The 67,395-nt window shown below is 48.3% G+C and overlaps 1 protein-coding gene across 2 annotated transcripts; it reads left to right on the top strand.

Annotated features, from left to right (window-relative positions):
• Positions 1-13,734: 13,734 nt before the first annotated feature.
• Positions 13,735-66,765, top strand: Lrp4 (LDL receptor related protein 4). Of its 2 annotated transcripts, XM_021640805.2 has the most exons (38): positions 13,735-13,989; positions 26,631-26,777; positions 28,809-28,925; positions 29,195-29,308; positions 29,544-29,660; positions 30,187-30,315; positions 30,524-30,643; positions 30,967-31,092; positions 32,035-32,160; positions 32,353-32,487; positions 32,881-33,006; positions 33,303-33,533; positions 34,414-34,570; positions 35,998-36,215; positions 36,375-36,551; positions 36,895-37,017; positions 40,455-40,663; positions 40,792-40,873; positions 41,914-42,019; positions 43,097-43,298; positions 45,035-45,224; positions 45,312-45,443; positions 46,301-46,441; positions 46,698-46,784; positions 46,889-47,060; positions 47,807-47,969; positions 48,075-48,300; positions 48,642-48,945; positions 50,208-50,426; positions 50,593-50,727; positions 51,418-51,526; positions 54,779-54,923; positions 55,193-55,306; positions 55,710-55,845; positions 58,052-58,119; positions 59,495-59,582; positions 61,772-61,913; positions 64,352-66,765. In XM_021640805.2, exons 1-38 carry the CDS (start codon positions 13,938-13,940, stop codon positions 64,682-64,684), a joined length of 5,718 nt encoding a protein of 1,905 aa, XP_021496480.1. In that variant the 5' UTR covers positions 13,735-13,937; the 3' UTR covers positions 64,685-66,765. The 2 variants fall into 2 exon arrangements, 1 of the variants encoding a protein (XP_021496480.1); XR_009587426.1 differs by lacking the exons at positions 45,035-45,224; positions 45,312-45,443; positions 46,301-46,441; ... (13 more) ...; positions 61,772-61,913; positions 64,352-66,765 and having other exon boundaries at positions 13,803-13,989; positions 40,486-40,663; positions 43,097-43,236.
• Positions 66,766-67,395: the final 630 nt, after the last annotated feature.

Below are 67,395 nucleotides of genomic sequence, written 5' to 3'. Positions count from 1 at the left end.
CTACACCCAGTAAAATGTAATTTTAAAAACTACTCACTAAGTCCTTGGTAAGTTAAATGGCATTTCCTCTCAAATTCCTTTGAATCATTAGAACCTGCTTTTACCCCTATCCCTTATTATTTGATACCTTGTCCAAGTGGCTTTTCCTTTTCCTACAAAGACACTTCACTTCTCAAAAGAAATGGATCAGAAACGATAAGATTTATTAGCTATCCCCCTTGCCCTATTATACCCTTTTTGAAGAAGAAAGACTATTCATTGGTCTTCAAATAACCAGATATTTCTTTTTGCTCCTCTGTCTGCACAAGAGAAGGAAAGAGATCTGTAGCGGCTGTCACAGTCCAAACCCAGCAGGAAATGCCACTTGGGCCTCACCTTCTTTTTTTTTTTTTTTTTTTTTTTTTAGTTAGTGCCCTCCCCCTTCAAAAAGGGAGGTTTTTTGCAAGAGGAAAGGTTCTGTGACAAAGAAAGAAAACAACATTTATGCCATCAAAGGAATGCCTGGGAATCCCGCAGACCACCTACACTGGGAGAAGGAAAGAGAAGGAGCTTCTCTTATGTTCTAAGTGGCCTATTCTTAGCCTCCCCCAACAAGGAGCCACTCAGACCTTGTAATTCTCCCTTTCCCTTAAATTTGTATATATGTCTCAATTCTAGGTTCCTGTGAGTCACTCTGAATTTGGATGTGGTAAGGAGAAAGGGACAGAACCAAACTAAGAGCAGTGTTTACTGTTCTGAGGTAGTGAATTTTCTAGGCTGGTATTTGATATGAAGTCCTGCAAATTTGGTTAAAAATAATTGCCTTCTCCTTCCTTCACCACTCCTCCATGAAGCTTGATGTTACAAAAATTTAATGATTTTCATATTTGGGCATATTACTGTGCTGTAGATAAAGTAACATTTTTTTTTTAATTGAGATAGGGTCTTACATAGCTTAGGCTGTCCTATCACTAGCCAAAGACGACCCGGAACTTCTGACCCTCACTGCCTCCATCTCTGGATTGCTACGATTACAGGCATGTACCACCAAGACTGTTTTATTTGGAGCTGGTATGAAATGCAGGGTCTCTCTTCATCCATAGGAGACAAGCACTCTACCACCTGAGCTATAACGCCATCTCTAGGATGGTGATTACTAAGGATGATCATTTTAGCTTGCTCCCAAACAATCTGAAGTTATGTGCAGATAAGTTCGTATGTTCTCATGAAAACTAAGGCAATTCCTCTGTTTCTAAACTGAGGCATGGGGTCATAGAATGACTTCTCTAATGTCATCCATCTAGTCAGTGGATCTCAACATATCAACATTCAGGCTAGTGGTCTGACCACCAAACCACACAATCTTTTTTAGGAATTGTTGGGTTAGTGTTTATTTATTTACTTTTCTTTTTGTTCTGCCTTGCTAGCAACTGGGAGCTCCTGGATAAAAGCAGAGTTTTGAGTCCAGGCTACACCCTTGACATCCTCTTATTAGTGGAACATTATCCTGGAACTTGGAGGGTGCTGCTATTGGGGTCTGTGTGGTGAAGCTGGGAACCAGCCCTAAGACTATAGCTTTGTTTGGGCATTAACCCATTTGAGGTTATAATAATGATAAGTTTAAGCACCAGTGGCGCCTGACTGTTAATGACTCAAAGAAAGCTAAATAAGAACAAGATGTCATCTCTGGAGCAATTTGTAGGGTTTTTCCTACAGTTCCATTCCTTCTATTAAAGTCCCAAGGATCCTTATGCTTAAGCTAGTCTTCCACTCTGAGTGTTCTGAACAGTGCATTGGTGGGAAGCCTAGAAAGGGCAGAAGGTTACTAATATAGAACTTCAAATATTGGGGGTTTTTATAGAACTATTGGCTGTTCCTGGTGGTAGAATTGCTGACTATATCTTCTTTATATTTTTTCCATATCCTTCAAGTTATCCATCTATTATGAACTGAAAACAAACAATGGTAAGTGTGATGGCCTTCTAGATGGCGTTTGTTTTTCCAAAGCCATTGCTTTTTTATTTTCTGTTTGGTCACAGATTACATAATAGATTTTGATAACACATACATGCCTTTAATCCTAGCACTTGGGAGGCAGAGGCACGAAGATCTTTGTGAGAAAGAAAGAAAGAGAGAGAGAGAGAGGGAGGAAGGAAGGAAGGAAGGAAGGAAGGAAGGAAGGAAGGAAGGAAAAAAGAAAGAAAAAGAGAGAAAGAAAGAAGAAAGGAAGGAGAGAAAGTTCCACAGTTAAGAGTATTTACTGCTCTTTCAGAGGACCTGAGTTCAGTTCCCAGCACTCACATTGGGTGACTCACAACCTCATATAACTCCAGCTCCAGGTGATCTAGCACCCTCTTCTAGACTCTTCAGGCATCTGTGCTTATGTACACACACATGCACACACAGACGCATGCACGCACGCATGCACACATACACACACTTATAAATATATTTAAATTTTTTTAAAGAATAAATGTATAAAAGAGTTCTAGAAGTATTTATTTCTTGTGATCTAGCTGAGTGTTAGTGAAAAAAAATTATCAGCTCTCAACTTAAGTGGATTTTCAGGTCCCCATATTATCATACCATATTTCTAAAAATTTACCAAAACAAATAAACAAATAATCACTTAGACAAGCCAATCAACTGAAACAAAACTCCACACTCCTGAAAGAAAAAAAAAAAAAATGACAGGGCCGGGGTGAAAAGGGCTCAGTAAGAACTCTTGCTGTAAAATCAAAAGGACCTAAGTTCAGATCTGTAGCGCCCATGTTAAAAAAAAAAAAAAAAAGAGGACATGGCTACACATGCTTATAATCCCAGAACTGGGTAGGTAAAAGTGGCGATAATAGGATCACTGGGGCTTGCTGACCACCAGCACAGATGAAAACCAGGCAAACTCCAGGTTCAGTCTGTGTCGAGGGATCAAAGCGAAGAGCAATAGGAGGGTACTTCGTGGCCTCCTCGGGCCTCCATAAACAGTGGCAAACACAATTCCAACCTACCAGGCAAGATGTGTCCACGGCTGCAAAAGTAGCATGAGGAGACAATCAAGCACTCACTGATCGGGTTTGGGACCTGCTGCCTGGGAGGGCATTCATGCCGTGCACTATGGCCCGGGAGGTCACAGGCCCTAGGGGCTAACCCTGCTGCTGTTGCTCTGATAAAGGCACACATTGCCAAACTACCTTCTGAAGAGGGCGCAGAAGAAATGCAGGCAGAGGATCGAGAAGAATGCAGTGAAATAAGGCCTTCTGGAATCGGCTCGGCTGCTGCACTCACGAACTCACGGCAGCTATGTGTGGTTCCTTCCTCAAGGCCTGTCAGTCAGCCTTCCAGCGAGCAACACTAACAAGACTCCGTGGGTTACAAAAATAAATGACAGAAGAAGCTGTGAACAGAGGAAGAGGACATACTGGAAGTCTGCTGGAGAATTGGGGGTGGACTGTATATGTGTATTAAAAAATAAAAAGAGGAAAACAATAAAACAAGTCCTTCCTATAGGGTAGAATGAAGACACCAAGCCCAAAACAAAGACAAGCACCCATGTTGAGACACGCTGATTTGACAACTTATTGCACTATAATTTTTGATTGCATAAAGAGAAAATTAATAGATATATTTGGTTCTGTAAATGATCCAGTAAGGGACAAACAAAGAAGAAAAGTGAAGACTACTGAAAACTAAACACATGCTTTTTAACCTCAGGGAAACAGCAAGGAAAGAAGAAACGCAAGCTGGATTATTGTGCTACAGAACAGGTTCAAGAAACTGGGATGCGCTCTTCATGAGCTCATCAGGCAGAAAGATGCTGAAGGCAAACTAGCGACTAAGAAATTCAGGTCATGAAACGCTCCGTGCCACTGGGCTCTTCTTAAAAGACTTAGCTTGCACAAAGCAAATCGGAGGCTAAAGGTAACACCACCACCCGACATGAACATGTTTACATTTAAAATGCCATCTAATCATTTTGAATTGCCACACAAATCAACCGATCAGAGTTCTGGGGAATTTTCAAATAAAAAGACATGCCGGGAGTAGTGTCACACGCCTTTAATCCAGCACTCAGAAGGCAGAGGCAGGCGGATCTCTGTGAGTTTGAAGCCAGCTGGAGATACATAGTGAGGCTCCGTCTCAAAACAAACAAGAAGAAGGAGAAGGAGGAGCAGGAGGAGGAGGGGGAAAGAAAGACCTGTCTTAAATTCTTTGGTATTTAAGAATCACTAATGCTTTATAAAGAAGTAGTTAAAAGGACATTGCTCAAATTAAACCGGAACTCAAAGGCAATCAGAGACAGTTACCTTCTTATTTTGTATTTTAAACAGCTGTGCAAATTTGATAACTATATTATCAAACCCCTTGTAAGGGGAAGGAATTTCTGATTTCCTGCCTTCTAGACAGGGCTTAGGTGTGTAGCCCAGGCTAGCTTTGAACTCAGTTTGTCCTAGCCTCACTTCAGAACTGGAATTACAGATGCACACCATCTCACCATTTAAAGTTATGATTGTTGTCGTTATTCTTAAAGTCCCCTGCTAGAACGGACGTTCCTTAAAGGCTGAGGCTGTCATCATTCATCTCTTAATGTCCAGGGCTGTGCACACGGTGTCTGCCGGGAGGCACATGCTCAGTAGATGCCTGTGAAATGCACCAGCTTCCTAATAGATTATAAGCCCGAAAAACAGAAGTCATTCAGGCCACTGGATGCATGCTTGCCGCAAAGCAAGCAGTTCGGAAAACAATTGAATTTACTAGAAATAGCCCAAACAAATGGAAGATACTAACCGATTGTGGTGACACCTGCCTGTAGTCACAGCTACTTGGAAGCCCAAGGCCAGAGTAATCCCTGAGATTAAGATTTCAAAACCAGGGCTGGAGAGATGGCTCAGAGGTTAAGAGCACTGGCTGTTCTACCACAGGTCCTGAGTTCAATTCCCAGCACCCACATGGTGGCTCACAGCCATCTATGATGAGATCCTGTGCCCTCTTCTGGCATGTACATGCAGCAGAATAATGTATAAATAATAAATAAATCTTTAAAAAAAAAGATTTCAAAACCAGCCCAGGGGATAGAGTGAAACTCCATCCCTAGATAAATAAGGAAAATAAAGATGGAATGGGCTGGGGGTGTAGCAAATCAGTAAAGTACTTTGCCCAGTGTGTGGGAAGCCCTGAGGTCAAACTATTTTTCTTTCTTGCTTGCTTTCTTGCTTTCTTCTTCTCCTTCCTTCCTTCCTTCCTTCCTTCCTTTCCAATGCTGAGACTCAACCTAAGGCCATGACAGTTAGGAGGAAGCACCGTATCACTGTGCTGCACCTCCACCTCTCCTCCATGTTTTCTGCCTGTTGGCCACACATCCTATTAGATTACCCTTGCCAGGTCCCCCAGAGGTCAGTCACCACTTCTACCTGTATTCCAGTGCTTACTGTATTTCCTGTTTGTCTGTACCTCTCCTTGTAAGACTGAATTAAGACCGGAAAATGTGTTATTGTTTTTTCCAAGACAGAGTTTCTCTGTGTAGACTTGGCTGTCCTGGACTGGCTTTGTAGACCAGGCTGGATGGAGATCTGCCTGCCTCTGCTTCCCTGAGTGCTGGGATTACAGTCATGTGCCACCATGCCCAGCTGAGCAAACATGTTTTACTTACTATTAAAACTGTTCCCCGCCCAGAAAGACAAGTCAGATATTCAGGATGAAAATTAATGATTTAAACTTGAAATTTATAAATATAAGACAAATTTTTGAAGATTTATTTATTTATTATGTAAACAATGCCTGCACCCCAGAAAAGGGCATCAGATCTCGTTATAGATGTTTGGGAGCCGCCATGTGGTTGCTGGGAATTGAACTCAGGACCTCAGGAAGAGCAGACAGTGCTCCTAACCTCTGAGCCATCTCTCCAGCCCTCTAAGACAAATTTTTAAATTTGGTTAAAAAAATTGTTAGCTTGGTAAATCACTGGTCAGTATGTTCAAGACCCTAGATCCTACCCCCAGCACCCACTTCCCAAATACATACACACATATGGAGGAAGAGACAGAGAAACACATAGAGACTGCCCAAGAGACACGAAGAGAGCTAGCCAGGCACAGTGGATATTCAAGCATTCCCAACACTCCTGAGGTGAAATCAGGACGATCAGTTGTGTGTGTGTGTGTGTGTGTGTGCATGTATAACACACTTAGTAAGTTTAAGAAATTTGTCAAAAAGGGTGAATAGCCAGACAGCTTCAAAACTAGTTATCTATGAACAATAGACTAGTAATCTATGAACAATAGACCATGTAACCTTTAAGGGAATTAGCATGCTGTGTCACAGTCCCATAGTTTGGAAGGCAACTCTGCGTTCTGTGATACACGTTATTAGAGCATAAACCTACACTGAATAGATCTAGGCTCTTCCCTGATCCTAGCCTTAAATCATCTCTCTTTCTGTCTCTCTGTCTCTCTCTCTCACCACAGGGTCTGACCATGTAACTCTGGCTGGTTTGGAACTCACTATGTAGACCACTTGGCCTTGAACTCACAGAGATTTGCCTGCCACAGCCCCCACAGCCCCCATCCTCCTACTCATGCTGGAATTAAAAGTGCCACCATATCTGGCCAGGAATACTTTCTTAAAATTATTTGGGTTAGCCTATTAAGATTTTCATAGAGAAGAAAAACTTTAGATGTCAGTTTAAAAAAAAAAAAAAAAGGCTGTTTTGAGTATCAGTCTTAGAAAAGACCCCTGTGCCCAGATATTTTGGTTCTGTTGCTCTCCTTGTGGAGCTCCTACCAGTCCATAGAGGAAGACAAAGAAGCCAGTCCTGATGAGACCTGATAGACTAGGGTCAGATGGAAGGGGAGGAGGACCTACCTTATCATTGGACTTGGAGAGAGGCATAGGAGAAGAAGAGGGAGGGAGGGTAGGATTGGGAGGAGATGGGGAAGGAGACTACTGCTGAGATACAAAGTGAATAAACTGTAATTAATAAAAACTAAAATAAAATTTAAAAAAGAAAGGCTGTTTTTAACCCACTTATCTAGTTCTTCTCTTTCCCTGAGAAAGAGTCCTGACTGAATAGTCAGGGTATTAAACAGACAAACAACAACAACAAAACAGGATAGCTGAGCATGACGGTACACACATATAATCCCAGCAGTTGGGAGTCTCAAGCAGGTGACCACAAGTTCTGGGCTACATAGCAGGACTCTATTTCAATGTCCCATCTGTCTCTCTGTCTCTCTGTCTCTCTGTCTCTCTGTCTCTCTGTCTCTCTGTCTCTCTGTCTCTCTCTCTCTCTCTCTCTCTCTCTCACACACACACACACACACACACACACAAATAAAATTCAAAAATAAACTTTGGTGCCCGTCATGATGGTACACACCTTTAATCCCAGCACTGTGGAAGTAGAGGCAAAAGGATCTCTGTGAGTTCAAGGCCAGCCTGGTCAAAGACAGCCAAGGCTACACAGAGAAACCCTGTCTTGAAAGACAAACACACAAACAAAGAAAAACGTTGGTCCTGGAGAGATTGGCTAGGATGCTTTTTCAGAGGGCCGGAGTTTGGTTCCAGGTGCCTGTGTGCCCATATTGCTGCTCACAACCATCTGTAACTCCAGTTCCAGGGGAACCTGACGCCCTCTTCTGGCCTCCAGCATTGTATGCAGGGGTCACACAGGTATTCTTGCCGGCAAAACACCAAAATTTTAAAACTAAAAACAAAACAAAACCTCTCACTTTATACTTTGAAAGAACTTAGTAAATGTTCATTAAACAAAACTGTAAAAATATATATGGGATATTTAATTCAGAAACAAATTTTAGCAACAGTGGATTAAGAGCTTGGCTTTGGTTTTTCCCTAATCACAAAGGAGTAAGGATCATTCTTCAAACATGGCAGACACTTTGGATTCATCGATTACGGCTTTGCTTATCACATCTCTCCCATTTGGATTACATTTCTTTCGCCATTGTCTCCTTTCTTTACCCAGGGGAAACATCCCCCATATTCAATGTTGATTGACCTCACACTCACGGACCACCTCCTTTCTGTTTTTACCTCCTGTGTACATACATCCACCCCAAGAGCATGGATTTGCAAGTCTTCCTCTCCAGCAGGTTCTGAGCATCTTTAAAGTTAGGAATCCTAACTTACTCATCTCTACCTTTTCCCATACTTGGCAGACCATCTGGTTTTCAGTCACTTAAGCAAAAAGAAGTGTTGAGCCGTATGTGGCAGTCACAATTGTAAGGTAATAGAGAGTAAAATAAATAAGGCCCCCCGCACTGTTGGAGCTTATTATTCAGTGGCTTGGAAAGCGACCATGAACACGAAATAACGAGCAAGACTTATTTCAAAGAAGTAAGTGCCGCAGAGGAAATAATGCAAGAAAGGGAGGCTAGTGGGTCTGAGGCAACTGAGGCGACACAAGGCAGCTCTGAGTTCCTGATGACCAGCCAGAGGATGTGTGTACGGTAGCAGCAGAAGACACGGCACATGCGAGTTGTTTTTTTTTGTTTTGTTTGTTTTTTATTTGTTTGTTTGTTTGTTTTGTTTTTTTTTTATGACAGCAATGGCGGCCTGCTTCAGAGCTGAAAGAACGGCACTGTGGCCAGGCCAGAACGAGTGAAGGGAAAAACAGGAAGGGGCGGGTGAAGAACCTTGAAGGGCATGTGAAAAGTGAGGAGTTTAGGAGAGGGCATGATTAGGGTTATCTTTTCAAAGAAATCACTATGGTCGCTTCAAATCTAAAGGGCCACACGTGGAGGCAGAGACCATTTATGTGGATGTTTGATCTGTATTTGCTACTGAACAAGCGCTTGCTTATCGGTCTAGCTCTCCACTGCTTTAAATTTATCTGTTGCTACAGTAAGCAAGCTCTTTTCTGCAAAGGCTCTATTTATCTGTGTCAGGTGTGTGAATATCAAGCTTGCAGGAGATAAAAATGTTCTGCAAAGCCCCACCTTTCAGGGTGTGCCCCAAGTTAGGCCAGGGCATAAAATCAGCCATATGCCCCAGGTCCTGGCTCAAGTTTCACTGCTGAGCTAGGGGGAAAAAAATGCGGGCCCTGGAAATGGTGCCAGAAAGCACAGAAGCTGAAATTGGACATGGTGGCACATGCCTGTAATCCCAGCACTCTTGGGAGGTGGAGGCAGGAGGATTAGGAGTTCAAAGTCATCTTTGGTTCCATGATGAATTCAACTAGCAGGGACTACCTGAAACTCCTGTCTTTCTTCCCCATCCCCACCCCCACCGGCCAAAAAAAAAAAAAAATTCCAACTAACTAGCAGGCAGGTGAGGGATTGCAGAAATACTGTCCTCTGATAAGTCCACTGTGCCCAGTCTCTAGTAAATGTCTCTGTCTAGTTTACTTTCTGTTGCTGAAATAAAACTTCTGACCAAAACCTATTTGGGGAAGAAAGGTTTTCTTTGGCTTACAGATTACAATCAATCATTGAAGGAAGCCAAAGCAGGAACTCAAGACAGAAGCTAAAGCAGAGACCACAGAAGAACAGAACGAACGCTGCTAACTGGCTAGCTCAGTTTGCTTTCTCATATAACTTGGGACCACCTGCCCAGGGTGGCATTGCCTATAGAGGCTGGGCCCACCTCATCAATCATTAACGTAAAAAAAGAAAAGAGGGTCCTTCTCACCAAGTGACTCTAGTTTGGGTGAAACTGGTTAAACAAAAACCAAACAAACAGGACTAACCAACACCTCCCCAAACAGAGCTAAAAGCCATTTTATGTTTCTGATACCTTTTCAATCTTTTTCTAAAATTATTTTTATTTTATGTGTATGAGTGTTTTGCCTGCTTGGATGCCCATGTACCAAGTGCATGCCCAGTGCACGTGGAAGACAGAAGAGGGCATTGGACCCCTGAGGGCTGAGAGTTATAGATGGGTATGAACTGTCCTGTAGATGCTAGGAATTAAACCTAGATCCTTTAGAAGAGCAGCCAGGGCCCTTAACCACTGGGACATTTCGGAAGCCTGGGATACTTTCCCATAAGGTCTACGGATTCTTCCCTGGCTCTGGGCTTTGCACATGTCATTCCCTCTGCCCCAGAAGACTAAGCCCAACTACTCTCAACCTGATAACTCTTTTTATTTTTCCATTTTCCCTTTGTTGTGATCTAACCCCGTACATCACGCATGCTCAGCAAGTGCTCTACCACTGAGCTACATACTCAGCCTGTCTGTGATGCTGTAGGTGTCAGTACCTCTACCAGGCTTTCCTTAAGCCCCCAAATCTAAACCAGGCCTCTGGTGGCATAGAAGCCCGTGCTTTCCTTTGATCCCTCTATCACTTAAATTCATTTATGGGGTCATTCTTTTATTGCAAACTCACAGCCCCTTGGGACCACTAGGTTATAAATTCCAGAGACCTCAGTATATCTACTCACCACTGTGTCCACAGTACCTGACATAAAACACTCTTCATGGATAGTTTGCTGTGTGAATGAATACCAGAAACAGGACTGTGGTAGACAGTTACAGGACCAGTCTCTTGGTGCTTTTAATTGTGTCTTTCTTGTTTTCTCTTACAATTATTTTCTTTCTTTTATTTTTCTGGTTTGGTTTGTTTTCTTTTTTCAAGACAGGGTTTCTCTATGTAGCCTTGGCTGTCTTGGACTTGCTTTGTAGACCAGCTGGCCTCAAACTCACAGAGATCCACCTGCCTCTGCCTCCCTGAGTGCTGGGATTACAGCCGTGCATCACCTCTTCCGGCTCTTTCTGGCTTTTTTTGAGACAGGATTTTACATTACAGTCCAGGCTGGCCTAGGAGCTTCCTATATAACACAGATCAGCCATAAATTTGCTGCAGTCATCTTGCATCAGTTTCCCAAGTGCTAAGATGACACGCATAAACCATCACACCCAGAGCCCGAGGAAAAAAAACTTAAAAGCTTTCCCTGTCCATTTGCATTGCTTTCAACAAGATAGTGAGTTCATAGAAATGATGAGGCTCATTTGCACACTCGTGTCCTCAATTTTTAAAAGCAGTTTCTCAAGCTCAGTACCACTTACTAGTTAGGCTGGTAATTTGTTCCTGTTCATTATAGGATGTTCACCAGCAAACTTGGCTTCACTTAACCCCCTAGATGCCAAAGGCACCCACTTTCAAATATGCCTACAGACACTACCCCATGCCTGCAAAGTCTCTCCTGGTTGAATGTCTTAAAATGTGAAGCGTCAAGCTTTTAACACGTTTAGAAGAATTGTACTAAGAAATTAAATTGTTGCATGATGCCTGGGTTACAGGAATTCTACCCACCAGTCGGATCAAAACCATGCCCATTTCTAGCTTGTTTCTGTAGCACACTCCCACCCCACCCCCTTGTTCCTTTTGAAAGGGTCGTTAGTGATGGTGTGATGCAAGGCGATAGTGTGATCTTGGAAATTCGGCTCCCTGGATTGTCCTAGAAGGATGAAGGAGAGGGGGTGGTGTTTCTGAGGAAACCAGCGCCTCTGAGACCCCACGGGAATTGGCAGTTCCCTACAAATTTTCTAGGGGCATGTCCCAAAGGACAATAAAAGGGAGACAAACAGCCCATTCTGGCATGGTTTTCAGGATCTCTCACTCCAAACAAGAAAGTCTGAGAGGCCTGGTAAAAATAAATATGGCTTACTCCTGCTGGCATAAGAACAGTTTCTGACAGCCAAGACTTAACTCACCCTAGGGGGTGACCCAGGCAGGGAGGATACATGAAGTTAGTTGCTACCCATTGATACTCCCAGTGACTCACAGAGGCCAAGGGCTGCTCTGAGCACCAGTGCAGGGCTTAAGCATGGCGAAGGGCTTGGGATGCACACTGAAAATGCAGTCTCTCTCTCGATGAGTCAGAACAGGGACCACCAGTCCCCTGCTTCCTTTCCAATCCCAGAAAAACAACACAAATCTTTTTTTTTTTTTTTTTTTTTTTTTTTTTCTGGAAAGGAACCTGTCCTTTGCATAGAGAGTGGAAACTGTTTATAAGTTCTTAATTCTCTGACATTGAAATTATGGGGAACGTCTGTCCTGGATTTTTTGGGATGAATGTATTCATTATACTCCATGTCCCTTGTTGTCATTTGGAACAAAATTAGGTCTCCGGGATCACAAGATCTCTCTCAAGAGAGATCTCTCTCAATGTTTACTAAGGGAGTCTTCCTAAGCAGCGTAGTATTAAAATCCCGAGACCAAGAGAGAAGGGAATCAGAATGGCAGAGGCAGCTGGGGAATTCGGCCTTCCCTTTTCTCTCCTTCCACATCAGGCTGAAGTGACTGCCAGAAAGATCCACTGTCTTTCCCAAGCCCTAAAACCATGTAAACCTCATCCGATTCTACTGCCGCCTTCAGGCTCCAGGAAGAATTACACAGCCAGAAAATATCTAGGCATTAGTTACCATGGTAATGCTAAGTTCAAGCAAGTTGCATCTAGGCAAAATTTCCGGGGGAACCGTGGAGGGGGGCGGAGACGACAGTGTAAGGCACAGACTAAGAAAGAGTTAATATCGCATTTTTCTGTTATTGTAGCTTTCACAAAGTACGCTTAATGTTAGCTTTGGTCAAAGATGGCAATTTAAAGCGAAAATCTTGAAAAATGGAAAACACGCAAAGATGAAATGTCAACCTACTCATTTGGAGAAATTGCCTAATATCTGCTTTGCACTATACCAAATTACTCCCCTCTCAGCTAAGTCCAGGCTAAGATGCTTGGAAGCCAAACAACGTTGGCAGATCAGCTGGGAGGGGAAAGTGATACCTCAGGCCCTAAAAAAGTTGGGGATGTAGGCAAAAGCAACAAAATAACGTGGGAACAGGAGGCAGCAAAATTAACGAATACCTACGGGATACATACGAGAGAGGGACAGACCACAGAGATAACATGAAGAACAGATTAGAAATTTATGTAGTAATCATATTGCTGGAAGGCCCTACAAACGGAAGCCAAAGGAAGGCTGAGGTCTTGGGGGAGTGCAACTCCAAGTATGGATTTATTTCACTACCTCCCACCCCTTCCTTGCCAGGAGCAGAAAGTCAGCGACGGTGAAGAGGCTAACAACTGATTTACAGACAGTGAGGAGGAACTGAGTCTGTCTGGGCCAAATCTGGATGTTTGAACTAAGGCGACGGGACCCAGACAACCTTACCTCAGGAAACGAGTAAATGAAAAGGGAGCTCGCCGAATTATTTAGCCCTAGAACAACACTGCCTAGGCCGGGGGAGGGGCCGGAGAGCAGGAAGAAGAACTTCAGAATATAAAGTTTGACAGCGAGAACACTAGTTAAGACACACAGCCCTGTAGGCCCCCTGACGTCCCTTGTTTGATGTCAATAAAGGCCGAGAGAATTATGCACCAGCAAGCCTTGCATATTTTTGAGACATTACAATGAAGTCTGGAACTGGGGCTGGTGGGGGGGCCGGGGTCACGCCCAGGCGACTTTGGTCGGCCCGGGGTGCTACTCCCTGGCGTGGAACTAGAATGAACCCAGGCTGAGAGTTGCCACTAGGAGAATTTTCTTTTCAAGCTGGGGGCATCTGAGCAGCAGTCATGGGGACAGATAAGGGGCTCTCTCCGGAAGGCTGGGAATGTTGGAGCGGCCCGAGGAGGAGTTCGGGCGAGTGCGGGAGGCGCTGGCGGGTGGGGTCCTGGGCCTGGGGGGCGAGGGCAGAGGGCGGGAAGGGGCAGGGCCAGAGCTGGGGGCGGGACCAGGCGCGGTGGCGGCGGCGGGGGCCGAGGCGCGGGAGGCGGGGCGGCCGGGCTCGGGACACCCCCTCCCGGTCCCCTGGCGGGGCGGCTTCGGCTCGGGCTGCACTGGAGGCGGCGGCGGCCCGGAGGGCGACTCGCGGGGCGCGCCGGCCGGGCTGGACTCCGGACGCTCTCCGCCCCGGGGGAACCCTCCGCCGATCCCCTCGGCCCCGGCGTCCCGGGGGAGCCCGCGGGACCCCCGGGCCGGCAGGGAGCGCCGCCGGCGGCCGCGGCACCATGAGGCGGCGGTGGGGCGCGCTGCTGCTCGGCGCCCTGCTCTGCGCACACGGTAAGCGGCGTCGCGGCGCCCGCGCCGACCGGGCCACCGGGGAAAGTTCGTCCCCGGGTCTGCCCGCTTGCAGGACCCGCCTCCCGGGAGCGGCACGGGGGAGGCTGGGGCCTGCGGTCCCGCCCTCGAGCTCCCTTGGAGCGGTTACCCCGGCAGAGCGCGCGGAGGAAAGCCGCAGGAGCTCCCGCAGCTCCTCCAGCCCCGGAGGGCACCGCGGTGGAGGGGCTCGTCCCCGCTGTGGTCTGGGCGGGGTGGGACACGAGCCGAGGCGCTCGCTCGGCTTCCGTCGCTGCTCTTTAAAGAGCCAGGACCGGTTCCCCTCAGGTTAAGGCAGGGTTTCTGTGCTCCCGGTGCGTGCGAGCGAACGTGTGCAAAGAAAGGGAAGGCGGGGAGGATGGTCGCTAACCCACACGCTGTATAGTCCTCTCCCCAGGCTCTGGCGGATCTTGGGTGGATGGCAGAGAGGGGCCCAGCAGAACCTGAGTTACTTGAGTATCGGGATTCATTGACTTGGGGAGCAGTTCCTCGAACTTCAAACCCGGTTCTCCCCGAGGGTTTTTTTGGGTTTTTTGTTTTTTTTTTTTTTGGTTTTTTTTTTAGTTTGCTTGCAAGCATCTCCCCTCAGTGGAGTTTTGGGTTCCCTCTCCTGGCTGCGGCCAATCAGCTTCCTGCCCCGGATCCTCCCCAAGGGAGGGGTGGAGAACGGCGATGGAAAAGAGGCTGGGGAGGAACTTGGGGAAGAAACTGCTGGAAGGCTCGGGCAGATCCGTCCTGGCCCGGGCGGAGGGCAGGGGGGCGCGCTCTTAGCGAACTTGCAAAGGCGGCCTCCCGGCCCGTGCGGTACGGCCTCGGCCTCGGGGGAGCTGGGCGGATGGCAGCGGCGTGGCTGCTTCATCTGCTCCTCATTAATAACGTGTTCGGTGCCCGGACGCCACTGTTGTGTCTACGTAGGACCCCGGCGGAGCCCGCCTCTCTGCAGCCGCTTGGGAACCTGGGTCGCACCCTGTGATTTAGCAGCTGCCTCTTGAGTTCGTGCCCAAAGATCAAAGATCGATCTTGGAACTCCAACTGCATTCAGCCGCCGGCCCTTCCACGTGGGGGAGACGCGGTTCCTCCGATCCTCGGGGCTGCGGGACGAGGGGGTGGGCTTCAGAGAGAGCGGTCTGCGGACCCTGGCGGCGCTCCGGCTCTTTCTTTCACGTGGAGAAGCTCGTGTGGAAGAGTGCAGATTTCGGAACTTGCCTGGCAGGGTGGTGGAGCTGTCTGGGGCACTCGTTTTAGAGATTGGTTTAGCTCCGGGATCCAAAACTGAGCCCTGGTGTCTGTTATTCAAACTACGCGTGGGTTTGGAGCGGCTTTCTCCGTGTGGCATCCAGCGCCGACGGAGTCCTTTCTCCGAGGAGGGGTAGCCCGGCCGACCCACGTTCCTCTTCGCGCCTCGCTCTCCCCCTCCCGGGCTCTCTCCTCGAAGGTTATTTGTAGCCTCTTCGGCGTGTTGGGACAGCAGCCCTACTGGGGTAGGAATGTAACTGTTCTTCCCACCACATGGGCCCCTTAAAGGGACAGCTATGCTTTTGGGGGGTTTTCCCCCTTCGGGTTGCAAGGGAAGGGGATGGAACTTTCCTCTCGGCCCCCTGGAGGAAGTTTTGAAAAAGATCAAGGGAAATAGCTAAGGCACTAGGAAAAAGGGGGTGGGGTGGGGGCTAAAACGGATACCAACAAAGCCAAAGAGGAGATTGTCGCCTTCTGCCCCAGGGAAGGGGGAGCTGGAAGGTTCCGGACTGAGACTGGCCAAGAGGAATTCACTGCTCCAGAGCTGCTGTCAAAACTGCATACATTACATCTGCGTGGAGAGCGGGGTTGAGAACAGGGGCAGAGAATCGTGGATTCTTAATTTTTTTTTTTTTCAAAAAAGGTATTAGAGAGTTCTTGGTAGCTTGTTTAGGTTCGTTTTTAAAGGAAAAGGTTTAATAGAAATTTGTAAGTTGGGAGACTTCCTATGCACAGAGTAGGCAGAGGTAGGAAAATTTGCACTTTGCAGGGCCTAATAATGAGCCATTCCTGGAGACCTGGGGAAGACAGATAAACAGTGAGCTAGAGCGCTTCTGGAGTCGGCAACCGCCGCCACCCCCAAATCCCACTAGGATCCCTAGTACTAGTCCAGGTCCGAAGGAGCTGCCTCTGCAAGCTTTGCTGTGCCTTACCTTCGCTGTGCGTTACCTTCCAACTTCAGCTAGGAGTAAATTCAAATCCAGACCGAGACGTTTATTTAGATTCTGTTAGTTCTCACGGCGACATTACCCTTGTTATCTTGGACTCATGCAAGATGCTTGGCTCCTCACTGATTCTGGATTTCCTCTTCTGTCCCCTGTTGGATATCAGATGACATCTTTGGGACTGGCACCTAGTATTAAGAATAACAGGTGCAATAGAGCCTCTCCCTTTGGTATTAGCCCAGAGCATAATCCACTCTTCAAAATGTAGAAGGGCATGGAGGCGTGGCTCCGTGGCTAAGAGCGAGGGATGCTCTTCCAGAGGACCTGGGTTTCAGTCCCAGCACCTACGCAGCAGCTCACTACTGTCTGTAACTTCAGTTCCAGGGGATTTGACACCCTCTTCTGGCCTCTTTGAGAACTCCACACATGTGACGCACAGCCATACACGCAAGGCAAAACCCTACCCATACCCATTAAATAAATTAAAAAGTGAAGGAAAAACTCGGCATGTGGCTTATGTCTGTCATGGTAGCACTTGGGGGACTGAAGCACAAGGAGTTAAGCAAGGGTGAGGCCAGTCTGGGCTACATAATTTGAGGTCACCCCAGGGGGAAAAAGCCTATCTCACTGCCCAGCACTTGGTAGGTGAAAGCAAGAGAATTAGGGGTTCAAGGTCATCAGCTACCTTGTGAGTTCAAGGCTGGCTTGGGCTACTCTGAGACAATTTTGAGATACTTTCTCACAAACTAATGCTAACAACAGCAAATGCTCTTGTTTTTAAATTTTAAGGTTTTGGAAGGAAACTTACTGGCCGGTGATCACCATGGGTATTTCCGTCCTGTGAGTTACGACTGGGGTGTGTGTAAAGCACTTGGAAGTCCTTTCTAGGGAAGTAAACACTGACAGTTATGCCCAGGTGCGCTTGCTTGGGTTGATGAAAAGTTTCCGAAGGGGCTGGAGAGGTGGCTCAATAGTTAAGAGCACTGGCTGTTCTTTTAAGTGGACCTGAGTTCAATTCCCGGCACCCACATGGCAGCTCACAACTGTCTGTAATTACAGCCACTGGAGATCTGACACCCTCACGCAGCAGACACACATGAAGGCAGAACACCAATTAATACGTTTTTTTTTTAATTTTAAAAAAAAGTTTCTGAAGATGAGTTCAGCATAATTTATCTTGAGACCGACCGTACTTTCATGTGCTTGTTGTGATCATGGTTGTCATGGTGCTTCAGCGACATTACCCTTGTTATCTTGGACTCATGCAAGATGCTTGGCTCCTCACTGATTCTGGATTTCCTCTTCTGTCCCCTGTTGGATATCAGATGACATCTTTGGGACTGGCACCTAGTATTAAGAATAACAGGTGCAAGAGAACTAAGTCAGGCCGTGCCTGGCACAGAACACCATGGGCATGCTCATCTTCTGTGCCAGCGAAGGACACCGGAGGTCACAGAGGACACTGTTCTTTGTAGCTCTTTGCATATGCCATTTACAGACTAACTGCCGGTCTTGGTCCCTAAGATGAACAGTAATGGCACGTTGCTGCTTCTTAGAGAGATAACCAACACAAGGAGATTCTTGAATGAGAACAAAATAATTTCGGAGACTAAAAAGGTATCTTGTCTTATGACACGGCCATATCTGAAATTATAGTCAAGTTCCATGTCTTTGGCCAGCTGCTAGCCACTACATTCTTTCGTATAGTGTAACCACCTTTTGTCACAGATGCCTAGACATGGGGCATGTGAGTCCCAGGCTGTGTCCTGGTGGCCATCTTCCCTCCAACAGTGAATGTCATTCTCTCATTAGCCTAGTGGGTGTCCCAAGAAACACTAGGTGCTGAGGTTTAGTTGAGTTGGGCCCTAAAAATAGTGCTGATGGTTACCCGTGCTTGCTGCTGTCCCTTAGAGCTGGTGTGGCCAGGCTCTCTCTCCCCAGGACACTCAGAAGCACTGCCCAAGCTGAGCGGTACACACAGGCATTCGTTCATCCATTCAGCAAACATCCCCGTCAGGCTCTAATCTAATCACATGGCATACCTAGCTTGGTATTTGAGAAAGCACAGGCAGACTTGGCTTTGACACCTGGCTTTTGATGGTTGGTGGGTCCGTGCAAAAACACTGCTCTTCCTGAACCTCAGGGCTTGTCTGAAAATGAGAATAGAGTTGGGGAGGGGCATAGTGATACATTTTCACCTGCATCTATATTTTTTTCATCCCGTCTCTATCTTTCATGCTGGGGAAGTTAAGAGTAGAGGATAGAATGTTAAAATTATCCAGCCCCCGAGCCTGACAACTGCTGTATAGGCCGGGATAAAATGTCAGCTGTTTGTTAGTAAGATTGCCGAAATGCCTCAGAGATGGCTCCAGGATTTGGACTATGGGAGCTAGATAAGTTATACTGCAGTGTCTCCTGTGATAAAGGAAGCTTGGTCTTTTGTTCATTTTGACTGGTTTCTTTTTCTCTGCAAAACAACTTGTCCTTTTTTCTTCCTTCTTGAAAGTCTAGTGAAACTGAAGCATAGGTCCTTCCTGTCCACACTTCAAGAAAACAGGTTTATTACGCTGTGAAAGCAGGCCATGGGAGCCAGCTCCCGAGAGAGACAAACTCCCTTGGGAACAGCCCCTGTTGTTGAGGGGTCAGCAGTGAGTCCTACGGCTTCTCACCCTAAGATTGCTGTGACCCGGGGTGAGAGGGGTTGCCGAGGTCTTGTAGTTGGAACAGTTTAGAATTCCAACCTGTCCCACCCACTGGCCCGAGGGAGGAGTCAGGCCCCAGAGCTCTCGAGGTAGTAATTGCCCCAATTTGGGGGCTGGGCTTTGGGAGCCTGCTTCCTTCGCGGTCACAGTCTTCAATCAGGAGTCCTGTCAGTATGCGCGATAATTGATGTAGGTCTCCAGCCCCAGACTCGTCCCCAACCCCCAGCTTCTCCACCCCAAAGTTTGACCCCTGTTGTCTCTTTGTTTCTTCCTTTTAAATCGGTGCCAGTGTTGTGATGTTTCTGGGAACGGCAGAAAGTTGACTGTAGCCCAGAGCCGCCGTAAGAAGAGCTGCTTCTTTTAGCTTCCTGGCGGTCTATTTTTCTGTTGTCTTTGATTTAGCAAGAAGCAGACATCCCAGGTGCCCCTAGGCACCTCTTCCGCCCATCGGAGCAGACTTCATTCTTTCAGTGCACGTAGGCATTCCCATCTGTGTTTCCCAGATGAGTGGATGGGGTGTCGGCTATTTCTGACGCCAGCTTCCTCACCATTCAGGTGAGAGTGAAGAGGGAGGGGCGCTGCTTGCTCCCCAGCTGGAGAAAGCCTGGCTGGGATTTGCAGCAAGCCCTGACTTGGCCTTTGGGAGCTCCCCCTCACCTCTGTGCAGAGCTAAAGATCAGAGCTTCAAGCCAAGCCGGAAACAAAAGACTGGGGGCAAACCTCCCGTCTGGCTGAGAAGCAGCCGCACAAAGGTGCTGCTGCATAATTTATCACCAGAGATTTTTCTGCAGCCAAGGAGCTCCAGGCTGTGTCTTTTGGGGCACTGGAAGGGATCCTCTCCTCATGTCTGAGTGTAAGGCCAGGCAGGTATGGAATAGGGTATTAGGGGAGACACATGATTAGCACGTGAAGAAAAACAAAACAAAACAAAACAAAAAACCCAAAAAAACTTGCTTCTGAGGTTGTCAGTGTCTCCTGGGATCTTAGCCCAGCAGCTCAACTTCCTTTCAGGCCTGCAGGGAGACAGGGAGGTGTGTTCCCTTCCTGCCGCCCCAGCCTTCGGAGTAGCACTGCTACCATCTTGTGGGCATGGGTGAAGACAAGAGAAATCTTCTGCTGGCTTGACTGCAGCATTTTAGAAACGCATGGAGATGCCAGGCTTAGGAACTGAGAGAGGGAAGAGGCCCTCTTCCTTTCATTTCCCCACTGCAGGTAGTTTAAGCAAGAAGTGTCTACTAGAGAGACACAGAGACAGTAAATGTCAAAGGTTCTCAACCTTTAATACAGTTTCTCATGTTGCAGTGACCCCCAACCATAAAATTATTCCACTGCTACAAAAATGTATTTTCCAATGGTCTTAGGAGACCCCCAAAAGGGTCATGACCCATGGGTTCAAAACCACTACTTTAAAAACCACTCTCTCAAAAGAGAGGTTCCACTTTTCTCTCCTAACCATTTTTTTACTCCAAACTGGGGCATGTGGTCTAAGAAATACAAATGTACTCTAGGCAGTTCTCTTCCGAGAGCTTTGCTTTGTTGCTGGTGTGGTGATAAGCAAGTAAGAGTTAGGCCCTGTTGCCAATCCTGTTTTACAGATGGGAAACTGAGGCTTAGAGCAGTTTGCTGTCACATAGCCACTGAGAAACCACATCAGGATTTGAACCTAGAGCCTAAGGTGGGAAGCCTGTCCCCCAACACATATGGTCTCTCAGAATAGAATTTGATTTTTTTGTAAAAATTATTTTTATGGGTATGGGTCTGTGGACCACATGAGTGCAGCTGTCTGAGGAGGCCAGAAGACCTCAGATCCCTGCGACTGGAGTTCCAGGACCTTGTTAACCTCCAGGCAGATGCTGAGAATACACGGGTCATCTGGAAGAGCAGCCATTGCTCCTAACGACTGAACCTTCTCTCCAGTCCCCAGAACAGAATATTTTAAATCTCAGTTGTCCCAGAAGATCTAGGTGGAAAAAAATTTACACTTGGGTTGACCTCTTTGGGTTTTAGTTACTTTTTTTTTTAAGTGCGTGTGTGGGGTGGGAGCAGGGCGTGAGAGGGGGTTAGAGGACAATTTGAGGAAGTTGGTTCATTCCTTCCACCATATGTGTCCTAGGGCTCAAACTCACTCTGCCCTCTTAGCACTCACAAATGTACTGTACACTGGCTTTTCCTGTGTGTGCATGGATTCTAGCTCATATTTGGGTAGCAAGTGCTTAACTGGCTGAGACATCTTCCCACGCCCCTAATTTTTGACTTTAAGAGTCAGGATCTTATCCAGCCTGGCCCCAGAATCCTGGACTCAAGGGATCTTGCTGTTTCCTGAGTAGCTGTGGTTGCAAATGCATGGCACTGCACCTGCCTTGTCCTCCTTATTTATTTGTGTGGGGACTAGGGATCACACCCAGGGCCGTGAGTGTGCTAAGCATTCGCTCCACCACTGACCTCTATACATCAGCCTTAGAGCTAACATTAATTGACATTTGGCATATACCACAGTCAAGTGTGGTGGTGTCACCTCTAATCCTAGAATTTGGGAAGCTGAGGCAGGGGGATAACGAGTTCAAGACCCTGTCTTAAAGACAAAACTAAAAAGATGCATAGTATGTAGAGGGCATTATGCCAAGTACCTCTCAAAAATTACATATTTCTTAAAACACCCGTATGTGGGGTGAGTTTTGTTCTGTTTTTCCTGATGAAAACCTAAAATGTTAATAGCTGAACTGCTCGGGAACCAGAAGGAACAGGGTTTGTTCTCTTGGAGTATTGTTCCCATGGTCTTTGCATTATATATTTCTGCCTCATAACTTTGGATACTGAATATTAAAAGTTTATTTTACTATTGGAGCTGGAGATATGGCTCGGAGATTAAGAGCATTTACTGTTCTTGCAAAAGACCCACATCCAATTCTCAGCTCTAGTTCAGAAGAACCAATGCCCTCCTCTGGCCTCCTCAGTGCCCATGGGTGAACACACTCACATACACACACTCACATACATACACACTCACACACATTCAATAAATACATTTATTTCACAATAACTTATTTTCTATTTTTTTTTTCTTATTTTCTATTTTTAAGAGTGGAAAAAAATATGCCTGAACTTTTTGGGCCTATAATCGTGTATCAAGTGTGTCCCTTTTGAGAGGAATCAGACAAATAAGGGTGGCCGTTGGACGGAAATAAGTCTAATCATGACAAGTCAATTCCACAGCCAGAGACAGAGTGAGGAAAAGAGCCCTGGAAGGGTCAGCCTTCACCTGAATAGAACCAGGAAACTCCTGGGGAAGGAGAGGAATAAAGTTCTCTTGAGCACTGCTTAGATAGAGAATTGCTACTTTTATGACTACCATTCTGGGCCTCTCTCCTGCTCTGACTCCAGCTCTCACAAGACTCAAGCACATATTGCTCACTCACTTAACAAACTCGTGCTGTGCATGCATGCATCCAGCTCTGAGCACACGCGGTGAATATGAACATGAGAACTGTCCGGCACACGATCTCAACATCCAAGAAGCTGAGGTCTAGTAAGTGAGCAATACAAAGGGACAAAGGGTGTGGACTCCAAGCTCAGCCTGGGCCAAATATGACCAGGTAGGGCAGTGACCAGGTAGGGCAGTGTGAGGAAAAGCTTCCCCTCCTGACCTCCTGCTGCTGCCAACTGCCTACTGCTTAGCTCTGTGATGACGATGATGAAGATGATGATTACTGCTGCTACGATTAACGTTTACTAGGCAGGCTGTACCCTCTTGAACACTGGATTTACAGAGGTCTCTCCAGACTCTGGGCAGATGGGGCTTATTGGGAAAAGAAGGCATTAACGAGTTACAGAGTGAACAGGTGTAATGGGTGTGACTCAGCGGTAGAGTGATTATTTAGCACGTTGGAAGAATTGGGTTCATCCCGTCACTCCAAGAACAGAAAAGAAGAGAAGGGGAGGAGGTGTTCGGGATGCAGTCCAGCAGGCAAGCTGCTGGCTAGCATGCACGAAGCCCTGGGTTTGGTCCCAGCACTTCATGCTCCGTGTGTGGTGGTTCGCACCTGTAACCCCAGCCCTTGAGAGGCAGAGGCGGGAGGACCATTTCTGAACTTTTTGATACAGAATTGCTTTCATCCCCATTTTGTGGATGCGCAAACAGAGACTTTTGATTAGCTGACCTCTCAAAAGTGTGGAATCTGTTGTCTGCGACGTTAGAGGGCACCCCAGGAGTGCCTGCTTTTTCCACTTCTGAAGAAAGTGCGGGGAGACTGCTGAGGCAGCTGGGTTAAGGGAGCTGAGAGGTAAACGGTGAGATTTTGGTTCGCCCCTTAGAAAGTTTCTCTGAAGGCAGACGTGGAGGCACACACCTTTAATAAAATGCCAGCACTTGTGAGGGCAGAGGCAGAGCTTTGTGAGTCTGAGGCCAGCCTGGTCTACAGCAAGTTCCAAGCCCTGTCTCAAAAAAAAAAAAAAAAAAAAAGTTCTTACATGGATCCCATCTTGACACAGATCCTAAGAATAATGGCCTTATGAGAGATCAAGAACACCTGGGGTAGAGAGAGATGGTCCTTGTTGAAGTGTATAAGATGGGAGGGCTATTGCCAAGGCCCTGGCTTTCAGGAGAGCAGCCGTGCTGCTGGCCATCAGCCTTCAAGGAGCATAGCCGGCTATTCTGATCAAGGCGTAGATGGAAGGCCGCCTCTCCATCGGCAGCCATTTGTTTCCTCTTTTTGCTCTCCATTCTCTTATGCAAAAAGGGTTAAAAGCTGCCCTTTACCATCACAGCCAGGGCTTGAGTGAAAAGACAGCATTCCATCTCTGGGGATTCTGAAGGGGAAGCGGTTGTCCAGAAGTCTGCCTTTTGAAGTATAATGTGTCTGCTTCCTGTATGAATGCCCAAGTCAAGAGGTTGTCCAACTGGTGGCTGCCTGAACTTCACCACAGCTCTGATTTCAGCCATTTCTCTGACATGCAGGAAGTTGTGTGTCTTTAGCCACCTGCAACTTGATGGCCAACTGATCCAATGCTTTGTCCCTGCAGTCAGCACCAGGAAGTCAGGACTTGGGCTGCACTCAGCCAAACACAAGGGTTGATGGTTTCTTTGTTGTCTGTACTCTTTTTTTTTTTAATATTTATTTTTATTCTATGTGCATGAATGTTTTTCCTGCAGGCGTGTACACCCTGTGTGAAGTGCCCAAGAAGGTCAGAAGGGGGTGTCGGATTCCCAAGGAACTGGAGCTGTGTGGGGGCCAGGAATTGAACCCAGGACCTTTAGAAGAGCAGCCAGTGCTCTTAAATTCTAAGTTATCTCATCAACCCCCTGTCCTGGTTTCCCTGGCATGGCTGCCAGGATACTTCTCATCTTGCTTTCCCATTTCTGCCATTCAACAAGTCCCATATGAAGGCCTATATTGGGAAAATGTGGTCCCTACTCCCACATCTCCAATATCCCCATACCTATTTAATGGTAATTTTCAGTGTGCCACGGCATAAAATTTGTTTATTCCAACTTTATTTTCTTGTCTAATTGTGGCTTTTAGTTATTCATTCTTTTTTTTTTGTAACATGTTAAGAAACTCAGCTAAGCCTGGCCATGCAGCCTGTCCGATCCCAGCTGCCTGGGATGCCAAAGCAGAAGGCTTTCAAGTTTAAGGCCTGCCCAGGTGATAGAGTGAGTTCCGGGCCAGCAACTTAATGAAACCCTGGACCTTGTATCAAAATAAAAAAGTAAAACCAGGTCTGTGATGTGGCATAGTTAGTGGGTTTGATCCCAGCCCTGCTTAAGGAACAACAACAAAAAAAGGCAAATATCATGAGGTCATGCCCCCGATTGGTAGAACGTCTTCTTTTCTGCTCGAGATCTAGCATTTTTTTCCCTTTGTGCCCCTCTGTTTTGTCCCTTCTTCCTGTCTGTCCTTATTTCTGGCTCTCCCTCCAGGTCTATGTCTGTTGCTTGCTGTATGGTGCTATCAGGGTTTCTCCGCTGCTGTTGACTTGTGGGCCAGTTAAAGCGATAGGAGCATCCTGTGCACTGCTGAAATGCTTAGCTGTGTTCCTTGGCTTCTCACCAGCAGCCTGGAGCACCACTGGTCCCTAAAGGGCAAATCTATTCCTCGGCTCCTGCTGAGACTTGCTAATTAAGCCTCACTGCAGCTTTTTCACAAAGGGGTGTCCGTGCGTGCGTGGGATCTCCCGTCTGCTGAATGGGACTCAGGGTTCCCCAAACGCATGCTTGCACTGTACTGAGCCGGTATTCCTTCGGCTCTGCTGCCCTTACCCCTCAGTTCTCTAGGAAGGAGCAGGCAACTGGGCAGTTGCCCTGGGCAACCGGATCTTCTGAGTTTCTCTGGGGAAGAACCCTCTGGTCTGTACTTATAGGAAGACATGTTGGGATGTCTTATAGAAAGGATGTTGGGCTTGTGATGAGGCCTTCCTATGAGGTATGCAAAGCTGTTTTCCCTCCTGAAAGGACTCTACTTGGCTTCTGCAGGAAATTCTGCATGTTTCTTGGGGTAGCTAGATCCCTTACAGTCAAGGGAAGGCCAGGCCTTAGCTGAGAACCTGGTGAGGATCTGTGGTCCCTCATTTCCAGAAATATACATTTTGCCTATGGATTGAGAGGCTCACAGATGCCAAAGGCTGATTAGCCATCATCTGTTCATCCATCCACCGCACGTTAGGAAGCTCTGCCTTGAGGTTTGGGAAAGAAGTAGGAAGACGGGGGAGAGGTAAAGGTGAATAGGAAAGGAACAGCAGCGACAGTGTAAAGCAGACTTTTTTTCTGTTCCAGCCCAGCCTGAAGGCAGGACCAGCTAATGGGAGGAAGAGAGGAAAGCTAAAGAGATGAGCCACAAGGCAGGCCCCCTCCTTCCACAGCTGCAGCAGCTCAGCGGGCTAGATGAATAATCTGAGGCGGGAGAGTGACCCTGGAAGAACCCTTTGTTCCAGCTGAGGCTGGAGCAGGGGCACCGAGCCATTCACACGCCATCACAGGGCATCCTGCTGGGTACTCTGGGGAGGGGGCACAGCAGCCAGTCATGGGACTTGGCCAGGCAGATAGCTTGATGCTCAATAGGGAAGCCCAGCTGCATGCTGCTGAGGTTGGGGGAGGGGCTGTGTCTGCCAGCCTTCCTCCAGGCATTGGTCTGTCGCACAGACAGGAAGGCACTGACGGGAGCTCTGACTGGACCCAGTTACTCTGTCCTGAGGTGGCTTGATCTTGTCACCCTCCTCAACAGTAAACTCTGACGAGAGGGCTCACAAACTCTCTCGTGCCTCCCCATGTGGATTCCTGGACATCCAGAGGCCCCATGTCCTGTTTTCACTGTGATCGCTTGCCCTCAGTGTTTGGGGGTTCAAGATGGAGCCAGTTGTATCCATTTCTCAAGTTAGTTTTGGAAGGAAGCATGCAGAGGAGTCTTAGAAGCACGTGTCTGCCCCCCACTCCCCCTCTGAGCCCAGCGCCCGCTAGTGGCTTTGTGTGGCTCCTGGCCTTTACAGATGTTGTCTTGGACGGGGCAACTGGGCAGCCTGTGAACCCAAAGTCTGAAGATGCCTTTGGAACCACATCTGCCCTGGCAGAGGAAGCAAAGCACGATCACGTTACCCTCACATCCCTCTTGCCTTGTCACTGTGGCTCTCTGAGGGACAATGGCCCCTGGACTAGGCGTCTCTCCTCCTCACCCCGATAGGCTTTGGGGTGGACAGGGGTTGAGGCCCTCTCCTTCCTCCTCTCTCCTCCCAGGCCTAGCCAGCAACCTGGAATGCGCCTGTGGCCGGAGCCACTTCACATGCGCGGCGAGTGCCCTGGGAGAGTGTACCTGCATCCCCGCCCAGTGGCAGTGCGATGGAGATAATGACTGCGGGGACCACAGCGATGAGGATGGGTGTAGTAAGTTACGCACCAGGGATGGTGGGAGGTGGGAGGATGGCTGGCTGGCAGATGAGTTTCGCGGTGTCCCGTGCCCCCCTCCTGCCCCTTAGAGCTGGGCGCTTGCAGGGGTGACAGATGTGAGGAGATACGGATTCTTCACCCTTAACCACCTGTATTTCTGTCAGGTGGTTCATGCCTTTAAGTCCGATAAGGCACACTTTGAGAAGTCGGAAAAGGGCTAGGAATGGCGGCTCACACCATTCATCCTCGCACTTGGGAGGGCGAGGCAGGCAGGTCTGTTGAGTTCAAGGCCAGACTGGTCTATAAAGTGGGTTCCAGGACAGCTGGGGCTGTACCAAGAAACCCTGTCTCAAAAAAAATTAAATGAAAATGAAAAAGAAAGAAAAAGCTGGAAAAGGCAGAGAAGAAAATACTCTTAAAGCCATAGTCTTTAAACAGCTCTTGTATTGATGAATTCGATATGTATGATGCATGCTTACATCTAAATTTTTGGTATGCTATGCATAGATGCAGATTATTTTTGTGTTTCTTATTTTAATATTCTGTATAATCGCAAATATTAAATAAGATAAGCTTTGTGAGAAATTTTATATTTGGGTGGCTGGTGAGATTGCTTAGCAGGTAAAGGTGTTTGCCACAAAGCCTGGTGACTATTTGGGCACCACGACCCACATGGTGGATGGAACCAACTCTAGAAACTTATTATCTGATCTCTCCATGAACACCGTGGCCCTCCTGCCCTCTCCTCCACAATAATACTAAACTCTCAAACTGCAGTAGAAAGCTATTGAAGAAGTCACCTGACTGAGGCTAAGGCTCAGTACTGGGGCTACTTGCATTGCACGAGTGAGGTTCTAGGTTCAACCCCCTCCCTACACTGAAGAAAAAAAAATCTTGTATTCTATTTAAATTTGCCTTTTCTCCCACATAGTCACAGACAGACAATGGGCCAGGATGTCCTGTCTTGGATATATATAAATCTCACTGTTAAGCCAGTTGTCTGGATTTAGGGGTACATGTCTGGCCCGCAGCATCTGTGATGGTGACTAATTAGTCTAATGGGAATGAAGCTACAACCTAGACCTCATTAACCCTAACCAGCTCAGCTAATTATGATAATAATAAAGGTTTCCCTTTCATGCAGCACTTTCTATGCATTATCTCAAAAGCCCTCTGTGAGTTGAGTGTAATTATCCTCTTGTGTAGCCAAAGGAGCTACTGCTTAGAGAGGGCAGGTGACTCATTGTGGTAAGCAAGGATTTATGGATGGGTCAATGATCATCCTTTAACAAGGAAGGGAAACATGTCCTCCTCCTTCTTCTTCTCCTTCTTCTTCTTCTCCTTCTTCTTCTTCTTCTTCTTCTTCTTCTTCTTCTTCTTCTTCTTCTTCTTCTTCTTCTTCTTCTTCTTTTTTGGTCTTTGTTGTTTTTTTGTTTGTTTGTTTGATTGGTTGGGTTTTTTGTTTTGTTGTTGTTTTTTGAGACAGGGTTTATCTGTGTAGCTCGGGCTGCCCTGCACTTGCTTTGTAGACCAGGCTGACCTTGAACTCACAGAGATCCACTTGCCTTTGCCCCCCTGAGTGCTGGGATTACAGGTGTGTGCCACCGAGCCCGGCTCCTCCTGGTATCTTTTGGGGAAGGGTCTCATTATACTTCAGGCAGCCCTCAGACTTGATATGTAGCTTTCACTCTTCCTGCCTCTACCTCCCAAGTGCTGAAATTACGTATGTTCGCCTCCACACCTAGCTTTATGAGGTGCTGGTGAGCAAATGCAGGGTCTCATTCTACCGACTGAGTTACAGCCATGATCCTGCTTTCTCTCTTGCTCAAGTTTTTCTCACCTCTTCCTCCAGTGTCTTAGTTGGAGTTCGGGTTTTTCCGCTCTTCCCAGATGCAGTTTTTTAGGGCCTCTATCTGCTGGGGGCAGGGACAGGGGTAAGGACAGTGGGATCCAGAGCCAGGCTGCTGGGAAAGGATTTCTGACACAGTGTAGCCTGCCTGCTTCACTTCTCCCTTTTCCTGGGCGCAGTGCTGCCGACCTGCTCCCCTCTGGACTTCCACTGTGACAATGGCAAGTGCATCCGCCGCTCCTGGGTGTGTGACGGGGACAATGACTGTGAGGACGACTCTGACGAGCAGGACTGCCGTGAGTGTTGGAAGGGGCCAGGCAAATTCCATGGGCAATCTGTTGGGTAAGAATTTTCTGTCAGAAAATGGTGCCCCTGGCCCGTTTGAGCCCTCTGGTCTTCAGCTTTTACCCTGTCCTTTTCCCTCCTCTCTTGGTCAGAGGTGGTCACCTCCTCAGGAGTCTTAGGGGCAGCACCGGGACTGTTGACCACCCCCGAAGGCTTTACTGAGGGGCTTGCAGGCATTGTGCTCCCTGTCCACAGCAGCCTGACTCATCTGTGCCCACAGCCCCCCGGGAGTGTGAGGAGGACGAGTTCCCCTGCCAGAACGGCTACTGCATTCGGAGCCTGTGGCACTGTGACGGTGACAATGACTGTGGTGACAACAGTGACGAGCAATGTGGTGAGTGGTGCCCTGGAAGCAGGAAGGGATCCACAGTAGGCATGCCCATGGGAGGAGACAGCTGCCAAGGTCTATGCTACCTGACCTGAAAATGCCCCAGGGCTCTGGTGCAGCTGAGAGACAGCAGGCGGGCAGAGCAGTCCGTACTGTCAGGAATATGGACTTGCCCCTGCCCTGGAACCAAAGGAGGATGGTGAGAAGATTCTATGGGACACCTGTCTCATTGCATCCCCAGACATGCGTAAGTGCTCAGACAAGGAATTCCGCTGCAGTGATGGGAGCTGCATTGCTGAGCATTGGTACTGCGATGGTGACACGGACTGCAAAGATGGCTCTGATGAGGAGAGCTGCCGTGAGTGGTGCTACTCCTGAGGTTTCTGGGCTGGGACGGTGACTAAAGGCTCCATCTCCTGGATACGGGTTGGATGAGAGGGTTGTGTGCGGGCAAGGGAGTATGTGTTCTGAAGGAGTGATGTTGGGGTTGGGGGTGTAACTATAGACATGTCTGATTAGCGTGCCGGAAGCCCTGATTTCTGTGCTCAGCACTGCACAAACCAGGAGGGCGCAGTGGTACACACCCAAATGTAATCCTAGCGCAAAGGAGGTAGAAGCAGAAGGGTCAAGATTTCAAGGTTCTCCCTGGCTATGAACCGAGTTTGAGGCCGGACAGGTCCATGATCCCTGAGCTGAGGTAGTGGCAGTTATAGAGGGCTGACTCCTTCAGGTCCATCAGCATGGAGAAGCCTGTAGGACCGTCACAAATGAAGCCCAGCTGCAGCGTTGTTTGAGGAAGACGCCCTGCCTGTGCTGCTTGCCCCTGTGCGGGGTCAGACCCCTGTCCCTGGTCGCCTGGGTCTGAGGGCTGCTCTCCCTTGCAGCCTCAGCGGTCCCCTCTCCTCCTTGCAATCTGGAGGAGTTCCAGTGCGCCTATGGCCGCTGCATCCCTGACATCTACCACTGTGACGGAGACGATGACTGTGGAGACTGGTCGGACGAGTCCGACTGCTGTGAGTGCTCTGGCTGGATGGGGGGGAGGGGCGGGTGCAGGTGCCAGCTGGGGCGGGCACATAGGGAGCAGTGTCCATGTTCCCTGCTCACTCTTGGGGAGGAGCTGGAGGGTTGCCGGGGGAGGGGGGTAGAGATGGGACTTTCTGATCCTCCGTGAGGCGCTGTGTGCACGGGCTCGCTGGAGACAGAAGGTCTCTGTCTCCCCAGCTTCCCACCAGCCCTGCCGCTCTGGGGAATTCATGTGTGACAGTGGCCTGTGCATCAACGCCGGCTGGCGCTGTGACGGCGATGCTGACTGTGACGACCAGTCCGATGAACGCAACTGCAGTGAGTTGGGGAGAGCAGCACAGGCAGTGAGCAGCTAAGCAAGGGTTTGGGGGTGGAGAAAGCAGACACATCACATTAAACAGCTCTACAGCTGGGTAGGCTGCGCACTGCACGGAGGCAGTATCTTCAAAGTCTCACAGTCCGGAGATTTCTAGCCGCATGGCGGCGGTTTTCCAGTGGGTGACCGTCAGGCGCTCTTCATGAGGAGATACGTTCTGCGACACCACTGTCAAGAAGAGTGGCCGGTGTGCTCTGGGTGGTAGAGCAGAGCTTCAGGCTGAAGTGGGAGGACCAGCCTTTCATTAGGCTTTTGCTTTGTCCAGCCACCTCCGTGTGCACAGCCGAACAGTTTCGCTGTCGGTCAGGCCGCTGCGTCCGTCTGTCCTGGCGCTGTGATGGGGAGGATGACTGTGCAGACAACAGTGATGAAGAAAACTGTGAGAACACAGGTGGAGTCCTCCGGGAGTGTTCCAGGCCCCTATTCTAATGCTGGGAGTGGGAGGGAGACGGGAAAAGAGAGCATTGCCATTGCTCCCCCCCGCTGGCCAGAGGTGATGCTTCATTCCCACTCTTGAGTGGCCGGGACTTGCCCTGCCCTTCCCACCTGGTCAAATCCAGGTGCAGGAGCAGGGAAGCTAGCTCAGTGGGTAACAGCACTTGCTGGGCAAGCACAAGAGCCACCGTTCAGATCCCTGGTACCCAAGTTAAGAAGTGAGGCATGGCTGTGAGTGCCTGTGACACCAACCGTGGGAGGGAGAATAGTCAGATCCCAGACGCTCATTAGTCAGCCTCACCGAAACAGCCGGCTCCCGCTTCGGTGAGAAACCTTGTCTCAAGGCGATGAGACAGAGGATGAACAATAAAGGAAGTTACCAGATATCAGCCTTTGGCCTGCGCACGCACATATACCGGCGTGCATCCCCAGAAACAGTTACATGCGTGCACCACACACCCACCCAGCACACCGCACACGTCCACACACAGGCCCATGCGGTCCAGGTGCATCGGTGACCTGTGTCCGTGTCCCTGAACGCAAAGTCGAGGCCATGAGTCTCAGCAGCGGCTCGCATTCTCACTCTCACCCTGGCCTTGGGAGGAAGGGCTGCGCTCCAGAGGGAGAGTGTCTACTTCCTCTCTGCGTGAAGGACTGGCACTCTCTGAGTCTGTGCCCCCCTACCCGCTAAACCTGGTTCTGAGGGTACAGTCTTTTACTCAGTCCCGGTCACTCATCCATTGCAGGACCCCGGGGAGAGAACAAACTCAGATGCTCAGCCCCCCTGTCTGAGATGTTTCCTGTCTCGGACCCTAGAAAATGACAGGCTCCCGTCCCTTGTGGACTCAGGCTCTGCCCCTCCTGTGACCTGGTTCTCCCCTCCTCCCTCCCTTCCTAGGAAGCCCCCAGTGCGCCTCTGACCAGTTCCTGTGTTGGAATGGGCGTTGTATTGGGCAGAGGAAGCTGTGCAATGGGGTCAACGACTGTGGTGACAACAGTGACGAAAGCCCACAGCAGAACTGTCGTGAGTGTCTCTAGCGTGTGGGCCTGGCCTGTGGTTTGTGGCTGACCCCCACCCGTAGGCTTCAAAGGGAGGCCTCCCTTGGGATGCTCCAAGTTTTCGGGAGCTGTTCTTCGTGGTCCAGGTGGAATGCCAAGTTGGCTTTATGGGGGTGGATTCTGGGCTCCTCTCCCAACCCTGGCTTGGCCGGCACAGGGCCCCGGACGGGTGAGGAGAACTGCAATGTTAAAAACGGCGGCTGCGCCCAGAAGTGTCAGATGGCTCGAGGAGCCGTTCAGTGCACCTGCCACACGGGCTACCGGCTCGCAGAGGATGGGAGAACGTGCCAGGGTGAGCGGGGGCCCGCGCTGGGGCAGAGCCAGGATGCCGGGTGGGAGCAGTACACAGAAAGCTGTGTGTGGCCTATCAGATCAGCCTGACTTCCTCTCGCCTCTGCGCTAACCCTGGGAAGTGGGGATCCTTTCTCCCATGTTGCAAATAGGGAAACAAAAGGGCAGAATATAGGTGAGTGACTTACCCAAAGCCACACACACAGCCAGAAAACAGCAGAGGTGGGGGTTTGAAATCAGGTCTGCGTGACCTCAAAGCCCTGAGTCCCACCAGGCCGAGGCAGTAGATGGGGATATGGGGATGTGACCAGGAAACCAGCTGGGTAGCTTAGGAGTGAGTTAGAGTGGGAAGATGGCAGTAGGCAGGCTTCCTGACCCCGCCTGGTGTTCACAGATGTGAATGAATGTGCCGAGGAGGGATACTGCAGCCAGGGCTGCACCAACAGTGAAGGAGCTTTCCAGTGCTGGTGTGAAGCAGGGTATGAGCTACGGCCCGATCGGCGCAGCTGCAAGGCTCTGGGTAAGGAGTGTCACACGTGGCTGGGTGTGTGAACAGGGACAAGGCAGGTGCTGTAAGCTGAAGGACTTGCTGAAAAGTAGATTTATTTCTGCAAGTTGCAGTCTGGGCCTCAAGTAAAAGGTGATTTGGGTTGGGGTTGGAGAGGGGAGTCTGTTCTTCCAGGACAGAAGTCATCAGCTTGGGACATTCTCGAGTGGGCATGGGGTCCCAGCTATCGGCTGAGAGCCTGAGGGTGCGTGCTGAAGAGTCTGGTGGCCCTGAAGCCCAGTGGGGTCCTGTTTCTATGCTGTGTCCAGGGCCAGAACCCGTGCTACTGTTTGCCAATCGTATCGACATCCGGCAGGTGCTCCCGCACCGCTCCGAGTACACGCTGCTCCTCAACAACCTGGAGAATGCCATCGCCCTCGACTTTCATCACCGGCGGGAGCTGGTCTTCTGGTCTGATGTCACCTTGGACCGCATCCTCCGTGCCAACCTTAATGGCAGCAATGTGGAGGAGGTTGTGTCTACTGGGCTAGAGAGCCCAGGTAGGAAAACAAGACCCCGAGTGGAGAGCCAGAGCCACCATGTACAAAAATCAGTGGAAAGAAGGGGACAGGCCAGTGTTTATAAACTGCACAAAGAAGAATGTCTCTTCCAGTGAAATCTTGGGTGGAACTCTGAGATAGGAACCAACTGTTGAGTTGAAGGTGTTGCCTAATTGGTAGAATGCTTGCTTAGCATGAATACATCAAGCCCTGGGTTTGATCCCCCTGCACTGCATACACCCAACGTGGAGATGCCTGTAGTCCCAACACTGAAGAGGTAGAAGCAGACAGACCAGAAGTTCAAGGTCATTCCTAACTACATGTCTTAAACTACCAGTTTAAGGCCAGGCTGAGATACATGAAACCCCTGTCTCAACAAACAAAAAGCAATAGCTAATTCGGTGACCTCAAGTGATCCTACAAGCAGGTTAAGTGACTTAGAAGCTAGTATCCAGGACTGGGGTTAAAGCTAGTGGTAGAGCAGTTGCCTACTTGTGAAAGGCAGAGTTCCATCCCCAGAACCAGCCACAAAAAAGGAAGGAAGGAAAGAAAACAAAACAAAATAAAACAAAACACCAAGTCTAGAGTCTGCTTGCTATCCATCCTGGCTGTGGTGATGCATTCCTGAGGTTAAGGGCAGAGGAGTCAGGAGTTTCAGGGTCATCCTCGGCTGCATGAGGAAGAAATGCAAGACCTTGGTCAGTTGCTTGACTTCTCTGTATTTCCACTTTGCGGGAAGTGCAGCACTCACCGTGTAAAGTTTGTGTAAACAAGGTCCTGGCCCCAGAAGCAGCCTCTTGTGAGCCTCTGCTCTTGTTTCTGAGACACAGAACTTCTTAGGGTGAATCACTATCAGTTTCCTGCTTCTTTCTCTCACCAGGGGGCCTGGCTGTGGATTGGGTCCACGACAAGCTCTACTGGACTGACTCAGGGACATCCAGGATTGAGGTGGCTAATCTGGATGGGGCCCACCGGAAGGTGTTGCTGTGGCAGAACCTGGAGAAGCCCAGGGCCATTGCTCTGCACCCCATGGAGGGGTGAGTAGGTGTCTCAAGTTTCCAAGTCCCTCCTGTAGGTGGGAGGGATCGTTCTCAGGCCTCCTGGGCCAGACTTTGAGTGTCATTCTCAGAGTGATGTTGATAACGTGAGCTCGGTACCCAGATGCCCTTGTGTCCTGGCTCTATAGTAAGTGGCCGTGAATGGGTTAGTCAATCTCTCCATGCTCTCTTTATTTATTTCTCTTTTTTCCTTCATTTATTTCTTAATTGGAAAATAAAAAACAAACAAAAGTATACATGTGTGTATGTACGCATGTATACACATGTATACATGTATACATACATATGTATATACACATGCATACATATATATGCACCTATACATATATGTGCATCTGTGCCTAAGGAGATGCATAAGCAGAGCAGGGGATCCCCCCAGGCTACTGAGGCCCTGATCTCAATAAACAAACACAACTGCTTTTATAGATGTTCTAAGATAAAATAATGGAGCATTTCAAATGGAATAAATTTACAAATTAGGAAAGTTTGAATCGTTTAATGTTTTTTTATTAGCCCATGAAGTAGGGCTAATTAAAAGTTATTATTAATTTAAAGCAGCTAGTAGTCAAGCTAATTAATATCTTTAATTTGAAATAATTTTAAAAGTTAATAGACAAGTTTCTCGCATTGAAGTCTCTCTTGAAATGCAAAATCTTAGCCTCTGGCTTGTGTACATTCCATGTCACCAATTGAGGGAATGACTTTTTAAGAGCCTGCAATTACACGTCAGTTGTTTGAGAAATGCAGTTGTGGGAGAGGGGCCTCCAAACACATGAGGCGGCACACAAGACTGAGCGGGAGCAACATGCCTGTGCTAACGTATACAGTGCACACTCTCTTGTCAATTTCACAGGCAACAGGATTGTTACCTGTCTTGTCTTCTGCTCTGTTCCTAGTGCCGACTTATGCCCTTTCCACAGCAGACACTCAAAAAATATTTCTCACGAATAAATGTAGTCTCAAAACACTTAAATCCAGATATTTAAAAAAACATTGTTCTACAGAGCTGGTGATACAGTTCAGTGGGAAAACAGCTGCCCGGCATTAGGCTCGGGGTTTAACCCCTTGGGTTCAGTCTTCAAGCACTGGGGGAAAAGCATTTAAAAATAATAATTTTTTTTTAAAGCCCCTTTCAAAGCTGGGCATGGTAGCGCATGCCTTTAACCCCAGTGCTCAGTGAAGCAGATGGAGCTCTGAGTTTGAGGCCAGCCTCACCTACAGAGTGAGTACCAGGCCAGCCGAGGCTAGTCAGTGAGACCTTGCCCCCAAAATAGGTGTAGACAGGTAAATAAAATGCCTTCCAGGCGTGCAGGTGGAACCCTGTGTGTCAAACCCTTTCTGGGGATTGGCCTGGTTAGTACTTATCTCTCCTCCTCGGCCCATCTCTTAATTTCCTTGCTTTCCAGAACCATTTACTGGACAGACTGGGGCAACACCCCACGCATTGAGGCCTCCAGCATGGACGGCTCTGGACGGCGCATCATCGCCGACACTCATCTTTTCTGGCCCAATGGCCTCACCATCGACTACGCCGGACGCCGCATGTACTGGGTGGACGCTAAGCACCACGTCATCGAGAGGGCCAATCTAGATGGGAGTCACCGCAAGGCTGTCATTAGTCAGGGTGAGGCCTTTGATGTTCTCTCTTTCATCTCTCTACTCCTTCCCCAGTCCTGCCCCAAGGAGCCTTGGCAGAGGGTGAGATCTGTGTAGTTGCCAGGTCTGGGCTCAGGGGGCCATGGCAGGCCATGTCTGGACTAAGGTCTTTTTGGACTGTCTCCAGGCCTCCCACATCCCTTTGCCATCACAGTGTTTGAAGACAGCTTGTATTGGACAGACTGGCACACCAAGAGCATCAATAGTGCCAACAAGTTTACTGGGAAGAACCAGGAGATCATTCGCAACAAGCTCCACTTCCCCATGGACATTCATACCTTACATCCCCAGCGCCAACCTGCAGGTAAAAGAAAAAAAAAAAAGAACCTCAAAAAGTGACCTAGATTTATAGTACTGACATGGATGCCAGTGCTTCTGGAGCTCTTGGCACTTGTCATAGGTACTATTAATGCTGGTGAGGCAATGACATGGGCTCGTTGCTCCCTCTGCTGGACATTTAGGGTGGAACATTTACAGGCCTCTCCTGTGAGTCATTGTGCTCACATCTGGAACAGATATCAAAATTAGTAAGACAGAGTTCTTATCTGAAGAGAGCCCAGCCCTCCATCCCTTGGGCTGGTGGGTGGGGTCTACCTTTGTAAACTTTTAATTTCTCCTGATGGTCTTGTTCTGGACTCTTTGAGCAGGGAAAAACCGCTGTGGGGACAACAATGGAGGATGCACTCACCTGTGTCTACCCAGTGGTCAGAACTACACCTGTGCCTGCCCCACTGGCTTCCGAAAGATCAACAGCCATGCCTGTGCCCAGAGTAAGTGGGTTTGGGATACCAGCCTTAGTGGAGGTGCCTGTGAGGAAGGACAGAAGGAACAGTGAGAGGAGTTGGAGGGATGACTTGCGGTAGAGGGTGTCAGACGACTTAAGGAGCCCATGACAAACTTCAGAGGCTGAGGGCTCCCATGTCAAAGCTGAACAGGACCAGGAACAGGCAGTGTCAGCTGAAGGCTTAGTAGCACCACTAAGTGTGTGACACCTGCAACGGAGCTTAGCTTTCACTCCACCAGGCAGGGTGCCTTCGGTCTAGTCAGAAAGAAGGTCCAGTTCTTCTAAAAAGCAGGACAATGATCTCCATCCTCTGTGCCTTTAGCTTGACCCACAGAAGACCTAGTGTTACTAGAACAGAGAACAACTGGGATCCCGGATGATGTTCTGTGACCAACAAGTAGATGATAGGGTTTCATGGTTTCTCCCAGAATCTCTACTTTGGGTTCCTTGGAACTCCTGTAACACAGTTTTACCTTGCAAAATCAGCCCTAGAAATCTCAGCACACAAATGGCTTTTTCTAAGCCTACTCCACTGAGGAGTTGATTAGGCATAGGGCATGACCAGCAAGAGGCCAGGGATAATTCTCTAGGTCGCCTTACTACTGTGTTATCCACTGGCTCTCTTAAACCTAATTAAAATCAAACTGTTGGGGCTAGAGAGATGGCTCGGTTGGGAAAGTGCTTGTCGTGCTGAGGTCAAATTCTAGCACCCATGTAAATCCAGGCATGGGGCCGTTTATCTGTAACCCCAGAGCAGGATGGGTGTGGCAGATCCCTGACGCACACAGTCTGGCAAACCAGTGAGGTGTGGGTTCGATGAGAGAACTTGTCTCAAAGTAAATAATAAGGCGGAGAGCTGTAGGAAGATGCCCAACTTCCACATGTACATGACCACACACAGCCATATACAATTTCACACCACACACACACACACACACACACACACACACACACACACAGGCATTCTCTGGGCCTTTTCCAGAGAGCAGTCAGGGAAAACATTCAGAGGTTTCATTCAAATACATCCTGAGAACTAGTTTCATACATCGTGTTTTTGTTTGTTTTGTTTTTTTGAGACAGGCTTTCTCTGTGCAGCCTTGGCTGTCCTGGAGCTCACTCTGTGGGCCAGGCTGGTCTCAGAGATCTGCTGCCTCTGCCTCTCGAGTGCTGGTTTTAAAGGCCCGTGCCACCCGCTTTCCCATGCGGTCTTTTGTTGACAGCTGTTCCTGTTGTTCTAGTGAGACCCAAGGTGCTTCTAGGCACATCCTCCCACAGATTTACAAAGCTTGGAAGAGGCAGCTGGTAAAGTCAGGCAGAGTATCAATACATAGTCGGATTTCCGTATCTGTGGGCTACTTGTCTGTGGAATTAAACAGCTGTGGATGGAAATTTTTAAATTGTGTCTGTACCGAAGATGTTTCACCCTTTTAAAAAATGCACTACATGGACGTACGCATATGAGGTCAGACGACAACGCTCTTTCTACTGTGTAGGTCCCAGAGACGTAACCCAGATGGTTAGGTGTGGTGGCAAGTGAGCCATCCTAGTGGCCCTGCATCTGCTGCTGGTCGTTATTCTCTAAAGAATACATCATAGGCACTGGAGAGAGGGCTCAGCTGCTTTTTCAGAGGACCCAGAGTCAGTTCCCATTTCCCACATGGTGGCTCACAACTGCCTGTATCTCTGGTTCCACGGGATGTGATGACATTCTCTGGCCTCCAAGAGCACGAGGCACACATGTGCTACACATACACGCATTAGGCAAAAACACGCTTAGAAATAAAAACAATTTTTTTTTTTTTTGGTTACTCGAGACAGGGTTTCTCTGTGTAGCCTTGGCTGGCCTGGAACTCATTCTGCAGACTAGGCTGGCCTTGAACTCAGAGATCTGCTTGCCTCTGCCTTCCAAATGCTGGGATTAAAGGCTTACACACGTATTTCTGAAAAGGGGAAGGATACAGTATAACAACAGTGTCCAGCAAACACTATATTCATTAGATATATGGATATACATTACAAGTAATCTAGAGACTATTTAGATTATTTAGGATGCACACGGGTTATACAAAAGCGCTGTCCTGTATTGTATAAGGACCTGGAGTGTCTGTGAATTGAGGATCTGCACATAGCAAAGGCTAACTGTACTGGAAAAGTGCTCAGACAAGCCAGAGGAGGCCCAGAGGGTGGAAAAGCTGCTGTGGAGAACAGTGGTCAGAGCTCTGTCTGTGGGAGGGAGGGAGGGAGGGAGCCTGAGCCTCCGCCTGAGCCCAGCTCTGGTACACAGCCATCGAACTTGTCCCCTGATGTCTGCTAGTCTCAGATGCTCATCTGAAAATGGGAGCAAGAATAACATGCACCACAAAGCACTCAACTGTTTTTTCATGCAAAGAATTAGGTTTTCTCATGGCACTTTGCAAACAAAATTTGTTTCTGTTGTTTCTCCTTCCCTCTTCTCCCCCATGTCCCTGCACAGCTGTATATACCCCACTCCTATACCCTTGTACTTCTCTTGGCCTCTGTTACTCTCTGGGGCCATGTGCCCTTTTGTCCTCCCCCTTTCCTCAACAGCTTTTTTTTTTCTTCTGTGATCTCTTATGTAATTTCATAGCCTATGCCCACTTTCATACCCACTTATACATGCATATAAACATTGACAGAATCCACATGTTAGAGAGAAATGTTTTCTTGTTTTAACTTTTCGAGTCTGAGTCACTTCACTTAATAATATAATACTTCCATCCATTCTTCCTGCAAGGTTCATAATTTTATTTTTCTTTATGGCTGAAGTAAAATTACACTGTGTGTCTATCCCAGGCATTCAGCTTCTCTAATCATAAAGCCCAGTGCCTGGTGAGGAAGGAGCGTAGTCAACAGTCATCATTGGCTGCATCTGTGAGGACAGCAGCACACGGAAGGATCATTCCAGACAACAGAATAGAAGCAGAAACTGTAGCCAGGCAGTCTCACTGAGATTCCGGCACTTAGGAGTCCGAGGCAGGGATGGAGAGTTTGAGAAGAGCCTAGGCTATGTAGTAAGACCCTGTCTCGGGGAAACAACAACAACAGAAAATCAGAAGGCCTGAAATAGAATAAAAGTCTCAGAAGTAGGCTGGGAGTAGGCAGTGGTCCAGCCACAGCACTGGAAATGGTCAAGAGAAGCCAGAGGAGAGCATGATTCGAATGAAGCTGATAGGACACCTAAGCGGTGGGGTAAAATCTGTTTCCATTGGACTCTGAAGTCTCATTACACCAGGATGGGCCACGCTGTGCTTCAGGGCGCGCGCAGGGTGAAGAGCAGGGGGCGGAGGGCAGCAGGTCCCAGGAAGCGTGATTGCACCAGGTGACACGCAGGTGAACATCTGTGCCTGTCACTGTCACTGGATTTAGAGCATTAAAAGGAGACCCCTCTCGGCCTTTGATCAGGTCTTGACAAGTTCCTGCTTTTTGCCCGAAGGATGGACATCCGTCGGATCAGCTTTGACACAGAGGACCTGTCCGACGACGTCATCCCACTGGCTGACGTGCGCAGTGCTGTGGCCCTTGACTGGGACTCCCGGGATGACCACGTGTACTGGACAGATGTCAGCACTGATACCATCAGCAGGGCCAAGTGGGATGGAACAGGACAGGAGGTAGGGCCCAGTGTGGATCCCGGCCCTCCAGGAGGGGAAGGGTCTTCTGCTCCTTGCAGTTGGTGGAATTCGGGCTCCGGAGCTGGAATAGGAGTGCAGGGGGTGATACAGCTTTGCTTCCTGCGCAGGTGGTCGTGGACACCAGTTTGGAGAGCCCTGCTGGCCTGGCGATTGATTGGGTCACCAACAAGCTCTACTGGACAGATGCAGGTATGGAAGGACGCCGTGGCCTGGCTGCCCTGAATCTTCTAAGTCTACATACGAGGCTTTAGCCCTTATTACTCCAATTACTACTTCTTTTGTGCTATGGTTGCTGCTTATGCAAGTTTTGAGGCATTTTGGACAATGAGCTTATGACCTGGGTTTTTGTTTTGTTTTGTTTTGTTTTGTTTTTATGAATGTCTGGATAAAACAGGGATTTTTAAATGAGTCTTAGCGTGGGTAGAGGCTTGGGAGGCATTTAAAGGAGTACCTTTAAAGCAGTGCTCCTCCAAAATGTGGTTTCCAGAACAACAGCACTAGCACGTCCTGGGAAGTTGTGAGAAGTTCAGATCCTGGACCCCAGACTTACTCAAAATCTTGAGGAATTAATTGCAAGAATCTTTAAATATTTGTTTATATGTATGTGCCTACCTGTGTGTACCAGGTGTGTATAGGTGCCCGTGGAGGCCAGAAGGTGTCAGATCCCCTGGACCTGGAGTTATGGGCAGCCTTGAGCCACCTAGTGTAGGTGTTGGGAATTGAACCCGGGTCCTCTTCAAGTGCAACCAAGCACTCTTAACCCCTGAGCCACCACTCCAGCCCCAGAAATCTGTGTCTTAATGAGCTCTTCTCATCTTTATGTGCACTGAAATCTGAGAATCTTGCCTTGAATCATAGGACAGAGTGGATTTCCTAGGTTTAGAAACTTGTGCTATTTCAAGGAGTGAAGCTAATCATGTCCTTGAATTTCTTCTCATAGTTCCGGTCACTAAATACCACAAAATCTTTGCCAAGCATTTACTGCATACAAACCCCTATGCTGGGCAGGGGTTGGGAGAGGAAGAATGAACAATACTGGAACAATAATTATTATTATTGTTGTTATTTTGGTTTTTAGAGTTTGGGTTTTTCAAGACAGGGTTTCTCTGTGTAGCCTTGGCTGTCCTGGACTCACTTTGTAGACCAGACTGGCCTCCAACTCACAGAGATCCTCCTGCCTCTGCCTGCCCAAGTGCTGGGATGACAGGCGTGCCCTTATTCCTTGGTAGGTACAGACCGAATTGAAGTAGCCAACACGGATGGTAGCATGAGGACAGTGCTCATCTGGGAGAACCTTGATCGTCCTCGGGACATCGTCGTAGAACCCATGGGCGGGTATGTACTGTCTCTTTTGAGCCCCGACTCCCCCAAGAACGGGGTATAAGAGAGGAATCTGGAGATTAGGGGAAAGGGCCAGGTTTGTGGATGTGCTAAGGACAGAAAGGGGATGTGAAATCCCTGCCTTCTCTCTGGCAAGGAAATCTTTTAAATTTTGTCCAAAAAAAAGTTTTTGTTGTTGATTGCTTATAAAAGCAGTTTCAGCATTAAAGAATCTTAAATGTGTAGAAAGTGAAATGCTTACCTTCAACAGTTCAGGGTATATTTTTCTAAAATATGTTTTGCTCTAAATGCCTACAAATATTGGTGGTGGTGGTCACAGCAGCAGCAGTGGTGGTGGTGGTGATAGCAGTTTAAGTTTTATAAAAGTGATATTGTTTTGGAACCAAGTAAGTACCTGTAATCCTAGCACTTAGAAGGTAGGAGCAAGAGGATCAGAGGCTCAAGGTCACTGTTGGCCACTTAGCAAGTTCAGCAGGAGCCTGGGCTATATGAGCTCTGTCTCAAAAACAAAACAAAACAAAACACCCCCCCCCCAAAAAAAAAAAAAAAACAACTACCTTGGGATTTTTTTTTTTTCTGTTTGGCTATATATCTTTCATAGCTTTCTCATTTTAGTATACAGTCCTGCCTTGCTCTTCTTCATAGTAGGAGTCTGTAAATTTATGTGCCATAACCATTTAACACGTGCAGTCAAGAGGACGTTTTTGCTGGGTGTGACAGCACACGGGAGCTCAGTCGCCTTCCCCTTCCGTCTTCACTCCCAAGGCTGCCTCTTCTGCTCTATGCTCTGTAAGCCTTCGCCTCTCGTCTATCAAGACCCTGAGGTACCTTTTGATATGACCAAGGATGTAAGGCCTTCAGGGACAGCTCTGAGTCCCTGGGCTGGACAGGAAGCTGGGATAAGCTCCTAAAACCCTCTGGAGACCTGCCTCCTCACTGGTATTTTTTTTTCCCCCGCTTGGAGTGAACCCTCACGTTTGCTAAGAAGCACCGTACCAGTGAGTGAAGCACACTGAAACCCCCCTACTGGGTACTAACTGGAGGTCTAAGAACCCCCTTGCTTACATCCAGGTACATGTATTGGACTGACTGGGGAGCAAGCCCCAAGATTGAACGAGCTGGCATGGATGCCTCCAGACGTCAAGTCATCATTTCTTCTAACCTGACATGGCCTAACGGATTAGCAATTGACTATGGGTCCCAGCGGCTATACTGGGCTGATGCCGGCATGAAGACTATTGAATTTGCTGGGCTGGATGGCAGCAGGAGGAAGGTAAAGGTGGCGCTAAAGCATCCTCCCCGGCCCTGGAAGCCTGCAGGACAGCATTCTCTGGCTGGCAGCTGACAGGAATTAGGGGGACCCAGAGGCCACGGGATCAGCATGGGACAGATGCTAGTTCTCTAAGGCTGTAGCTACAGAGGACACAGGGCTGCTGGTTTATAATTCAAGCAAACTAGGAATTAGGGTGACCCATGGGCTGGGCACACACACACAGGCCTTCCTAGTATCCATCGCAACAAACTTCCAACCGCCTGTTGCAGGCCATGTCAATGACTGAACTGCCTGTCTTTTGCTGTTGTTTATTTCGTTATCATTTCCAACTTTCAGAAAAATTACCAGAGTATAAGAGGAATAATACTTTGCCACGTATCTTTTACCATTCTCATTTTCTCTTTCTCTCTCTCTTCTTCCCTTTCTCTCCTTCCCTCCCACCTTCCCTCCCCTCTCTTTCCACATGCATGCACACATACATAAATATAAATATACACACACAATTATTTTTCTGAATCATCTGAGATGAAGTTGAGGACATTTTGCCACAATTCCAATGTTTTCCAGCATGTATTTCTTAAGAACAAGAACCTTATATGGTAAAATTGAACTTGGATGTTGGCACAGTAGGTAAAAGTGTAAGCATGAGCACCTGAGTTCAAATTCTGGTGCCCACATAAAGTCTTTACAGCATAGCAAAAGTATGTGTTATCCTAGGACTCCCAAGGGAAGATGGGAGGCAGAGACAGGAGAATACCAGAGGCTTATAAACCAGTGATTGTGGCATATACAGCAGAGCCTGGTGGTTACATGAGGTTACCCTCCAATTTTCACACAGGCACTGTGGCATGTACCCACATAGATATCACACACACCGAAAGAAAAAGCAATACAATTAATGTTGGCATAATATTATTATATAATCCATATTCTGTGTTTAACTTCATTTCCAGTTTCTTCAGTAATATCTTTTATTGATTTTAATTTTTTTCTCTTCCACTCCCGTATCTAATCCGAATCGCTCATTGCATTTAGTGATTTCCACCCCTACCCTAACAACCCCCTGCCCAAGACAGGGTCTAACTATGTAGCCCAAGCTGGCCTCAGACTTTGGCAATCTTCCTGTCTGATCCCTCTCAGTTCTGGGACAATCAGCCTCTGCCAACGTGCCCAGCTCATAATCATGTCTCTTTAACTTCTAATCTGGTTACTTCCTCAGACTTTCTTAACTTTTCTACTTAAAATAAAATTATTTATTTAATGTGTGTGTGCATGCGCACTACAGTACTTGTGTGTGGAGGTCAATTTGCAGGAGGTGACTCTCTCCTTCCACCATGTGGAGTCCAGAGATTGAACTTCGGTGACCATGTTTGGTGGCCAGCACCTTTACCCACTGAGCCATCTTGCTGGCCATTTTCCATTTCCATTTTCAAAAAGGGAAAATCCCTTTCTTTTGTAAGCTATTATGGTATTGATCTTGATTGCTTGGTCAAGGTAGTGTCCACTGTAAAGCTGCTCATTTTCCATTTGTGTTTCAAGCCAAGACACACTGGTGATATGTAAATGATATTTTACAGAAATCACATAGCACTGAGGTAGGTGCTAACACACTGGTAGACTCAAGCTGAGAGAGGGGAAGTCTAGGTCAAGGTCACAGGAAGTTGCTGCCTAGCACCTTGCTGAGCTCTTTCCCGGTCCCTGTACTGTTTCGTGATACAAACGTTGCGGCCTTCCAGGTGCTAATTGGAAGTCAGCTTCCCCACCCTTTTGGGCTGACTCTGTACGGACAGCGCATCTATTGGACGGACTGGCAGACCAAAAGTATACAAAGTGCTGACCGGCTGACTGGGCTGGACCGGGAGACGCTTCAGGAGAACCTGGAGAATCTCATGGACATCCACGTCTTCCACCGCCAGAGGCCTCCGGGTGAGCAGCCATCAGCGGCGGCTGGCTTCTCCCTCAGCCTTCTCAGACCCTCGCCTGCCCCACTGACATTTCCTCTTTCTGTTACAGTGGCAACGCCGTGCGCTGTGGAGAATGGCGGCTGCAGCCATTTGTGTCTCAGGTCCCCAAATCCACGCGGCTTCAGCTGTACCTGCCCCACGGGTATCAACCTGCTGCTTGATGACAAGACATGCTCGCCAGGTGAGCCAAAGCAGGCCCTGCTGGGTACAGAAGGGGCTGTCCCTCCTCTGCAGGAGTCCTCCGACATGGTCAGAGGATCTGAGCGCCGCTTCTTCCAGAAGCCCGGAGCAGTGAGAACTTTTAAGAGACGAGAGAGGTGCGGAGGAGCAAGTAGACGGAATGTTGACCAGGCTCTGTTGTTTCTCGCCTACTAGAAAGACTGTGGCAAAGATTACAACGTGATGGTTTGTTTAGAACAAGACACTCCACAAAGATGCACCCTGTCTGCTCTAATACGGCTCTGCTCCACGTCTTTTAACTTTATGTGTATGGGTGTGGGAGTCAGAGAAGAACTCCAGGTGGTCTGTTTTCTCCTTCCACTACACAGGCCCTGGGGGCTGAACCCAGGTCAGTAGATCTGGTGGCAAGTGACCTCACCCACTGAGCCATCTTGCCTCCCTCTGTGTTATAAACGAGAGGTGAGCTGAGCATGGTGGTACACACGTGTGACACCAGCACTTGGGGGATCAGGAGTTAAACACTCTTCTCTACAATGAGGTCTCGGCCAGCCTAGGCCATATGAGACCCCTTCTCAAGCTCTCCTACCCCCAAAAGGGAGGTGCCATTTCTGCACATGTGCGAAGCCTAACACTCGGTACTCTGTGTGTGCAACTTCTTTCTTTTAATTCTCATGGTCATCCTGTTATTACCCCCACTGTATAGAATGGAAAACTGAGGCTCAAATAATTTCAGGAATTTGCTGGACTGTTGCCAGACCAACAGTATCAGGCCCCGGGTTGCAGTCGGCCTGCCTCCAAATTCTCTTAGTGTCTCTGTTAGAGTGACTGTCCTTCCTCCTCCTCTCTCCACCTGGGCAGGCATGAACAGTTTCCTCATCTTCGCCAGGAGGATTGATGTCCGCATGGTCTCCTTGGACATCCCTTACTTTGCTGACGTGGTGGTCCCAATCAACGTGACCATGAAGAACACCATCGCCATTGGCGTGGACCCTCTGGAAGGTCTGTGACGACCCTTCCCACCTACATCTCTGTATCCGGTCAGAAGCCATTGCTTTCCCTCCCTCCTCTCACCTTTGCCGTCTGCTCTTTCTGTCGTTGCCAAGAGCTGTCCTGCTATGACTCCTCCACTCCATGGAGTTCCCCTGTCAGGGACAATAGGGCTCTTTGTTATGTCCTGATGTCTCGGGCTCTGAATCAGTTGTGGGTGCCACTGTGGGCAGGCAGGACCTGGGTTGAGTCCAGCCTTTCCTCTCAGGAAAAGTGTACTGGTCTGACAGCACGCTGCACAGGATCAGCCGTGCCAGCCTGGATGGCTCTCAGCATGAGGACATCATCACTACAGGTGAGCCTTCCTCCCCACCCAAGGACCACCTATCTGGCTAAGAGCTGGGAGATACCCCATCTGCCTTCAGGCAGGAGTCAGCGTGCTCCTCTGACATCCCGCAGGCTTGCAGACCACGGATGGACTTGCAGTGGATGCTGTCGGCCGGAAAGTGTACTGGACGGACACGGGGACGAATCGGATTGAAGTCGGCAACCTGGATGGGTCTATGCGGAAAGTGTTGGTGTGGCAGAACCTTGACAGTCCCCGGGCCATTGTGCTATACCACGAAGTGGGGTGAGAGCCAGCTTTCTCGCTCTGGATAGCTGAGTGGACCAGACTTGGCTGGGACTGTGGCTAGGTGAAGGTGCCCGGTGGAAAATGTGTTACAGGAGCGCTGTGAACCCTGGAGGTCACTGTGGGCTAACCCCTGACCCAGGACTGTTCCACTCCCTCGCAGCTTCTTTCATTGTGTCAGCATAGTATACAGCTTTAAAGCGTGAGCTGTCAGAAGACAGGACTCAAGGGCTGGGGAGTCCATCAGTTAGGAAAGTGCTTGAAGACCTGAGTTTGGAATCCCAGTACCCACATAAAGAGCCAAGTACAGTGACATGTGCCTATGAATCTAGTACTAGGGAGGCAGAAACAGGAGAGCCCCTGGAGCTAGTCTTGCTGCATCAGTGATAGAGCCTATCTCAGAAAGAAAATAAGGAAGAGAGTGAGTGAAGATCACCCTACCTCTGCCCTCAAGTCCCACTGCATGCACAAGTGCGCACACACAAAGACCAAGGTTTAAATTCCTTCACGTGTATTAGCTTCCTTGCTTTGGATCTAAAGCCTCTGACCCTTCTCAGCTTTCTTCCTTGTCAAGTAAGGGTGACGGGAAAAATGCATACCTCGTCACTCACCCTTTGGAGGACTGAGATCATGCGTGTGAAGTGTTTGGCCTACTGGTAGGAACGCACGGCATGTGTGATGTACTGCACGTGTTCACAGTATGCAGGAGCTATTAGAATAACCAGCCGCTGTGCCTCCTCCGCCAGGTTCATGTACTGGACGGACTGGGGGGAGAATGCCAAGTTAGAGCGGTCTGGAATGGATGGTTCAGACCGTACTGTGCTCATCAGCAACAACCTAGGGTGGCCTAATGGACTGACTGTGGACAAGGCCAGCTCCCAGTTGCTGTGGGCTGATGCCCATACTGAGGTGAGAGCCCTGGCCCTGCTTCCCAGAAGCCTGGGGAGGTGGAAGAGATCTGTTTGGGAAAAAGTTCCTGGTGCCCTAATAGCCACCTCCCCACAACCTCCACAGAGAATTGAGGTGGCCGACCTGAATGGTGCCAATCGGCATACACTGGTGTCGCCGGTACAGCACCCCTATGGCCTCACTCTGCTTGGCTCCTACATCTACTGGACCGACTGGCAGACCCGTAGCATCCACCGGGCCGACAAGAGCACTGGCAGCAATGTCATCCTCGTGAGGTCCAACCTGCCAGGCCTCATGGACATCCAAGCCATTGACCGGTCACAGCCACTGGGTGAGAAGACCCTGGGTGAGGAGGCCCAGAGTCGGGGCCTCTGGATTTCTGGGGCGATCGCAACAGCAGGATATAGCCAGGGCAGAGTTACTTACAATCAGAGAGACTTCCTGAGTCCCACTTCCAGGCTAGGTCTTTTGTCCTTCTAGGTATGGCTGGTACCACAGGTCTAGGATCCTGCTCTCTCCGAAGCATTCTCGGAGACACTTGCTCCCTTCTGCCAAACACTGCATCTTGTCGCTAAGAGCAGCCGCTAGTTAGCCATAAGAAACTAGGTCCTTTAGGAGAGTCTCCCAGCCTCCCAGACTGGGCGTGAAAGCTTGATGCTCCTCTCTCACCAGGTTTTAATAAGTGTGGCTCGAGGAACGGTGGCTGTTCCCACCTCTGTTTACCTCGGCCTTCTGGTTTCTCCTGTGCCTGCCCCACTGGCATCCAGCTGAGGCGGGACGGGAAGACCTGTGACCCCTCTCCGGAGACCTACCTGCTCTTCTCTAGCCGAGGCTCCATTCGCCGCATATCGCTGGACACTGATGACCACACAGATGTGCACGTTCCTGTCCCCGGGCTCAACAACGTCATCTCCCTAGACTATGACAGTGTGGATGGGAAGGTTTACTACACAGACGTGTTCCTGGATGTTATCAGGTATCGGTGGCGCTGAAACCAGCCTGGGCCACAGGCCTGACTCCGAGCGGTCGTGTGCGAGGTTCATTCTCTGTTGACAGCTAGATGACTGGATGACTTGGTCTGAGTGTGGAGTTGGAGTCCCGACCACGTCACAGCAGCTGCCACTGCTTGTTTGTTGGCTGAGTGATTGTAAGGCCACTCAGGAGGCTGAGGCTGGAAGATCGGTAGTCAGAGCCCAACTTGGGCCAGGTCCAGTCTCAAGAAATAAAAACAGGGCTGGATGCAGTGGGTCCCCCCTGGAACCTCAGCACTCAGGAGGCTGAGGCAGGAAAACGGTGAGATGGAGCCTGGGCAATGCGGCAGTCTCCTGTCTCGAAAACAATAAACAGGATGTAGCTCAGTTTATACAGTGCTTGCCTCGTATGCACAAAGCTCTGGGTTTGAGTCTCAGCACTGCCTGAAGTGGCAAAAAGATCAGAAGTTCAAGGCTATCTTTGGCTATATAATGAGTTAGCTAAGACCTAAGCTACGTGAGATTCCATCTCAAACACACGTGGATACCTGGTATATTAAACAAATAAATATGATGTCAAGTTGGGGACCTGGTGCTTTCACACTTAGAGCCAGGCCCGGAGGGGACTCTAAAAAACCCCCTAAGGCAGATGAAAAGTTGGAATCTATATTACAGTACAGAATCCTTAGCCCAGTAGTAAGTTTTGTATTGCTTTACAAGGTTGTTCTGAGGGATTTTTTTTGGCTATTATTTTTATTATTCTTTATATTGCTTATTTCAACACAACTCAAGAATATGATGTCACGCCGATACAAGTGATTTGCCATGGCAGAAATTCTGAGATGGGCCATAGACATCTTTGCCTTTGTTCTCCTGAGCGTGTGTTGGGATCTCTTGTGGCATGTACAGGTTAGAGACATGCTGCAGGTGACCGCGACACACATGATGCATTGGTGCACTGGTTTCTGTCTAAAAGCACAGCTTGGTTTCAGCAAACCTTTCCTTTCTGTCTTCGCTTCCCTTTGTGCTAGAGACTGAACCCAGGGCCAGTACTCTGCCACTAAATTGTCCCATGGCAAACTACGTACCCAAACCCTCTATCACTTCCGGTTTACGGGAAACACTCTAAGAATTCACTCTCATTCATTCTACATGTATTGAGCACCTATCATGCTGGACACTGAGGTCTCTATGCAGCTTACGGTAAGTTTCAGGGTATCACTCCTGGTTGGTCTGGTTACTCAGGCAACCCTGTGTTGTCTCCAAGGCGAGCAGACCTGAATGGCAGCAACATGGAGACTGTTATTGGGCATGGGCTGAAGACCACTGATGGGCTGGCGGTGGACTGGGTTGCCAGAAACCTGTATTGGACAGACACGGGCCGAAATACCATCGAAGCATCTCGCCTAGATGGTTCCTGTCGCAAAGTGCTGATCGACAACAGTCTAGACGAGCCCCGGGCCATTGCTGTTTTCCCCAGAAAGGGGTAAGTTTGTGACTAGCAAGAAAGAGATCCAGGCTAGAGGGTCCTGCTGGAAGAGAAGCTCCTGGAAGGTGCTGGCAGATGAATGGATTGGTGGAGCCGCTAGGTTCTGTCAGCCTTTTGGCATCATATCCCCATGCTTTGTGACAGTGGCACTATTGTGTCTTAGGTACCTCTTCTGGACAGACTGGGGCCACATTGCCAAGATTGAGCGGGCAAACCTGGATGGTTCTGAGCGGAAGGTCCTCATCAACACAGATCTAGGCTGGCCCAACGGCCTTACCTTGGACTATGACACCCGCAGGTGATAACCCCATCCCAAACGGCCTCCTGGAAATGGGGTGGGCCGAGGAGAGGACAGAGATTGGCATGGGGAAAAGAAAAGATGGAAAGCCCCTTGGTAGATGAGGAAGAGAAAACGATTCAAAGGGCAAGACAATCCAGTGAGCACAGGAACTGCCGAATCCAGCCCTGGGCTCTCAACTGGGTTTCATCTCCCTGGTTTACAAGCTCTGAGGACCTTTAGCAGACAGAGTGTGTCCTATTTTCCCACATCCACTTAGGTTCTTAGATTTGTTGCTTATCTGAGGAAGCAACAGGCTCCGGAATTGGCAACTCCTCTCTAGATTAGAAAGAAAGTATGACGGGCGGAGGAGGGTGACTTCTCCTTCCAGTCCCCAAAGCAGAAGAATTAAGGCCACCTGGAGAGTTGGTAGGGTGGCCTCTTCTTTTAACCTTGGTTGGGGCTACACAGCCTGAGCTCTTTTTGAAGACCATTTATAACCATGTGGGTTTAGCTTTCTGGATAGGACCCAGGAGGTCAAGTTGCCAAGGGAAAGGCTGTGGACGGCACCTAGGTTGTGCGTCTCTGGCCTCCCTGCTTGTGAGTGGGACTCATCAGGAGTGTCTCCTGGCTGCACAGCACCTGCCTGTTGGGCGCGGGAAGAGCTGGGCTCCCTGCCGATGTCTGCTACCCTTCTCTTTTCCTTTGCAGAATCTACTGGGTAGACGCGCATCTGGATCGGATCGAGAGTGCCGACCTCAGTGGGAAGCTGCGGCAGGTCTTGGTCAGCCACGTGTCCCACCCCTTTGCCCTCACTCAGGTACTGGCTCGGGAGAGAGGTAACTACGCCTCCCTGACTCGGGTGTTTCCAGGGATTCTAAGCCACTGAGTGCTCTGCTGTCCCGGCCCAGCGCTTCCATGTTTGAAGGCACGGCCCTCAAGCAGAGGAGCACAGACTCGGCTGTGTTAAAAATGCAAGTTCCAGGGCCCTGGCTAGAGAGAAGTTGCTTCGTGATGACTGAGCCCAGGAACATGCAATTTTGATAAATCCCCCTGTTGGTCATACTGCTGTGCTCTTAGCTCACTTGGTAAAAGCTGGCTAGAATGGCTAAAGGCGGGAGGTTTGAGGCGGCCAGCTATGTGGTGAGGGTTTGAGTGCCTTCAGAGTGAGCTTGAAGCCTACCTAAGTAAAGAACTGGGTAGCTTTGAAAGATGCAGAACCTGTGTAAGTTGTAGTTACCCATAAAGCCAACTGGTTTAGTGATTACACCATCCTCTGGAAGTGTGTACTTGGTGTCAGCACAGGACATAGCATGCAGTCAACACTAAGTGCAGTACGTTTAGTTCCTCACTGATGGCCGTGGCCAAACACCTGACAAGAGCAAATTAAGGAAGGGAGGTTTACTTCGGCTCACAGTTTATTAGCTCACAGTTTAAAAGTTCAGTCTGTCATAGCCGAAGTCCTGGTGGCAGGCACAGGAGGCAGCTGGTCACAGTTGACCTGCAGTCAGGAGACACACACTGATGGCTGCTGTGCCCAGCTTTCCTTCTCCTTTTCATTCAGTCCAGGACCCCAGCCCAGTCATATTTACAGTGAGTCTTCCTATCTTTATTAACTTACTCTAGCAACCTCCCTGGCATGCCCTGAAGTTTGTTTCCATGGTGATCTAAATTCCATCAGGCCAGGAGAGGTGGCTTATAGAGGCAGGTGGATCTCTGTGAGTTCAAGGCCAGGCTGGTCCAAGCTAGCAGAGGATACATGATAAGGCCCTATCTCAAATCGAAAAAGAGAATGTGTAACTATTTCAGTATTTCTTGTTAGCCTTATTTGGGGGAACTTGGGACACAGTAGAGTGTCCTGAGGAAACCCTGTGGCGTGATTCCAGCAATTAGGAAGTGCAGACAGGAAGATTCAAGGTTATCCTCAGCTACATGGCCAGCTTGAGGCCAATCTGGGCTCTATGAGATCCTGTCTCAAAGAGAGGAAAAAAAAAAAGGAAAGGAAGAAAGGAAAAGATGATTTGGGATGGAATAAAGAAGACTTGAGTCTAAGACAGATTCTCAGACACTTAAATGTCGCCCTACTTGGCAAACACCATGCAGTCTGCATTGTTGTTGTTTTTGTTTGGTTTTTGGTTTTGTTTTGTTTGGTTTGGTTTGTTTGTTTGGGGTTTTTTGTTTGTTTTTGTTTTCTTTTGTTTTGTTTTTTTGCTTTTGTTTTGAGACAAAGTTTCTCTGTGTACCCCTAGCTGTCCTGGACTTGCTTTGTAGACCAGGCTGACCTCAAACACCTGCCTCTGCCTCCAAAGTGCTGGGATCAAAGGTGTGCACCACCATGCCCAGCTGTTTTTTGTTTGTTGTTTTGTTTTGTTTTTTAAACTTTTTATTAATTCTTTGTGAATTTCACATCATTCACTCAAATCCCACTCGTCTCTCTGTCTGGTCATATCTGCTCTTTGCCTTGCAATCTCCCCTACAAAAGAAAAAAAAATCTTGTCATGGAACTACAGTGTGTCACAATATGTCCCCTTTTGTCCATACTTCTTTCAAATGTTCTTTGCAATGAGTCACTGAGGCTTCTAGTTCCTGCTACACTATCAATAATGGTTCCTCATGGGGACTCCTCTCACATATCCTGTTTCTGTGTCATGGAGCTTCTGTAGCTTGACTGGGCCCTTTGTTACCCCCAGCATTTCATAAATGGGGTAGAAGTTGGGGTGGGCCAGTTCTGAATCTGGGCCTGGGTGGTAGCTGAGTTGGTCAGCCTGCCAGCCCTCCCACACCCATGCCACCAGGGCCAGCTCTTCAGCACTGCCCCAGCTAGCTAGCTCACCCAAAGCTTTAGCCAGCAAGGGGTGGGGCCAGCTCTCTTGATCTCATTACCGCAGGGCCAACTCTCCCACCTGTCCCACCTGATGAGAGGCAAAGGGGAGGAGGCATCTCTCCCCTACCCATGCCACCTCACAGCACAAAAGAGATGGGGCCAGCTCACCCATTCCCCCAGCCACCAGGGTCAGCTCTACCATGCTACCCAGGCGAGGAGCAGCATTGTTTCTTTTTGATGCCAAAGACTGAACCCGTAGCACTCTGCCACAGAGCTGCATCCCCTGCCCTGTACTGTGTGTTTGATTTTTATCAGCCAGAAAGGTTTTGTCTAGATTTACCTGATGCTAGCTAATGCTGAATATATTTTCTCAATCTACAAACGTCCACCAGAATTTCTAACATTCTGCCACCAAAAAGGAGAAGAATAAAACTTTCATTTCCCCTCTCACCCGTAGCTGAGAATCTCACGACCAGCTCATAGTAGGAAGCTCTCCACAGAAATAAGCAGAGGCTATGAGCCAGGGTTCTGAACAAACAGGCCAAAGCAGCAAAGGCTGAAATGAACCTCTGGATTCCTACTTGCTGGGTAGTGAACTGTTCATTCATCTAACGGAGGACTCAGTATAGGTGCTACAGACTCAAAGGTGAACCAAGCGCATTCTTGAAGGAATAACTTAGACTGGGGCTGGAGAATATGGCTGTAACTCTCACACTTGGGAGGAAGAGCCAATAGGTTCTTGAGTGTGAGGCCTGCCTGAGCCACACAGTGAGTTCCAGGCTAACCTGGGCTACATAGCAAGACTGTCAAAACAAAACAGAGCTAGGCATGGTGAGGTGTGCCTATAATTCTAGGACTTGGGAGGTGGAGGCAGGAGGATTAGGAGTTCAAAGCCATCCTCAGCGACGAAGCAAGTTCGAGACCAACCTGGGCTACATGAGACCCTTCCTCAATAAACAAACACAAAGCAGATAAACAAACAACAACAAACCCGAGTAGGGTGGAAGAGATAGAAATACAAGTTTCAACTGAGTGTCAGAACTGCGCGTGGGAGGGGCTGCATGATGCAGAACAACATGGAGGGCAGAACGCAGTCTATAAATCCGGAGTGACTTAATAAGTAATATCCGGGGGTGCACAGAAGAGACGGGGGGGTCAAAGACAGAAGAGGGCTAGCACACATTGTGGCACAGAAGCAGCCCTGGGGTCTGACTGCTGAACACTTCTTTTGGGTTCCTTATTGAGTAGCAGGACAGGTGGATCTACTGGACAGACTGGCAGACCAAATCCATCCAGCGCGTCGACAAGTACTCGGGCCGCAACAAGGAGACAGTGCTGGCCAACGTGGAGGGACTCATGGACATCATCGTGGTGTCTCCTCAGCGGCAGACAGGTGGGCTCCCACGACTGAGCCCCTTTCCTCCCAACCAGTGGGTCTGGCTCTGGTCACCCCCAGGACTGCCACCGGCCAGCATAATTAGAGCCACAGGAAAACCTTTTGGTTCATGTTTGAGTTCTTAGGCCTCTGCATCCTTCGTGGGTGATCCATTTCCTGCCCTGCTGTCCTGGGGGTGGGAAGCCCTGGGTTTCCTCCCTTTTGAGAAGCAGGAAACTGGGAGGCCCTGTTCCGCCTGGGACCAGACACATCTGCTCTGCCTCCAGGGACCAATGCCTGTGGTGTGAACAATGGAGGCTGTACCCACCTGTGCTTTGCCAGAGCCTCTGACTTCGTGTGTGCTTGTCCTGATGAGCCAGACAGTCGGCCCTGCTCCCTCGGTGAGTTGGATAGACTGGCTTCTTGGAACAACAGAGCCCTTGAAAAGGGAGGGGATGGCAGCCTCAACTCTGTCCTTTTAGGAAGCATCATAGGGGCATAGTGTAAGTGAGGTGTATACTTGGGCCTCTTAAAGCTCTGGCTTCTGGCATTTATTAAAACAGAACTCTGGACTCCTGTCTTGCTGGGGATCGTCATCTCTATCATTTCAGTCCCTCATCTTTTCAAGCCAGTGGTTTTATCTAGAATCACTAATACTAAATCTAAATCCCTTTTAAATTTATAGCAGTAAGTGAGAGCGCCCGAAGTCAGGGCAGCTGAGATGTTCCGTCAAGACTTCTGGCCGCCGCTCCTGAACCATATAGGCGTTTCTAGCAGCCCATTCTAATCCTCTTTTCTCTCCAGTCCCTGGTCTAGCGCCTCCTGCTCCCAGAGCTACCAGCATGAGTGAAAACAGCCCAGTGCTACCCAACACACTGCCCACCACCTTGCATTCTCCTACTACCAGGACCCGTTCGTCCCTGGAGGGGGCGGAAGGAAGGTGAGTGGGGTCAATACAGGACTGAGGGTCTGGATTCGGATCACAATGCCCTACTAGTAGAGGAGCATTGTCTGCTGGGCTTGGTGCCACACACCAGCACTCAGGGAGGCAGAGGCAGGCCAATCTCTGAGTTCGAGGCCAGCCTGGTCTACAAAATGAGGCAAGGCCAGCCAAGGCTATGCAGAGAAACCCTGTCCCGAAAAACAAAAAAGAAAATGAGCATTGTCCTAGCTTTATAATCTGGCAGATGGGAACCACCAGTCCCTATTGTGTGGGATGTGGGATGATATTTAGAATTGTAGATTGCTGCAAACGATTTATTTGTGTGTATGTGTGTTCATGAGAGCACACCCACATAGCCATTTGTGCACCTGTAGAAGAGAGAGGGGGAATTAGTTACCCTCTATTTCTATTCCCTTAGACAGGCAGGGTCTCTCACTTAACCTGGAGCTCACTGTATTTGGCTAGGCTGGTGACTGGCGACTCTCCTGTATGTGCTCCCGGTTGGTAGTGTTACAGGCACATGTAACCATGCCCAGGTTTGTACTGTGCTAGAGATCCACACTTGGATCTTACACATAGCAAGTGCTCTTAGCCACTCCCAGAGCATCTCCCAGTCCCTGATGCTCTTTTTAATTTCTGAGAGAAAACTGCCTAAAAACAGCTTTATAAAGAAACCACTAGGGAGGAGCTCCTTCATGCGTTCTGTCTGTCTTTGCTCCCATGTCACGGGCTTAGGATTAGTGTTTGTCCTACAGTAGTGTCTGCATTCCATACTACTTCATAACTTTGGTGTGATAGCCTCAGCTTATAATGATCCCAGCACTCACAATATACGTGTAGGCAGGTGCATACACAACACACACACACACACACACACACACATACACCATTATCAAATAAGCAAATATAAACCAGACATAGTCTTCAAATCAAGCATAAGATAGATTTCATTCAATTTAACATACTAGCAAACTGTAGTTTAAAAGGTATTTGACCTGGTTTCCGTTCTGAAAGCAGAAACAATGACTCCAAAATAAGTACTCTAAACTCAGGGTCCCCAAAGTGCCAAGGTTGGCACATGGTCGAGTGCAAATGCTGTGTGCTCTACTCTCTGCATTTTGTGTAGTTTGTAAAGAAAGCAAACATCCAAGTGTGAACATGTGCCTTTCTGACTAACTTTGAAATGTTATCCGTCATCTTGTTTTGTTTTGTTTTTTGAGACAGGGTTTCCCTGTGTAGCCTTGACCGTCCTGGACTCACTTTGTAGACTGGGCAGCCTCGAGTTCACAGACATCCGCTTGCTTTTGCCTCCCTGAGTGCCGGGATTAAACGTGTTTATACATCATTTTTAATCTTAAATTTTCTTTAGAATGTCTGTTGTTTTCACAAATATGACATTTTTGTGTACTTATGCCCTACAATTGAAGAAGAAAAAAAATAACAAACATAACAAGCATTTTCATTTTTTTTTACCTATTCTTTAACAAATTTATAATATATACATTGATCCTATACACCCCCCCTCATTCCACCTGAACTTTTTTTCTTTCTTTTCAGATAGGGACACTTTGTAGCTTAGGCTGCCCTCAGGTTCCTTCAGGTGCTGGGATCACAGCCTCAATGCTTGCTTTCCTCAGACTTTTCCCAGTGGAGTTTGAATTGAAGATTCCTTGTATCTTGGTTTCAAATGCTCTTCTGCTGTCTATAGGGGTTTTCTTGAGGCTGTTGGCAGGTGCCTCCAAGTGCTTGCCATAACATTCCAGAGTTACCTTCCAAACACTGCAAGTCAACAGCTGAGCACTTCCTCTGGAGGTCTTGCTTATTCCCTTGTGAAAGAATGACGGGAAGAATAACCAGTCAGATTTGCTTGGTTGAGCATCAACTACTTCTGCCTCCCAAGTGCTGGGATTAAAGGCCTGTGCCGCTATGTCTGGTTTAATATTTGGGGGCGGGGCACTTGTGGAAGTCAGAGGACAAGTTGTAGGAGTTGGTTCTCTTCTTCTACCTTGTGGATTCCAGGAATCAAATTCAGGTCATCAGGCTTGGCAGCAGGCACTTTTACCAGCTGAGCCATCTCCCTGACCCCTGGATAAATTCTTTCAGGCCTGGAAGCCCTATTCACAGCCCTTTCCTCCTTCCCTGGAAGAGGGTGAGGACCTCTTTTGAGTATAAGGCTTCATGTCTCTTTTTTCACTCCCCACAGATGCTCTGAAAGGGATGCCCAACTGGGCCTCTGTGTACATTCCAATGAGGCTGTGCCTGCTGCTCCAGGTAGGTCCTGAGGATAGAACTGTTGTGGAAAAGAAGACTCTTCTGCTCTTCTGTTTTTGAAACAGATTATTTATTAACACATAGGCCATGATGACCTCAAACTCTCAATCTCTCTGCTCCTTGTATTCCAAGCACTGAGACTCTGCATGATATGGCAACATCACCACAGCTGGCTTTATATGGCCTTAAGCCTTCACTCATTTCTTTACTAGCTTCTGTGAGTCTTACAGGGTTGATGAAATCTAAATCCACAGAAATAATAATTCTAAGAGTCACCACTTATGGTGTACCTACCAGGCATTTGCTACGCATTGCATGTGTGTGTGAGTACCATGGTTCCTGTCTTTGTTAGGGTTTCTATTGCTAGAACAGAGACCATGAGCAAGAGCAGCTTGGGGAGGAAATGGTTTATTTCATCCGACGGTACTCAGGTCACACTCCATCACTGAAGGAAGTCAGGGCAGGAGCTGAAGAAGCCATGGAGGAGTACTGCTTACAGGCTTGCTTGTCATGGCCCTCCCAGCCTGCTTCCTCTATAGATACATCCTTTGTCAGGACTGCCTGCCCAGAGGTGGGACTGCCTTCCCCATGGAATAGGCTCAACCAAATCAATCTTTAATCAAGAAAATGCTCACAGGCCAATCTGCTAGTGGGGGCATATTCTCAAGTGTGCCTAGCTGGGGCGTCTTCTTAAAAGACTTTAGCCTGTGTCAAGTTAAAAAAACAAACAAACACCCACAGCAAACACATCCTCCTTATCAATGGAAGATGCATTCTAAACCCACCAATGAAACCTGAAACCTCAGATAGTACTGAACCGTACCCCACTGTGTTTTCCCCACTATGCAGACAAGAACTACGGTAACGTTTGCTTTCTAAATTAGGCCAAGTGAGGTATCGGCCACAGTGGCTAAGACTGTGATGAAACAATTATAACGACCTACTATGTTAAAGTTATATATCGTTGCTCTTTTCTCTAAATATTTTAATTTCTCATTGTAATATAGTTAACATTTTCAGGCTGTCATTGACGATGAGTGACTAGAATGACAGAAAGAGAAATCATGACTTGGAGGCGGCTGCTATATATGTATGCGATATGTACTGTCATTTAATTTCCACTGGCCCTCTGGTTCACTTTTGTTTAACTAATGAGAAGATGGACGCTTTGAGGTTAAACGTCTTGCCCTATGTCACATCGTAAGTGGTTGGACTGGTATTGGAGATGCTCCCATGTGTCTCCTGCTCCCTTGCCTCTGTGACCCTTCGCCATCCTCAGACAATAAGCAGCTCTCCACCATAAAAAGGCACCCTCATACCAATGGCAGCTAGACGGTAGTCACAGTCCTTGCCTAGCATCTCTGCCTTCTCCTAGGTGAAGGACTTCACGTCGGCTATGCCATCGGTGGACTCCTCAGTGTCCTGCTGATTTTGTTGGTGATTGCAGCTTTGATGCTGTACAGGTAACCTCAGCTTTGCTGCGTGGGTGGCATGTTCTTTGGTCCCTGTTAGCCTAGCTGGGTTCTCTTGAAGCTTCAGTTTGCTGAATGCTCCTCCACATAGCCTACTTTCACCAGTGAGCCTCCGGCTGGAGTAGCAGAAAGAGAGAGTAGAAACCAAATTGCTGTTCTTCTTCTGTCATAACCTCGCAGTTTCCTTATGGGTTGATAGAGGTTTTCTGTACTCTTCTCTACCTCAAACCTTTAGATTTAGAAGTGGTCTTCCCTTCACAGAAGCACAACCTTTTGCCCCAATATGGCTGACTTGGCATTGCCTGCTAGAAATCACTTTAAAAAGGCACAATGTGTCATTTCAATTAGGATCTTTTATTTGCCTTTTTCATTATATTTTCTTCCCAGTACTTTAAACATTGCAAACAACAACAACAAAAAATCTGGATTTTGTTGCCACCACTGTCACTGCCGCTGCCGCTGCTGCTGCTGCTGATGATAATAATAATAATAATAATAATAATAATACCACTTGCCTTTTAGTGGGAAAGTACCAGTGCCCTAACGTGGTATCTTAGTTTCTATTGCTGTAATGAAACACAGTGACCAAAAACTTGGGGAAGAAAGGGCTTATTTTGATTCCACATCACTGTTATCATCAAAGTCAGGGCAGAAACTTTTAACAAGGCAGGAGCTCGGGGGTTGGAGCTAATGCAGAGGCCATGGAGAGGTGCTGCTTCCTGGCTTGCTTCTCATGGCTTGCTCAGCCTGCTTTCTCTGTTTGTTTGTTTTGTTTACTTTCCAAGACAGGGTTTCTCTGGGTAGACCTGGCTGTCCTTGAACTTGCTCTGTAGACCAGGCTGGCCAACAACTCAGGGGTCCATCTGTCTCTGCCTCTGGAGCGCTGGGATTAAAGGTGCCCACCTGGACACCCAACTTTCAGCACGCTTTTTTATAAAACTCAGACCACCAGGCCAGGGGTGTCCCCACCCACCACCCACGATGGGCTGGGCCCTCCTACCTCAATCACTAATTAAGAGAATGCCCTACAGGCCTGCCTGTTTACAGAGCAACCCTGTAGACAGTGGCTCTCAACCTTCCTAAGGCCGTGACCCTTTCATACAGTTCCTCATGTTGTGGTGGTGACCCTAATCATAAAATTATGTTGCTACTTCATAACTGTAATTTTGCTACTATTATGAATCGTAATGTAAATATCTGAAATGCGGAAATATCTGCTATGTGACCCCTAAAGGGGTTGACACCCACAGATTGAGAACGACTGCTAATGATACATTTTGTCAACTGAGGTTCCCCCCTTCCCGATCATAGCGTGGGCATAAATCTAGCCAGCATGCCCAGTAACAGAGTATTACACCTCCCTGTACAAGGATCTGAGCTTCAGGAGGATTAGATTATGTGTAGCAACAGTCTAGCTGGTAAACCACCGAGGTGGGTTAGAACAAAGATCCATCTCCGGCAAAACAAGTCACCCAAAAGGGTGGTCAGTTAACGACATACCCATTCATGGCCTCACAGTTCATGTGGCTCAGCGCTCTGGAGGCAGCTGCGCTATGTGGTCTGCTTCGAGGTCTCACGTGGATTGCAGTCCAAGTAACAGCCAGAGCTATGGGCTCATCTCAAGGCTAGACTGGGGAAAAAAATCCTCCCAAACTTACTCAAATAATTATTGGCAGGAAGCAGGGCATGGTGCTGCACACCTGTAATCCCAGAACTCAGGAGGCAGAGGCAAGAGGATCTCTGTGAGCTCGAGGCTAGCCTGGTCTACAAAGTGAGTCAAGGACAGCGGAGGCTACTCAGAGAAACCCCGTCTGGAAAAAACAAACAAACAAAATTCTTCTTCTGGCTTTTGGTTGGAGGTCACCCTCATCTGTTGCTTGCTGTAGACCTTTCTATAAGTCAGCTTAGGAGATGGCAGTTAAAGGGAGAGAGTGAGGGAGGATGCACCACTCAAGAAAGAAGCTATCCAGTCTTTAGTACTTTTGCATAATGGGTTCAGTAGAAGTGAGTCACCAGTGCCAGCCCACACTCAAGGGTGGGATTCAGAAGGGTGTGACTGCCAGGGGGCAGGGTCACTGGGCTCTATGGAGAGGCTGCTTCCCACACGTAGGTTACTTCTTCCCCGAGTATCACCCCTATAAAGATCTCAACTCATTTCTGTCTGGTTTTTCCTCTTGAAGACACAGAAAATCCAAATTCACAGATCCTGGAATGGGAAACCTGACCTACAGCAACCCCTCCTATCGAACCTCCACCCAGGAAGTGAAAATTGAAGCCGTTCCCAAACCAGCCATGTATAACCAACTGTGCTATAAGAAAGAGGTAACAATGGAAATATCTATTTAGGTTTTTCTGGAACTTGGGGAAAGGGTGGGAGTAATTATGACTGAATTGTCTGAGTGGATGAGTGTGCTGTCCCATCTACCATTTTTTAAATTATACTGAACAGAAAGCTGAGTGTAATTTGAGTTTCTGCAGAGATCTGGAACCCTTGAAGGACCCTAGTAAAAGCAGGGCCATAAGTTGTAGGTCTGAAAGCAGAGAAGTGCCTCTCTCCGAAGATTCTCCAGGTTTATGGGTGCTTTCCTCCTTGGGTTGTCATTCCTCTGTGCTGAGGCTGTATACCTCTGAAGCAAGGGAACCAGACAACACCCCCAAACCCAAGAGCTCATGGACTCTTTTCTCTCTCTAATCTCTGGTCCAAGGACCTGTTGTTGGGAATGGCCAGTTTTTCTTTATCCTTGCTCTTAAGGTTTTAGAGATTTTTATAGAAACCTGAAGATTTGCATGTTTTTTATTTTTTAAATGGTTTGTTAAGTCAGTGCAAAATTATTTACTGTATACTTAGGCATGAAAAATAATCCTCTTTCTGCAGGGGATCTGAGGTCTGAGTTGTCAGTCTCCTAATCCGGGAGAACCTGTTTTTTCTAAAATCCTCTAACCTTCATCGAGTTATTCCCTAAGAAGATCCTTCTAGTCTGCTCTGACTTGTTTAGGGGTCAGCCCTGTAGGACCTAATCCTATAGACTAATATATAATATAGTATATGCTATACTATATTAGCACTAATACACTATACTATATTAATAATATAGTATATGTTGATACTATATATTGATACTATATTATAATACAGTGTAGTATACGATCCTATACTTTCTGGATCCAGGGACTCCTATATTTAGAAAGCTGCCACTATAATTCACAAGACTACTACAAACGAATGGTTCTGGGATGGGAAACCTCTATTCTGAGAAAGACTCTTTAGGGTTCTTAAGTTCCTAGCATCGCCTGTTCAAGGCCCTAGACTGTCACCAAAAGGAGAGGGGGGAAAAAAAGGAAACTGTGTGACCTTTTCCTTTTGTTGTCTGTTTCTTCCTCAGCAGCTTTTCCACCCCTCTGATAGCCTTTCACCCTTTCTCTTCTGATTTCCTCTTGATTTCAGGTACCTGTTGCTCTGTGTGTGTGTAGAGGAAATGGTGTTTCCAGAACTCCTGCTGCCATGTACCCCACCTGTCCCCAGCTTACCCAGTGCATTTCTGTGATGAGGACCCTCAGTGGGCCTGCATGTTACCTCACACTGACTTGAGCATGGAGGGCTGCTGGGTGATGGCGGCTTCCCATGTGCTTGCAGACTACCTCTGCCTCTCCATGGCTGGGGGACTCCCAGAAGGTGGAGCCCATCCATCACCAAGCACCTAGCATAGTATCTGCTTAACGTGGGGCCTTAATAACTCTCTGTGGAATTGAACTGTTACTAGGAGAAAGCAATGGTTGGAGACAACTATGGGCAAGGCTACTAACCCAGGGGCAGAACCCAAGCTACAATGGCCCTTTTGTCCTTAGTGGTGGCAGAATAATAATTGGAATCCTCCACAAGTAAGGAATGAGGCTGACCTTGAAGAGTACATAAAGGAAGAAACTTGAGCTCAAGTTAAAGCTATATCCTTAGGGTGATGCAGGTCACTCGGAAATGGTCTTCATGGAAGCAGAGTGTCCTCCCCAAAAGTTACAGGTTACAGGGTCTTAGTGAATGGACATCTAGAAAACAACAATTTTCTAAACCCGCTCCCCAAATCTTACCTCTCAAGTCTTATTACTACAATTGAAAAGATCATTCAAAGCAAACTAGTATATGAAAATCCTGACTACATGTTCGCTGAATTGTTTTTGCCAGTTGTTTTTGATTACTTATATTGGCATGATGCCCCATCAGTGAAACACAGGGATGATGTAACAGACTAGCCCATGATATAAATGCATACTGAGTTGCTTTTCATTTCCTGTATCGGCATGCTGTCCCATTAATAACCTATGGTGACAATATAACAACAGCTGGCATGTTTCAGTGTGTCTTGTGTCCAGTGCTCTAACAGTTGCATCCCGTGAGTTGCCTCGTTTAACTCTTGCAACACCGGTGTGACTTGTAAATGCTGTTATTCCCCTTTGCTGCAGATAGGGAGACTGGGTTTTAGAAGTGTTAGGTTGTTTGCCCAGATAACATAGCTAATAAATGGCCAGCGTAAGACCAGCAGCCATGGTTTTCCCCCTCCCTCTGTGATAATGTAACTACCATCACAGTTGCCCTTAGGTGGGACTGCATATTTGCTCTGATGACACTGTTCTACCAGTCTGTGGGGATTTTGCCCTCCCTTTGTTTTTGTTAAGCCCCTTCAGGTCAGTTCTGCTTCCATTTTCAGCTCACCCTGCGATCCTTCATAGAATGCCAACTGACTATGCTTCTCTCTTCTCCACCCCAGGGTGGACCTGACCACAGCTACACCAAGGAGAAGATCAAGATTGTAGAGGGAATTTGCCTCCTCTCTGGGGATGACGCTGAATGGGATGACCTCAAGCAGCTGCGCAGCTCCAGGGGGGGCCTTCTACGGGATCATGTGTGCGTGAAGACAGACACGGTGTCCATCCAGGCCAGCTCTGGCTCCCTCGATGACACGGAGACAGAGCAGCTGCTGCAGGAAGAGCAGTCTGAGTGCAGCAGCGCTCACACGGCGGCCACTCCAGAAAGACGGGGCTCTCTGCCGGACACGGGCTGGAGACACGAACGCAAGCTCTCCTCAGAGAGCCAGGTCTAAAGGCCCAGGTCCTCTTCCCTGCCTGCCCGTTCCTTCTCCTCTGTGGACTTCTGATCCTTGTGTTCACACAACAGCAGGCCCCCTCCCATGTGCTCAACTTCCTCCTCCACCCCAAACTGCTCCCGAGTCCCCATAGAACCTGTTACTCACCTGAGTCCACAAGAAATGAGGGCACATCTCAAGAATTTAGACCTGGAGTTTACCATGAACCTCACCTCTTACACTCTATCCTTGGCCCCCGGAAGCTGGGCTCAACATGAGTCTGTGTCAGCACAGAGCTCCATCTCCCTTTGTTCTGGCACCCTCTGTGCCTGCCCCACAGCACCGATGCAATTGATGACTTAAGACTTCCCCGTCACAGCTGACATGATGGCTTCTCTGCAAACTGGCCTACCAGGGGCTGGGAGTGGAGGTCACAGGTAAAAGGTAATGTATAGAGGTTGAGAGAAGAAGGAAGAACCATCCCAGCTGGTCTGGGTGTTTGGGAAATCTCTAGCCTCATTTGTTGGTAATTATGAAAAGCTTTTTTTGTGTGGGGGGGCACACTTGAGCCCCAGTGTCTTGTCCATTGCTGGCAGTGGACAGTCTCCACACCCAGGAGTCACTGCTTTGTCAGCTGTGATACAGGTGAAGTGTGGGTCTGACTTAAGCTGTTCTTCCTCCTGCTGGAATGTCTGGGGTCATTTCCGCCTTGGATCCTGGAGACCCCTGTCATGGCAACTCACTAATAGGAACTCCCTCCCGGTGCTGCTATTGGCCAGTATGCTTCCTAAGCATTTAACTATGCTGTGAGCTTGAATGAACATTGGGTGGGCCTTGGCCACTAGGCCTCTGAGATGTTTAAGAAGCTGTGCGTAGATCAAGCATAGTATCTTACCTGAGCTTCACTATTTTGCCCTTCTCTCTCCCATTCTCGGGGAGTCTAAGGGAAGCAATTCTGTAACAGCCTTTCAGAGAATGACTAGAAAATTTCCTAAATGGTCAGGAAGAACAAACAGAGACACCCAGACAGACGCAGGACACCCAGGGGCTCAGAAGTATTGTGAGGTTGACCCTCTTGAGTTCATTCTCAGGTGCTCAGGGACCCAAGTTCATGGACCCAGCCTGCGGCTCTAGGGTGGTACAGCTCATCTGCCAACTCTTCTCAGCCACTGCCCACATAAAGTGGTACCACTTGCTTCAAGCTCCTTTATACCAAGGGCTTCTCTCCCAGGGAAGCTGAGGCTTTTGGTGCTTCCCTAAAATGTCATCCTGGTGCTTCATTTCTAAGAGAGGGGAGTCTAGGTTTGCTCTTTAAAGCTTTCCTTCTGTCACCATCTGTCTCTGAAGTCCAGTGATGAGGAGAGCCAATGAAGATGTAGAGTGGTGAGCAAGGAGTAAAAAGGTAGCACGGACCAGTCCAGAGGGAGTCCAGGCTATTCTCTCTAGAAACTAAAGCAACAGGAGAGACTGATGGGAGCTGAGAATGGAGGGGAGGGTTTTTAGGGAAAGTTTCTGTCATAGGTATTGGTATTCCAAGATCAGCAGCCAAATGTATGTTTGAAAAACAGGACAAGATCAAACCTTTTCTGGTCAGTTATAAGAGCAGGAGACAGATGTCAAACCATTAGGCTTGTTCTCATGAGCTAGGCCCAGATCTGGGTCTACACAGCCAGGCCAGGCCAAATAAGGCCTTTTCCAGTACACAAACTGAGAAAAGCACAGTGCCACTTCCAAGAGGAAATGGGACATTTCACACTGAATGAAGCAGTATTTGGGTCTTTAAATTCATGCTTGGGGAGGAGGAAGAAAATGGAAGAGTGGCATCCTCCTGAGTGGAAAGGGGCAAGGTTGTCATTGCACTTGGACTGTTGAGAATGTAGAAACATATTTGAGGAGATATCTATTTGAGCACTGATTTACTCTGTAAAAAGGGCAAAATCTCTCTGTCCTAAACTAATGGAAGTGATTTTCCCATGCTCATGTGTAATGATTTTAACATTACTCACGGGAGAGGTTGGACTTTCTGGAGTTATTTAACCACTATGTTCAGTATTTTAGGGCTTTATGATAATTTAATATAAATTTAGCTTTCTTAATTACTTTGGCTGGCTTGGAGTCATGACTAATCTTACGCTTGCACTATCTGACAGACCCACACCCAAACCTACTTGGGGACATCGCCTCTAGCATCTTCAGAGATGTGTGAACCACGAGGGGAAATAAAGGGTGTGAGGTTTGTGCTGGAGTTTTAGCTCATCTTGAGAACATAGGTCAAGATGAGAGAGTTTACTGACATGTCATCCTGGTTTCCTCTAGAGGATGATGACAGAGATTTCATCTTGAACAGTTGGTAGAAGCTGCCTGAGGTTCTGTCCAGACAGGATCGCAATCATGATCATTAGTGACAGCTCCAGGCTCCAGGAGCCAGCATCACGGCACATATACCATGAATCCACTATTTCTGTTTTTATTCATTGAGGATTCCCATGTCACAGGACTTGACTCTGCCTTGCAATGATGGTGACCCCGAAAACTGTCCCAACTGGTGTGAAAAACCCCAGAATGGGAATTGGACTCCATCTCCAGCACCACACACGTACAGACTCCATTTTTTTAAAAAAGCTACATTCTGCCCAGCACTTTGATACCAGCACTTGAGGCAGAGGCAGAAGGATCTCTGTGAGTTCAAAGCCAGCCTGGTCTACAGAGTGAGCTCTGGGGCAGCCACA

This window comes from Meriones unguiculatus, chromosome 18 (genome assembly GCF_030254825.1).
Source record: "Meriones unguiculatus strain TT.TT164.6M chromosome 18, Bangor_MerUng_6.1, whole genome shotgun sequence".
In the NCBI taxonomy this organism is placed as follows: Eukaryota; Metazoa; Chordata; class Mammalia; order Rodentia; family Muridae; genus Meriones; species Meriones unguiculatus.
The sequence above is the reverse complement of the archived record's forward strand: the minus strand, read 5'-3'. Positions and strand labels throughout refer to the sequence as shown.

What these genes read in the sequence shown, in the direction of transcription:
- Lrp4 (XM_021640805.2), top strand. Translation starts at nt 13,938, where the DNA reads ATGAGGCGGCGGTGGGGCGCGCTGCTGCTCGGCGCCCTGCTCTGCGCA. An exon ending in ACCCCTTTGCCCTCACTCAG is followed by an intron (nt 51,527 to 54,778) that starts GTACTGGCTCGG and finishes CTTATTGAGTAG; the next exon opens with CAGGACAGGTGGATCTACTG. An exon ending in AACTGTGCTATAAGAAAGAG is followed by an intron (nt 61,914 to 64,351) that starts GTAACAATGGAA and finishes TCTCCACCCCAG; the next exon opens with GGTGGACCTGACCACAGCTA.